The sequence below is a fragment of the Miscanthus floridulus genome, chromosome 18 (genome assembly GCF_019320115.1).
Source record: "Miscanthus floridulus cultivar M001 chromosome 18, ASM1932011v1, whole genome shotgun sequence".
In the NCBI taxonomy this organism is placed as follows: Eukaryota; Viridiplantae; Streptophyta; class Magnoliopsida; order Poales; family Poaceae; genus Miscanthus; species Miscanthus floridulus.
In genome coordinates, this window is record NC_089597.1 from 31,164,461 (window position 1) to 31,236,132 (window position 71,672).

Here is a 71,672-nt window from a genome sequence, read left to right on the forward strand (position 1 = left end):
ATAAATATCCATGTACTCCTAAGCAAAAGAAGACTTTTGATAATTGAAATACAGAACCCCCTTTTGTTCAGCTGTGTGCTAACAAATATTGAGAGTGATCTCTACCCCTTTGCTCTTGTGATTTTCCTTCGTGGGATTTACAGAAGCGGCGGCTTCATCCGCTCTCAATTGGTGCTCCTACTCCCTTCGAGGTTTACCATGATTGATTGTAGGTTGTGTTGGTTGGTTTCTTGATAGTGTGGTTGGGCGAATCCTCGATTCAGGTTGCCGGTTAAAGACAGTGGTTGGCTTCAAGTTTTATTTGCCAGGTTGCACTAGTTATCGCTGCCTGCAGCAAGTTATCCGGCTGTTCTTCAGCTAGTTATCTGGTGATTGATCCTACGTCGTGAAGATCAGGACCTCGCATCGTATCACTCATCCTCTCATTGAAGGGATTTATTCCATCGGTGCTCAAGCCAAACCGTACATTCCTTAGGTCATCGCTGAATTCTTTGTGCTTCTCATCAAACCTTTGCCACTGACTACACAGCCGGGTGTGCAATCTTATCATCATCCACCTTGTGCTCATCATCCCACCATGTCATGAGTGCGGCTTCTTTAGGGTTTAGGAAGATACGTCTCAAGCGGTCGGTCACTGGCAGGTACTATATTACCAAGGCATGAATTCTTCTCTGCTTTGCATCGTTGCCTAATGGAGTGTCCTCTGGGGGCTGAGATTCTTGTACCACCTTTTTTGTACCCTTCTTATTTCTCTTTTTCCCCGTGGAGGGTTTGTCCCCATCGTAAAGGCTATTGTTCTTGTACCGGCTGGCCCCACACCGGGGATATTTATCCAGTGACTTAAACGTTTCACCATGAAAAAGTATACAGTGGTTGTGGCATGCATGGATTTTTCAACCCCCATTATCAATGGACTTATGACCTTCGCTTGGTATGTGTTGGCAGGAACTGAGTTTGGTTGTGGCAGCACCCATGACAGGAGATGCAATAGATCATTGAAACTACAGTCTGACCAGCCGTACTTAGCCTTCATGATGAGCAGCTCAAGCACAAAACGTAGCAATGCCCAATGTGTCGGACAACCCTTTTCAACACCATACACAGTCTCCTTCGATGCTTTTGTCATCCTTTCTAAATTTTTTAGACCTTTCAGGCTATTTAGTAAAATCTCTAGTCCAAGGGCTCGAATCATGTCCTCCAAATCATCTTCATCCCCGACACATGCTCCACCATCATTATTGGCACCACCTTCGTCGTTACCATCCCAACCACCAGTATCACCACCTTGTTCATTGCCAAACTCGAAATCCATTCGTGCATCAAGCTCTGCTAAATATTGGGATAAGGATTCTATAGTTTCATCATCGTATTCCTCCTCATCCTCGTCGTTAACAATAACTGTTTTACCATGATGAATCCACACTGTGTAGTCCTCAACAAATCCTCGCATAATCAAATGTGATCTGATGATAGTCACATATGTCCATGCCATACAGTTCTTGTAATCTTTACAGGGGCAAATAATTGTATCCTTATTCTCTTTCAATATCGTTGCATGCTTCTTTGCGGCTTCAATAAATTTATCCACCTCTTCATGGAAACCTGCCTTGAACCTTAATGAACCATACATTCAAGAGTTCCTGTACTCCATCTTTTACAACAACAATAAAACAAACATTAAAGGACTACTTATTCAGATATATATAAAAATGAATCAAATTAATAATTATTTGAGAATAATTGTATATACTTCATATATATATGAATATAAATCTAATATAATTACATGAAGCATACAAACACACCATAGTAGAGGAAAATTAATTAATGGTCCATTTATCCATAAATAATTAAAATACATATTTATTGATTATAATAAACAATTTCAAAAACAACAATTAGCAGCAATTATACTTTACCCAATATCTTTCATACAAACCCTAGTCCAATTTCATCAAACATAAATTTATAAAAACGAAATTAATAAAAAAACCAAACCCTAGATCTAGATCCACATGCACATCAAACATCCATAAAACTACCTAATTGTTCACTAAAATAAAAAAAAATATGGACCAAATAAGGTACTGATCTTGTTCTCCTCCCTAATTTACCCTAGTGCATTTAAAAATTGGCTCTAATTTGCTTCATAAGTAGCTCAAGCACCATAGAAGAGAGAGAAAAACAAAACTCTAATTACTCACTAACCAACCATTAAAACTTTTAAAAAAGTGTGGAATAATATTTTCTTACCTTCTACGATCTCTTCACCAAAGGATTTGAAACCAAAACCTTTCCCCCTTAGTAGAGTAATTTTTGGGAGGTGCCCAATGCCTCTTCACCTTTCTTTCATGGGTTGGAGTGAGTGACCCGAGGAGAAAGAAGTCCTGCAGCTGTTTTATATGTGGGTCATTTGTAGGGGCGGCTGGTGATTGAGCCGCCCTTACAAATCCAAGCTATATATACGTGGGCATTTGTAGGGGTGGCTCAATCACCAGCCGCCCTTACAAATAGAAATTTCAGGGACGGCTGGTGATTGGGCCGTCCCTACAAATCAGACCCCATTTGTAGGGGCAGCTCGTATCACCAGTCGCCCCTGTTGTTTCATTTATAGGGGCGACTGGTATCTGGACACCCGAACACGTCACTGTAGGGGCGGCTCCATCACCAGCCGCCCCTACAAAAAAAAAATTGACATGTTACTAAAAAATCATTTTTTACGTAGCGAGAGATTACAGAAATAGTAGGCCATTTAAGGGGGAGCTCAAATAAACAAAACGGAGTACTAGAGCTAGAGGACGCCACAAACCCATTAACTGCACGGTTATGATAGAATTGATGGACGAATTGCCTCTTCTCAAACCTTAACTTGATCTAGGTAGTTGGGACGTCACTCATAGTTCTTGAGACACAACAATAAACTTGGACAGCCTGAGAAAATCAAATAGATTAACATTCTTAGCTGATAAGATTGTATTCAAGTACACTACTACTATTAACGTTTGGTGACCTCTTTTATACAAGCGTTTAACCCAACTAATAGTGTGCATTCTAAACTTGTATACTAAAAAATATATAAATGTTTTATAAAATTTTACTAGAGATAGACATGATATATCGCACCACAAAATTTCTTACAAAGCTCAACTTGATTGCACTACACCACAACACCGTTTCGCCGTCAGACATCTGACGCTAAAAATTATATTAGGCAATTGATGATCTGACGCTAAAGATAACTCAGAGACCATCTGACGCTAAATCCTCATTTAGCGATTTAGTGTATGTCGCTATAAGTATTCATATTTAGCGTTGAACCGTCTGTCGCTAAACATATGTATATCGTCTCTCTGTCTGTCGCTAAAAAATAAGTGGGCCACTGGACATCCCCAATCTCCCGTTGGCCTGGGCCACTGGACATCCCCTGGCCATCGGATCGGATCGGACGATCCACGCCATACCTAAAAAACAGTACAGCCGGTGTCCTCCGAACCCTAAATTCTATTTTCTCATCCCACCCGTCGCTCCTAGTCTCGCAGCTCCAGGCCCGCCGCCCCATCTCCACATCCGGCGCCCGCAAGCCACCGCCAGCCACCCCAGCTCCATGGCCGCCGCCCGCCGCCCTAGGTCCGTCACCATCCGCCGCCCCCAGATCTGCCTCCTGCCGCAACAAGGAGCTTCGCCGCCGGTTCGACGTCGTTCTCTGCAACCAACCGCTGCTCCGCCAGGGAAATAGAAGGCTAGGAGCTTTACGAAGGGGAGAGGCACACCAGCAAGCTAGGAGCCTAGGAGCACACCTTGGACACTGAGCAGAGTCAACCCCGGTACGGAGCGGCAGAGGCACCAGCCCACCACACGGCCATGCCTGCCGACCTAGGCGCTGCCGACACCCAGCAGCACCACTGTGTGTGCCTTCGCGACGCGGGAGCCCCAGCCCCGTTGCGGCACCCAGCCCGAGCTGTAGAGCACGACCAGCGATACATCCTGGTGGCTACGGAAGCTGAGTCCCAAAATAGGGGACACCAGGGGGCTAAATCGAAGGGGAAAATTTGATAGATAGCAAGTAGAGCTGCTGATGGTTTGATTTGGGGTATTCATCGCTGAGGGGATCAGCTATGGATGTGGATTTGGCGCAGCTACCTTGGACGCCATGGTTGCAGGAAGGGGAAAAGAAGCAGAGGTGGGAGATGTGCGAGTGCGTTTGCTGTTGGAGAGGGAAGGGGAGTGCGTGTACAGAGTGCTTGTACTTAGCCTTTGACCTGCTAGTGTTGGTGGCGTACCGGCGTTTCAAGTATTGAGGCACTAGTACTAGCACTAGTATAGAGCAGCGTGGATTCTTTTTATTTTAGTGCTGGATCAGCTCAGGTGTGGCCGTGTGCACATGTAGATGCTAATAATAATAGTTAATCTATTATTTGACTAGCTGCAAATGTGCAATATATCTTCTAAAAATCACCGTAATTAATATACTTATTATACTTATTATGCATTATTCGATATTGCGATTTGGTTGTAGGTTCTGTGAACTATGAAGAGGGATGGAAGCATTGCTTTTATCACCAACGATCCCCACCTGCTGCCAGGTACGCAGAAGAACACAGGTGAACTGCACTCAAACATTTGTGGGACAGTTGCTGCTTGTGTTTGCTATTACAGTTTTTCCTTGTCAAACATCAGTATATTAAGTCATCTGTATCTGGCTCTGATTGCACTTCACTGTATAATTTCCTTGTCAAATTATAGTTCTTTTTGTTTTTATTATACCTATGCATGTCAGTTTGCAGTTATTTTTGGTGAATCCAGTGATGCGTTTGAAGGTTAACTGACTAGCTTGGGGATAAGCAAGAGTTGGGATTGCATATCGATTACATTAAGCCATCAAGAGTGCACTAGATATATAATAAGTTACTAAAAACACAATAAAAATTGCAGAAACTAAATGGAACTGACAAGACTACACTAAATATGTAAACCTAAGCTTGGGGATAAGCAAGAGTTGGGATTGCATATCGATTGGCAGATAAGTAGTATATGTATTTGTTGTATGAATTTGTAGCAAAAATTCAGCCTTGATTTTGTGTCCAGATAATTAGCTCCAACTGATAGCTGTGATGGATGGCTTGTACTTCTAGTAAATTGATGGCAAATGTACTCTAGTTCCTGCTTTTAGCCATCTACTTTTCCATCTACACTTTCTGCAGGGATTTAAGCATGATATATCTATGACAAATAAATCTGATGATGAAAGCTTACTAGTTTAATTTGTGCAATTACAGGCTATTCGGTGATGAATCAAGTTTTCATTAGAGAACTTCTGCACTTTAGCACCTTATGAGCTGGTACTTGGGATATTTTGTTCTGTTTGCTGCTTAACTAGGATATTTTGAAGTGATGATTTCAGAACATAGGACAGCTAAGAACCAGCAATGGACTAGAGTTTTGATTACTGTTAGGCACAAACCAGAGGCATGTTTCTCTTAGTTGATGGGATAATTTACTGCTGAAATTTAAATTTACTGAAAGTTAAATTGGTTAGACGCATTTGTCGCACTTAGGCGCAAATGAGGCCTAGTGCTTTAGATGATAACTCATACTGTACTTCCGTTTTACATAACTGGCAAAATGTGTTTTCAGTCTTACCATTTTTACGTATGAATTAGATTTTGTGACATGGATTTATTTTAAACTTCAACTTTACCAGGAGACTGATTATTGATAATCTCCGCTTCCAGGCAATGAAACTAAGTTGGGGATGAGTAGGGGTGTCCCAGAACCCAAGCTAACTGCTATGGATGCAATGATTGATAAGCTTACTGGTGCCATATTCTTATTTCAACTTACAGTCGTTGTCGTTCTTGGGGCTGCTGGCAATGTTTGGAAGGATATGGAAGCTCGCAAGGTAGTTTTGCTTGTAAATTTTCTCATTGTGTCCTACATATTAGCTCCATTGTTACTAGTGTATTGGGGACCTGCAAAAATATTTGCAAGATGTAAATTCTTGTCACAAACTACTACTGAAATGATAGAGTTTATTGTGCATCTCTTTTCAGAGGTTTCAAATTTTGCCATTTTGAGATTCGTAGGTAATAAAAGATGGGATCACCTTGTAGTTACAAAGTAGTTTTAAGAAAATTAAGCACCCAATTAGAGCTGAAGAGTATTTGGTGGTGGGTGTGTTCATCTAGGATTGGCCTTCCCCCCCTCTATGGTTTACTCCTATTTCCTTGTGGCCTTCAGTTGAAGTAATATTCCCAATGTGCTCTGTGTGTTGCCAAGATTAAGTTCTGTAACTTGACCGTAAGGTTGGGCATGTGATTACAAAGTATCTCAAGAATTTGACATGCGACCTCTTTATTACTCATTGTGCTAATTCACCTAATATTTTGCCTGTCTTCGTGTAGCAATGGTATGTTAAGTATGATGACAATGAACCATGGTATCAGATTCTGGTTATACCTCTGCGGTTTGAACTATTGTGTTCTATTATGATTCCCATTTCAATAAAGGTATGCCCATGAGTTTTTCAATTCACACGGTCTTCAGATTTTTATATAATTCCATTTCTCATGTTATGGAACTATTTGTCTGATATCTTGTTGGCATATATTTCAACCACCAGTCCACCCTTTTTAAAATATGCTATTGCAGCCATGCTGTGTTTACCATTTAATTGGTGCAAAAATCTTCTTGCAATTGCATAGTTGCATTTGCATGACTACTTATACACTTACAGCTCATCGATATTCTGGATGTTCAGTTACTCTGGTCTATGGGCAGTGGTCTGCATAGACATCTTAGTACTATTTAAACTCATTTTCACTTGAAAACTATTGAATTCTCTATTTGTTTTAGCATAGTTCTGTGAACTGCACTTTCTGTATGCAGTGCATGTTTTCCATTTTATTGTTTCCTTCTGTATGTAGCTGCGTTATTGTATTTTCTAAAGTAAGCAATGCCATAATGCTAGAGGGAAACAGTGCACAGTAGATATACTTTCTCTGACGGTCATACCAAATGAAAAGTTGCTTCTATTTGATACTTGTTAGTGATGCTCTAAAGAGGATTTATGTGTCTTGTAGGTTTCTTTGGACTTTGTTAAAAGTCTGTATGCGAAGTTCATAGATTGGGATGAGCATATGTATGACCTGGAAAACGACATACCTGCCCATGCAGCAAAGTAAGCAACCATACAGTTGTTCTTTCTTCTCCTCTGCTAAATCTACCTTAACGCAATAATTTTCAGCACAGCAATTAGTGAAGACTTGGGGCAGGTTGAATATATTTTGACAGATAAAACTGAGACATTGATTGAGAACAAGATGATCTTCTGGCAGATTAGAGCATTTATTAGCTGGCAGATTAGTAAGTTAAATCAATTAGAGCATTTACTAGTATTGTTTCCTGAGGAGTACATTCATGTAATTCTTTTGGTGGTTGACTTTGTTGGATGTGATGTACACAAACATATGGTGTACAAGACAAATTCATTTGGTGCTTGACTTTGATGGATGTGATGTACAAGACAAATTGGATGTTATATGTATTGAGCTGCATGTGATATGTGTTTTGAGTATCTTCATGTGACATGTGGAAACTATATGAGCATTGAATATCGTTTTGATATGTGCTAAAAATTGTATTTTTTTCTATATTAAATTGTTCTATTGAACAGTCTGTCGTTGTAAATGTATGGAGTGTTAATGATCTGACGGCGAATGTGTGGTAACCGATTATCTTTCGCTAAAGAGTGGCAACAGGCTATTTGTCGCTGTAAATATTCAGGGCAGCAAACTGTCTGTCGCTAAAAGTACTGTTTGACGTTAAAGATTTTTAGCGACAGGACTTACAGCATCTGCAGAAGTTTGTCGCTATAACTTTTTAGCGTCAAATTGTCTGTCGCTGTAGCCGCTTTTAGCGTCAGACCGTCCATCGCTAATCTTGGTGTTGTGGTGTAGTGTTGATTACGATCTTTTGTCGAAAAAAACTTGATTAAAATCATAAAAAATAGCTTTTCTCAGTTATTTTCGTAATCGATTCACACAAGGAACCTTCCGTTAAAATTGGTTATTTGCACAAACGGTTCACACGAGGAATGCTTGTGAATGTCTTTCCTCGCTCATGTTGTTCAAAGTTGATACTCTCGCCAACTAACACATATGCCCATAATTTAACCCATCTATGAAAAAGGTAGGAAGGTGTCTAGAAAAAAATGTTTTATTATGGAGCTATAGAAGCATATGAAAATGTAATCTTGATGCGTGCTTGAGGAATTGAACATTGATCATAGCATATGCTCAATTGAACATTGATCATAGCATATGCTCAAATGAATTTACAATGCACCTTAACATGCTGGTACACTCGCAGAACTTTGTTTTGAATTCAGTTCATATCTATATCTATATAAGAACTTTAAATTTGAGGGGTGTCACATCTCGCGTACTGTTCATCCGCATCTCCACCAGACCCCACCCGATAAGAAGTTTTTTCCCGGAACATGCTACTGTTCATCTGACCCGATAAGAAGTTTTTTTCCAGAACAAGTAACAGTACTGTGCCGATAAAAAAAAATTCCATTTTTTTTCCCACCTCCTTCCCACGCGAAGCGTGGGCACCCACGCTAGTTACATAGAAATTTGTGGGTGGATGAAAAAAAACACAACTAATTGAACCGTTTCAAACTGATTTGAGGAGCTTTAGATACATATATACAGATATGGCGGTACATGCACAACATATATATTGGCCCAAGTTTGACACAGATTTTACATGAACGATAATGCTCTGGCCAGGGCGTCCGATCGTTCGGACGATCACGTTCGCGGGACGTAGCACCAGCTCAATGGCCCAGCAGTCGTATCCTCTTGTCCACTCGTCTCTAACATTATCCTGTTGTCTCCATTCTCCAAAAGGCTCTTCACCGTAGCGATGCAACCATGGGTTTCTCCGCCGGCCTCGTCAGCGCCTCTCAGAGTCTGTATTCCGCCTGTTGGTGGTGCCCCGAGGCCACTTGCCGCCCCATCGCGCCCCTCTGGCCGGTCCGCAGCTGCCCCTGCCCGGTTTGCTCCAAGGCTACAGTGTCCCCTGGCTGGTTTGCCGACAACGTGAAGCTCCATTATCGAGCTCCAAGAAACAGAGGGCGGCTTCGCTCCGGCCGCCGCCCCATCGCAACCCCTGGCCAGTCCGCAGCTACCCCTGCCCAGTCCACTCTAAGGCCGAGGTGTCCCTTGGCCAGTCCGTCGAAGATGCGAAGCTCCATCACCAGGCTCGAAGAAGCGGAGGGTGGCTCCGCTCCGGCTGTCGCCCCCTGGACGGTTGCTCCACACCACCGGTGAGCTCTACACCGGTGAACTTCACATGCCGACGAGCCTCCAATTCTCCCAAGCAGCGTTCCACTGAAAACGCATGTTGCAAGCATACATTTCAAATATTTTAGATGTTTCATAGGTATGTTGCAAGTGTTTCGTACGGATGTTAAAAAAGTAGATTAAGATGTTGCATACTCCCTTCGTCCCTAAATCACTGTCGTTCTCGCTTTTCGAGAAATAACTTTGACTAATTTTATATAAAAAATATTAATATTTATAGTAGACCATTGAATCTATTTTCTTAACAAATTTATTTGGAGATACAAATATTGCACGTATTTTCTATAAAACTAATCAAACTTACAGCACGAAAAAAATGGCAATTATTTAGGGACAGAGGGAGTACAATACAAGTCGGACTAGCCGTCTCACCATTGGTTTGTACACGTATGTTGCAAGCGTCTATTTTTCAATGTTTCATCTGTTTTTTAGATGTATGTTGCAAGTGTGTTTATCTGGATATTGCATATGTTTCACATATATGTTGCAAACGTTTTGCCTGGATGTTGAAGAAGAAGGAAGACACAAGAAAGAAAAGGTTTCTCAATTCTGTCTGCAGGAATGTTGGCCATCGTTCGTTGGGCATATGTTCTCAGGCATTTTACCGAGTGTTTACCTATACGGTCATCCATACGAAGCGTCATACAGGTTTAGATTTAAGATTTGGAGCTATTTACAGCATGGGTACAATATAGTTCATTTTTTTATATATGTAGTGTATTCCAGAGTGTCTGTAACGTGAGGATGTACCCAGTTATTATTTAATATATTTCTTCTCTCGTCTCAAAAAATGTTTTGCAATGGTTTTTAACTATTTTCACGTGTTTTTTAAGTGTTTTAGGCGCATGTTTCACGTGTTTCATATGTCTTGTTTTGTATGTTGCAAGCGTTGCATCTGGATGTTTCAAAAGTAGATCCGGTGTTGCAAATGTTGCTATGGCTATATACGCATGTTTCAAACATATGTTTAAGTGTTTCATCTATTTCTAGACGTATGTTGCAAGTGTTTTATTTAGATGTTTCAAAAGTAGATCTTTGGAAAGCACATGTTGCTGCTAGTGCGCCAACATGGGTCAACGTGTCGCCGTGGGTCATCGCACGCGTCTGCTACTGGTGGTGGTGCTGTTGCTGTTGCGTGCATGCGGGCACGTGAAACAGAGTAGGCTCGAGTGGCCCCCACGCATGCGTGGTCCCGCGCGGCCTCTAGCGCGAGATGGGTGCAGGGTGAGGGAGCTGGGTGCATCAAGCGTGGACACGGGAGCTCCGCTCGACGTTAGCGCCTCGGATCGAAGGTCCAGACGCTAGCAAATCCATTAAACTTGCTTGGGCAGTGCCAAAATTTTGCCTTGAACCAAATTCAGGTGAATTACATAGCAAGGCCAATATTTTGCCTGGCACTGGCAGCCAGGGCCAGCATCTTTGCTGGCTTGCTGCGACAGTGACCAACGGCAACGAGGCACCGCCTCCCCTTCTCCCGTAGCCACGCAGCGCCAAAGACCTCGAGCCTTTTCCGTGTGTGCTATTACGAAAGATGTTCTATTTCTACGTGCCACTAAAAAAAGTTTATACGGATCCTGGTGCCATGATGCTAAACTTTTTTTCCAACACACCATTCCGTCACCATTCTGTTTGGTTTTGACCATTTGACAGCTCTTACATATAGGACCTGGCAGGAAAAATGTCAATGTTACCCTTTCAGTCACGGGCATATGTGGAGGCTGTGTTGACCGATATTGACCGGCATATCCCTCAGTCTCTCACTCTCTCTTCTCACTCAACTCCATCAGTTCCCTAACCCTAGCGGTAGAGAAACCCTAGCGGCGGCAGATCCGACGGCGGAAGCTGTAGCCGTGGCTAGGAGAGAAGACGACGAATCACTCGTGCTTTGGCAGCGCATGGGGGTAGTGGAGCGTGGATTCGACTATGGATCCATAGGATATGCGTGGCATGGCAGGGAACAAAGGCGTGGGTGAGCGACCGGATTGGCTTTCGGATGAGTGAGTTCACTGCTTTCCCATTGGTTTCGTGGCTCCCCCGGCCTGCCACCGTGGCAAGATTCAGGGAGCGGGAGTCGGCGGCGGCATCCGAGATGCCGTCCTTCTCTGCCGGCGCCTCACCGAAGCAGCAGCACTTCGCGAGGTGCCAACTCTTATCTCGTTGACGTTGTTTCCTTCCGATTGTTTTGTTTCATTCGTTGACCTGGGGATTGAGACCTTCGCGTAATTGCGTTGGTTGGTTGGCTTGCGCAGATGGAGGCAGCTGATTCGGCAACAGCGAAAGTCGCTCCCCATTGCGTCAGGTTCTCCTGCAAAGCTTTTAGATGTCTGTTCACTATGATATTTTTGGGGGGTGTTAGCTCAGGGAGTTGAATTTTGTTGTCTGTTGTTGCTTCAGTGGAGAAGAGGCTAGTTGAGGAGGTGAGGAAGAACGACACACTGATCATTGTTGGCGAGACTGGGAGTGGCAAAACTACTCGTAAGTATGTTTCTGTGTTCCCCTTTTCACAATTGTTGCTTGGATGAAGTAATTGATAGAAACACGTTGCTTTCCAAAACTTTTGGTTGTTAGTGTGAATAGGCTCTGATTCAGATGTAACTGTTTTGGGCATAAATTAGTGAAAGTGGTGCTGTGGATTGCTTTTGTTTGTGGGTTTGTAAACATCTGTATTCAATAACATTACAGTATTAATTAACAAAAGGACTATTATTGTAGAAGTGAAATGGAATCTTCCCACTGTAATCTCATATTAATGTCGTTCCAAGTGGGATTGCTTACTTAGGAAAGTTATTTTTAGGTTTTGTACAGATTGTTTGACAGAAACAGCATGTTACAAAATGTGTTTGTTTGCATATTCATCTGTACTAGTATTTGTGTTCTGTCTCCTACCTTTCGTTCTACTTTGATTCTTTGAAGAAGCAATATTTTCTTTAATTTGGTCATTCAGAGCTTCCACAATTTTTGTACGATGGCGGTTTTTGTTAGGATGGTAAAGTCATTAGCATCACTCAGTCTCGAAGAGTTGCAGCTATTACAGTAGCAAAGCGTGTAGCCGAGGAATGCAACGACCAGCTGGGCAAAAAGGTTGGATACTCCATCAGATTTGATGATTCCACATCCAATGCAACAAGGATTAAGTACATGACTGATGGTTTGCTTCTGAGGTAATGATGTGTTACTGCTTTGTTGCTTGTTTGATAACCAGTTAGTTTTTTTGTTATTGGCATGTAAGTTAGTCTTTGATCCTCTTTGATGTGGTAGTTGCCTTTTTTGTGAGCAGTTTGAGAGCCAAAAGGTTTAGGTTTCTTGTCTCAATTGTTAACCCACCCCACCCCAATAATTTAAGTTCCACGAATGATGTGTATGTTTTTGGTAGGTGTACAGATGATATGCACTGCAGCCTGCAGGTCTCCTTTTTAATATGCTTATAGTTACAATCCCATATATAGTTGTTTTATCATTTATGAAGTAGGAACTGAAGAACAGAAGGCATTGATACACAATTCCCTTTTTCTGTCTCATAATGTTCCTTTTATTTTGTACTTTCAAGCATCTCTTATATTTTAGCGTTTTGCCATGGTAACTGTCCATACACCTGCATTGAAACTTGTTTAGCAGAATGTGGATTTTTTTCCAGTGATGTTTAAACCTTCTAGAGTGAATTTTCCATTCAATTATACCTTATCATTTTACATACTGATATATGTGTGGCAATAGTCTTGGCATAGGTCTACATTTCTTTTCTTTTCTTTTTGGAAAAAAAATAGGTCTACATTTCTTTTGTTTGATGCGTGAAGTTTCTTTTTCTAATCAAAAGGTTACTTCGGATTTTCAGGGAAGCACTTTTGGATCCATTCTTGTCTAAGTATAGTGTTATAGTTGTTGATGAGGCTCATGAAAGAACTGTTCATACTGATGTCGTGTTGGGTTTGTTGAAAAAAGTGCAGCATTCACGAGCTAATGCCAATAAAAATGGGAAGATTTTGCCTGATGTACAGGGCCATTCTCAAAATTTAACTCTTAAGGCATGCCAGGGAACAAGATGTGCTCCTCTAAAGCTGATAATTATGTATGCTAGTTTGGATGCTAAGTGTTTTTCTTATTGCTTATATCTGTTGCACCTGCACATGGTTCTGCTAATAAGGCATATGGTCACTTTGCAGATATTCAACCAAATAAATGAATACTTGTCCCTTTTTATTTGCATGCCTTTTCTAACATCCTAAATCTATCCTCAGTGGTCGTGCTGGACGCGAGGGACCAGGGAAGTGCTTCCGATTGTTCCAAGAAAGTGAGTTTGATAAACTGGTGGATTCTACTGTGCCTGAGATCAAGCGGTGTAACCTCTCAAATGTTGTTCTGCAACTCAAGGCTCTTGGAATTGATGACATCATAGGTTTCAATTTTATGGAGAAACCATCAAGGTAATTTTTTAAGACTGCTTCTACATAAAAGAAAAATGCGCGGAATCATTTTTATTTGGTGTGTGCTTTTGTGCTTGAATTTTATACTGGACTATTACTGTCTCGAGGGGAATTAAATATCAGTGATGAGAGGATGCAATTTATGTTATTGTGTTTAATGTATTTTATTGCTCGACACATGTACCCAGCTTTAAATTTATAGGTAAAGAAAACCCATGACCTAGACTTCTTTATGAACCTTATGATCTGCACTCGTCCTGGTAACACCTAATAGAAACAAACAAACTGAAGTTTTTTACCTAGGCTTCTCAGTAATTATAAGTTAAATAGCTTGCTGCTTTATATCAGTGCTGAGTTTTTGCTTGTTGGCGTCCAAACTCCAACCTACTACAGGACTGCTATTCTGAAATCACTGGAGCAGTTAATCTTACTAGGGGCTCTGACTGATGATTATAAGCTCTCAGATCCAGTTGGTCATCAGATGGCTAGGTTGCCTTTGGATCCAATGTACTCCAAGGCATTAATTGTATCAAGCAAATTCAAGTGCTTGGAAGAAATGCTCATTGTTGTATCTATGCTTTCAGTGGAATCGATTTTCTTCTCCGTGCGTGAGAAGTTAGAAGAGGTATCCATTTGAATTACTGGCTTTTTGTAAAATGTATGTCACAATTTGGTTCTTATCTGATATTGTGGAGTTATTCGCTCGGTTCACTTATTTTAGGGGGTTGTGTTTGATTTGCAAACAGGTGTCATTTTGTAGCTTTGGGGCACACTTTTCATCAAATGCTCCTGTTAGTAGCTTGTTGGTAGTGGGAACTGGGAGATAAGTTCCAGTAAGGAAAACTGTATAAAGAAAAATGCATGCACTCCATTCAGAAATGTATCATATATGGCATTCTAGAATTTGAGTGGTTAAACTTAACTTTGACTGCTATCTGTGAACAGCCATTTAGATTGTTCATGTGCAAAAATTAGTACCATCAAATTTGTTACAAGCTGTATAGAAAATTGATGGTCTTTGTTGTTAGGCTACCTTAAAAAGGTACCTTTATACATAAATCATGATTAATTTTTTGCTTAATCATAAATAAGCATATGCTTCGATCTATTTTTTGCTCACATTTCCTTTGTGCCACTCTTTCCCTATTGGCCACAAGATAATGAAACTCGATTTGTTTTGTGATGAGAAAGAAATCAGTGTGTTACTCGCTGCTAATAGTGCAATAATTGACCCATTTAATTTATTTTCTATAGGCAAGAGCTGCCAGGAAGGGTTTCGAAAGCTCTGAAGGAGACCATATCACATTAGTGAATGTCTATCGAGCAGCTGCAGAATGCTTGGAGAAGAGCAAAAATGCAAATGCCAAAGAAAAAACAATGGAAAAGGCTTTGAACAGGTGGTGCAGGGAAAACTTTATCAACCACCGCTCTCTAAGACATGCTCGAGATGTTCACAGGTTAGTTCTAGTTTCTGCTGTCTGTTTCAAAGTACTTGTACAGAAGCACTATTGTAGGTGTAGGGAGTTAGAATGTAATAAGTAGTTTAGCACACCCGCTGATGTCTTAATGAAGTAGGGAAAGCACTGTGAAAGAGTGGTAAAGATAAGTATTGTCTTTTTTTTTTTGTGTGTGTGTACCTACACCCCATTTTCAAAACACATTTGTACATTTTCAAACTAGTGAAAAATATGTTCTTTTAGGTCGTGGACACTGCTGACACACAAAGTTTTGTGGGAAAATTTGACCATGTGTGAGCTACACACAAAAAAGACAAATCACTTACATTTTTCTCAATAAAAAACGATAAACTTGATCATATGTGAGCTGCACAAAAAGACAAAATACCTATCTTTTTGCACAGAAGGCATGTGGTCAATTTTGTCATGAAATTTTGTGTGTCAATATAATTATACATGGTCTACATGTATGCATTTTCTTTCCATAAATTTAAGAAATGCACAAAGCTTTTTTTAAAGTTCTCAGATGTGTAGGGGAGCCAGCTGAACCTGCTGCATACATGAAACAGTGTATTGCAAAACAGGGGAAGGGCGAGTTTGGTTTTATTATGGTTGGAGGGATTGAGCTATGAAAATCAGATTTGAACATCTGTCGGTGTTTTGGACCAGGGGATCCTCAACCAACTAGTAAATTTGTACTGCGTGTTCCCGATCCCGGATGGTGATGCAAAGAGACACAAGGTTTATACTGGTTCGGGCAATTGGTGTCCTACATCTAGTCTGAGAGATCGATCTTGTATTTCTTGCACCGAAGTACTTGTAGTAGGGGGTTACAAGCTGGGTGAGAGAGGGAGCTAGTCCCAGGTCTCGGCGTGGAGTGATGCGGACTGCTTGAGACGTTGCTCTCAGGCAGCTGGGAAGTGTGCGTGTTACATAGTGTTGCCTTTGTGGGGGTGTGTGTGCCCCCTAGAAATAGCCCAAGTCCTTTCCTTTTATAGTTGAAGGGAGGACAAGGGTAGTACGTGTGCTAACTATACGGCGTCGTGCGAACGGAGGCGGCGTGTCCGAGCCCTGTAGCCTTTTCCTGTGGCGGCGTGGTCGTCGGCATGGACGGATCCAGCGGTGGGGCTAGGGGGGCTTCAGCCCCCCCTACCCACTCTGAGCACGTGGAGTTCCCCTAAGTCTTCCCTTAAAAATTTATGCATACATGTATTAGGTAGGAGGGGCTAAGATTAAGAGAAGATAAAAAAGTCTTTATTCTTTTATTCAGCCCCTCCTAAATTTTTTTCTGGATTCGTCACTGGTCGTCGGAGTGGTCCGTCCTTGAAGCGCTGGGGCGACGTGCTGGTCACATCCGATCCTGCGCGTCATGGGAGCTCCAGGGCTGCCTCGAAGCGGGCGCGGCGGTCAGCGTGCGGGTTGCCGTGGATTGACTGCGCGCGAGGCCGAGGCTCGGTTGGTGCCGAGGCCGAGCCATGGTGGGGGTCTCGGCAGACGTGAATCTCGAGATGGCCGAGGCCCTGACGTAGAGTGCCGAGGCTCGGAGGGAGCGGTCGATCTAGTACGCTGGTTCGGAGGCAATGATGGTCCGGGCCAGACTTCCCATGCTGCGCTGTCTTCGGGGCGTGTGTTACGGGGCACAGCGTAGCGCCGGCCCGGATTGTGGGCACAGTGCCTGAACACAGTGGCCGGTAATCCCCGCCGCGCCTTGTCTTAGCCGGTATGGCGTTGATGCGACTTCTTGTCCCGTCGGCCACTCCGTGGTGTCGAGCCGTCGTCCGGCTGAGATTGCGGGAGTGGTTGACGCATTAATGGGATGTGACATGCTGTCGGGAAGACTGGTCGAGGCGGGAGCGACGGGTTATTGACAAGCTAGCCTCGAGCGATACGGAGAATAGCTGTCTTGTTCGAGGCTGTACGCACGGGGTCTCGGACGAGACGGAGATTGGGATCCTTGCCGAGGCCTCTCGCGAGAGGCCTCGCGCGAGGCGGAGATTTCGTCAGGGTGTCGAGACCTCCCGTGCGAGAGGCCTCAGGCGAGGCGGAGAGCCGGTGGGTCACGACGGGGCTGGTGATGAACCCATGGCTTACCTTCTGGCTTTGTTGTTGACGGGATTTAAGTGACTCTTTTGGTGGACGCTCGGGGTACCCCGTTTTATGGTACCCGACAGTAGCCCCCGAGCCTTAGGGGGAGTGCGTGCACTCTCCCTAAGGGTTTGTCGAGACTTGGCTTGCAGCCGCTCCTGTAGGGATTGTGTCTCGCTTCTTGAGGTTTCGGTGGGTGCGCGCGAGCGCACTCGCTGGGTGTAGCCCCCGAGGCCCTGGAGGAGTGGATTTTACTCCTTCAGGGGCTTTTTTCGTGCTTGAGTGAGGAGTTTTTATCGTATTTGCCGAGCCCACAAGTGCGAGTTCGGGTCGCGGGGTTTCGGCAAGGTTGCAGGGAGAGCCCTCGAGCCTCTGCACCAAGCAAGAGGGCGATTAGGGGTGCCCCTGACTTTTTGTACGACCCTCACGCTTTCTTTTCGCTCGGAAGGAGGGGTGGAATGTGCCAGGCTACCCTCAGTGGGCACGAGCGTTGGCACTTCCGGTGAGCTGTTATCGGGTAAGTCCGAGTGGAGGCCCGCGCCCCGTTCGCTAGGGGACGGCTAGTGGTCCAGAGACGCACTCCAAGGGTACCGGAGGGTTTCTCTAGTGGGTGCCGAGGCCGTTCGCTGGGCTCCGGTGGCTCGGTGCCTCCCTACGGTGGGATCCCATTCGGAGACCTCCCTGCTAGTCTCGAACACGACTTAGGATGCCCCGAGCGATTGTTTGCTCGGGCCTTGGCCATACGTGGGCTCGCCCATAGTCGTCCCTGACTCTGTTGCCCTGGGGCGGCTATCGAAACCTCAGGGGGCCCAGCCTTCGAACCCCTGGACCGTAACGGGCTCGGTGCCCTTTATTGTGTTTGTAACGAAACTTCTAGCGCGGGCTTAGGTCGTTTGTCTTTGTCTTGGGTGCAGGAGGAGCCCCCGAGCCTCCGCCCGGAGCGAGAGGGCGGTCAGGGGTCCCCCTGGCTTTTTTGTTCGACCCTCACATATCCTTTTCGTTCGGACGGAGGGGTTGTTTGCCGAGCCCATTCGGGTGCGAGCATGGGCCGCTGGGTCTCGGCAAGGTTGCAGGAAGAGCCCCCTAGCCTCTGCACGGAGCGAGAGGGCCGTCGGGAGTTCCCCTGGCTTTTTGTACGCCCCTCGCGCGTGAGGGTTTGTTTGCCGAGGCCCCTTTGGGTGCGAGCCTAGGTCGCAGGGTCTCGGCATATTTGCAGGAAGGGCTCCTTAGCCTCTGCACAGAGCGAGAGGGCCGTCAGGAGCTCCCCTGGCTTTTTGTATGACCCTCGTGCTTTCTTTTCGCTCGGAAGGAGGGGTTGTTTTGCCGAGCCCCCTCGAGTGCGAGCCGGGGTCGCTAGGTCTCGGCAAGGTTGCAGGAAGAGCCCCCTAGCCTCTGCACGGAGCAAGAGGTCCGTCAGGGGTTCCCCTGGCTTTTTGTATGACCCTCACGCTTCCTTTTCGCTCGGAAGGAGGGGTGGAATGTGCCAGGCTACCCTCGGTGGGCACGAGCGTTGGCAGTTCCGGTGAGCTGTTATCGGATAAGTCCGAGTGGAGGCCCGTGCCCCGTTCGCTAGGGGACGGCTAGCGGTCCAGAGACGCACTCCAAGAGTACCGGAGGGTTTCTCTAGTAGGTGCCGAAGCCGTTCGCTGGGCCTCGGTGGCTCGGCGCCTCCCTACGGTGGGATCCCATTCGGAGACCTCCCTGCCGGTCTCGGACACGACTTAGGGCGTCCCAAGCGTTTCGCTTGCTTGGGCCTCGGCCCCGTGTGGGCTCGCCCGCGGTCGTCCATGACTCTGTTGTTCTGGGGCGGCTGTTGAAACCCCTAGGGGCCCAGCCTTCAAACCCTTGGACCGTAATAGGCTCAGAGCCCGGTTCCTTCGTCTGAAAGGAATAGGGCGGGGGGGGGAATATCTTCCCCATTGGCTCGGCAACGGCTGGCGTGCCTTTTGAGGCGGTTTTTTGGGGAGACGGAACGACGCCTGCTGTCGCAGCGGTCGGGCGCGACGTGGTGGATGGGACGTAACTGTTCCCGCAATTAATGAGAAAAAGGTGGGCACGTGGGCGGTAAAATCGGATCGGGGTTAACCGCGCCGGATCCGGGGGAAACTTCCCCGATTTCATCGCCTGTCCGTTTCGCCTTTACCCTGTATAAATACGCAACGAGCCTCGCCCCTCCTCACCTTACCTTCGCTGCGTTAGTTCTGCCCCCATCGAGCCGTCGCTAGAGCAGCGGGCGTCGGGAAGAAGAAGGGAGAAGGGCGAGCCAGAGAGAGAGAGAGAGAGAGACTCACCACCGCATCCGAACCCTCCACCGCACTCATGGCTGGCGACATCGTTGTCATCGAGGCGGACCCTTGGGATCCGTCTGACGTCACCATGGAGATGCTCCAGTCGCTCGTCGATGGCGGACTCCTTCGTCCGGTGACGGACCCCAACAGGCCGGAGTGGATCGCTCTGTCGGGCGAGCCGGAGCCGAGGCCTCGCGACGGCTACGTCGTGAGCTTCTTCTCCTTTCATGAGCGCGGCCTCGGCGTTCCGGCAGATCGGTTCATGCGGGCGCTCCCACACTACTATGGCGTGGAGCTCCATAACTTCAACCCCAACTCCATCGCGCAGGCGGCCATCTTCGTCGCTGTCTGCGAGGGGTACTTGGGGATTGCTCCCCATTGGGAGTTGTGGATCCATCTCTTCCGGGCGGGGCACACCACTAAGCCGACGGGCACGTCGGGCACGAGGAAAGCGGTGAGGGTCGGCGGCTGCACTCTCCAAGTGCGTCAGGACCGCCAACACCTCTACATCCCGGCCCAGCTCGCGTCATCCAATTGTCGATGGTACACGAGCTGGTTCTATCTTCGCAACGACGACGGAGGACTTCCGCCCTACACTGGGCGGATTGTGGGGAGCTGCCCGGAGAGGTGGAAGTACGGCGTCCCGAGGGAGGATCAGCCCAAGCTGCAGCCGCTTCTGGAGGGGATGGAGAGGCTACGAAGCCGTGGCCTTACTGCGGCCGTGGTCGTGGCTGCCTTCCACCACCGAAGGGTGCTGCCGCTGATGGCTCGGCGGCGGCGCCTGTTCGAGATGAGGCCGGGTGAGCCAAATGAGGGCATCCGGAAGTCCTCTGCCCTTTCCGATGAGGAAATTCTTCGCCGGGTGGGGGAGACGGTGGAGGCGAAGCTGAGGAGCGGCAACCTGACCCCCATCGTGATGCGCCCGTCGCGGGGGTTCCTCTCGCTGGTAAGTCGCACGCCGCTGCAGCCCCCGAGCCTTCTCCGTTTCTCCTTACTTCTCGTTCCCTTATGCGTGTTCGCCGTTCCTGCAGGGGATGAGGGACGTGCGCGCCTCTTCGTCGCCCGTCCCCGAGGACGCGAGGCGGCGGGCGATCAACCGGGCGCACGCCGAGGCGCAGAAAAAGCGGAAGGACACCAAGGCGGCGAAGCGCACGAAGACGATCCTCGTGCGCGAGGAACTGGACAAGCGCCGCCGCCAGCAAAGGAAGGATGGCCTCCCGTTGGAGGAGTCTCCGTCGCCGTCGATATCGACGGATGCCTCGGACGGGGATGACGAGGGCGAGACGGGGCGGGGTCCCCTGGACCATCTCCCTGACGTAGGGGAGGCGGTGCCCGGGGCGTTGGCAAGCAGCTCGGCACTCCCAAGAGGAGGAGGAGCTGCCCCGGGGTCGGCGGTTGCCCACCTCAGGGCCGAGGCCGACACGCCCGAGGAGCGGGCGTTGGGCAAGCGTGCCGTCAGCCCGGTGGGCTCGGCGGCAGCGGTGGAGCAGGTGGCGGCGGGGGCGACGCAACTGCCCCCGCAGAGGACCGAGGGGGCGTCGGGGTCCATCCGGCCCCGATGGACACGGAGGTCGTGCCTCTGCCGCCGCCACCGCCTGCATGGACAAGGGTCGCCGTGGCGAAGCGGTTGCCGCCCCGCTCAAGGTAGGTGTATTTTTGGTGGAGTCGCAGTGCTTTTCGTCTGTTCTTTTGTCTTGTGCTGACCTTGTAAACACTTTGTCCTTAGCTGAAAGCGGCCTGCGGAGCTGCCTACCTTGGCGCCCCTAAAAGCGCTCAAGGTTAACCCTGGCTCCACCGCCCACTGGGTGGCGGAGGCGCAAGCCGCCCTGCAACGTGGCGCGGCGTTGGCGAGGACCGACCCGAAGGAGCCGGCCACCCAAGGAGGGGCTGCCGGGGCGGCCCTGACACAGGCGAGGGAGGGAGCGCCTCCGCCCCATGATGGCGAGGCTCGTGGGTCGGATGGGGCCGAGGTTCCCTTGCCTGCGGAGGCCGCCGGGATCGAGGTCCCCGTGGTTTCATAGGTCGGGGCGACGGAGGCCGCGGCGCCCAGGACCATCGAGGTCGCTGCGGCGAGCATCAGAGCCCTCGCGACCGCCAAGGCCACGGTGGTGGGGGCCGGAGGCCCTGGGACCACCGAGGCCACGGTGGCAGAGGCCGGAGCCCCCGGGACCACCGAGGCCACGATGGCGGAGGCCGGAGCCCCCGGGACCACCGAGGCTGACGTGATTGCGGCGAGGCTGTCGGCCCAGGAAGTGGGAACGAGGGTCGCGGAGGTCTCGGCGGCACCCTTGGTTCAAGGCCCGCCGTCGTTGCGGGAGAGCGCCCGGGAGGTGGAAGTTCTTCCGATCTCCTCCGACGATACTTCCCGGGCGCAGGAGATGGCCGGCGCCGAGGTGGCCGGTGTCGTGGAACAGCCGGTTCCAGCCCCGAGCGAGGGAAGCTCGGCCCTCACGCAAGTACGACCCGAGCCCCGTGGGTGGGATCACCCGCGTGTCCTGTGGCAGAGCCGGGACGACCCTGGGGCGGAGCCTCTATTTGCCCTCGAGGACGCGGCCGAGGGCGGTCGCTGGGACACGTTCGAGCAGTACCGCCAGCTGGCGGAGCGGTCACTACGGACAGCGCTGTCCGTGGTGGCCAACGATTTGCCCAGAGTCGCCCAGGTTCATGCTTTCTTTTCTCATGCGGTGGTCTTTTTCTGAGTTTTCTTTGTAGGGATTGACCCCTGTTCTGTTTCCCCTAGGAGCTCGAGACCCGGTCCCTTGGGAAGTCGGTCTTTCTCCGGCGGGAGAGGGACGTCTGGGACCAGCTTCAGCGGCAGAAAGGCCTTCTTGTCGGCGCCAACGAGCTCCTGTCGGCGTGGAGCGCAGAGGTGGAGGACCTCCGCCTTCATTGTGCCGACACGAAGGTCGAGGCGGCCACGGCTCAGGAGCAGCTCGCCCCTCTGGCGGCGCGGGTTAAGGAGTTGGAGGAGGAGCTCACCCGCGTGGCCAGTGATCGGGACGCCTTTAGGTCTCGAGCCGAAGAAGCCACGGCCTCGGGCAAGGCTCTTGCTAGGCAGCTAGGAGCGGAACAGAGTGCGCACCAGCTGACGAAAGGCGCTTTCGATGAGGCCCTTGCAGCGGCTGAGGCCTCGCGAACCGAGGCTGTGGTTTGGAGGGGAAAGGCCGAGGGTGAGTCCTAGTCCCCTCATTTTATTCGCTTTATCTTGTGTTCGCTCCCTAACTTCGTGGTGTGACGCAGAGCTGGGGAGTGAAGCTTCCAGGGCGGCCGAGGCTTCTCGGGTCGAGGCCCAGCGCCTGAAGGAGAAGGCTGAGGCCTCTCGGGTCGAGGCCCGACGCTGGGAGCTGAAGGCCAAGGGTGAGTTCCATAGGCTTCCGTCCTTATTTGGCTGGTTTTTCCTCTCGTTCATCCCCATTCTGTTTCCTGTGGTGCAGAGTCAGAGGCGGAGGTCGCCCGGGCCGCCGAGGCTTCCGTCGCGGTGTAGACGGTGATCGAGACCGAGATCAGGGAGCACAACATGCTGAAGGGTGCCGCCCGTGCCGCCTGTGAGGCCTTGGTGGTCGAGGGGGTTCAGTCAGGCAGCTCCCTTGGGAGCCATCTGATTGCGCTGAGCGGTCAAGTGCGTGAGCGGCTCCGAGGAGCGCTGCATACGGGCGTCAAGCGCGCACTAGCCGTCATTGCCTCGCACTACGTCGGTGTTGACCTCCAAGCCATCAGCGATGGCTATGTCTTGCCCGATGATGACGATGAGGCCGACGAGGTGGTGACGAAGCTGTTGGAGGCGGCGGAAGGCCCTGGCACAGCGCTGGCAACGTTGTTTGAAGAGGAGGTGGTCCCTCCCCCGCCGTCTGCCGATGCCGGAGGTCCTGAGCCCTGACCTGGGCCCAAGCGGCCATGTAAATAGAGTAGGAATTAACTTTGTATCGTAACGCTTGTGGCCGTCGAGGCCTTTCTTTTAAAGTACTCGTGTTTCTTTAATCATTTGTCTTGTATTTCCGAGCCTCTGCCCTCTTGTTGTCTCTGATCTGATTTCTTTGCAAAAAACCTCCTTGGAGCCTAAGCCGTCCCCTGGGCAAAAGGTGGTGAGGGAGCGCCGTAGCCTAGAGGCTTAGGCCGTCTCGCGACTCTACCGGCCTTCTAGCCCTGAGACGGGCTTTTGGTCCTTGGGTTTTCCGCAACCGATTCGTCAGAGCGTGCTAGAGGGTTTGGCGTAGGAATTTTTTCAAAAAACGACTAAAAAATGGTGCGTGGGACTTAGGGGGAATCCCCCATCTAGCCCCCGAGGGAGATTCGGTTCTGTGGAGGCAGAGCCGAGTCTCCCTTACAGTGTCATCGTATTGCCGAGACCAACGATAGGCTCGGGGGGGGGGGGTTTCTCGAACAACTAAAGAACGCTTTTCAATTGTATTCCAAAAAACAATATATACAATGCTTGGAATTTTAAGGGTAAAAGCGACGTAGCTGTTCTATATTCCAAGCGTTGGTGAAGATTTCGCCCTTCTCGTTGGCTAGCTTGTAGGTTCCGGGCTTCAGCACTTGGGCGATGATGTACGGTCTTTCCCATGGCGGGGTTAGCTTGTGGCGACCCTTGTTGCTTTGCGCCAGCCTCAACACCAGGTCGCCTACCTTCAAGTCTCGTCTTCGGATGCGCCGGGCCTGATAGCGCCGTAGGGTTTGCTGGTATTTAGCCGAGTGCAGCAGCGCGACGTCTCGGGCTTCTTCCAGTTGGTCGAGGGCGTCCTCTCGGGTGGTGCGGTTGTTGTGTTCGTTATAGGCCCGTAGCCTTGGGGGAACCATATTCCAAGTCAGTGGGGAGGATGGCCTTGGCCCCATAGACCAGGAAGAAAGGCGTGAACCCCGTGGCTCGGCTTGAAGTGTTCCTCAGGCTCAGATGACCGATGGGAGTTCGGCGAGCTATTTCTTGCCAAACTTCTTCAACCGGTTGTAAATTCTTGGCTTGAGGCCTTGTAGGATCATGCCGTTGGCGCGCTCTACTTGGTCGTTGGTCCTTGGGTGTCCTACGGCCGACTAGGCCACACGGATGTGGTGGTCGTCGCAGAACGTCAAGAATTTTTTGTCGGTGAACTGTGCCCGTTGTCGGTGATGATGGTGTTAGGGACCCCAAACCTGTGGATAATGTCAGTGAAGAACAGCACTGCTTGCTCGGATTTGATTCGATTGATCGAACGAGCCTCGATCCATTTGGAGAACTTGTCGATTGCTACCAGTAGATGGGTGTAGCCCTCGGGGGCCTTTTGCAGAGGCCCGACCATGTCGAGCCCCCACACGGCGAACGGCCACGTGATGGGGATGGTTTGGAGGGCCAGGGCCGGGAGATGTGTCTGCCGAGCATAGTACTGGCATCCTTCGCAGGAGCGTACTAGCTTGGTGGCGTCGGCAACCGTCGTCGGCCAGTAGAACCCTTGGTGGAAAGTGTTTCCTATGAGCGTCCGAGGCGCCGCATGGTGCCCGCAGGCCCTTGCGTGCAAGTCCCAAAGCAGGGCTCGGCCTGCCTCGGCGGTGATGCATCGTTGGAGGACACCGGAGGGACTTCGCCTGTACAATTCGTCATTGCAGAGGACGTAAGTCTTGGCTCGCCGCGCAAACCGTCGGGCTTCGGTCCTGTCACTAGGAAGCTCCCCCCGATCAAGCCAATCAAGGAACGGGATTCGCCAGTCCGCGTCCTGGTCGGTCGGGGGAGGCTCGGTGTTGACTTCCATGACCTCGGGCTTGGTCGAGAGAGTCTCGGCAGCGGAGGGGGCGTCGAGCCCCGTCATGGGTTCGACAGGTGGGCCCTCCTCTGCTACCAAGATGTGGTCAATGGAAGGTTTGTAGAGGTCCCTGGCAAAGACGTTCGGGGGGACCGGAGCCCGTGCCGAGGCCATCTTTGTCAGTTCGTCGGCGGCCTCGTTGTACTTCCGCGCGATGTGGTTTAGTTCGAGACCGTCGAACTTGTCTTCTAGGCGACGTACCAACTGGCAGTACGCCTCCATTTTGGGGTCGAGGCAGTTTGACTCCTTCATGACTTGATCGACGACGAGCTGCGAGTCGCCCCGGACGTCGAGACGTCGTATCCCAAGTTCGATGGCGACTTGCAAGCCGTTGACGAGGGCCTCGTACTCGGCCGTGTTGTTGGAGGCGGCGAAGTGGAGCCGCACCATGTAGCGCATGTGTACTCCTAGGGGCGAGATGAAGAGGAGACCCACGCCTGCCCCGGTCTTCGTCAGAGACCCGTCGAAGTACATGGTCCAGCATTTTGTCTGGACTTGAGCAGGTGATAATTGGGTGTCGGTCCACTCATCCACAAAATCGGTCAAGACCTGAGACTTAATCGCTTTCCGAGGCGCAAAAGTCAAGGCTTCCCCCATAAGCTTGACGGCCCACTTGGCTATCCTGCCTGAGGCTTCCCGGTTATGGACTATCTCTCCCAAGGGGAAAGACGATACCACGGTCACTGGGTGGGACTCGAAGTAGTGACGCAGCTTGCGCCGGGCCAGGACTATGGCGTAGACCAGCTTCTGGATGTGGGGGTAGCGTGTTTTGGTCTCGGAGAGTACTTCGCTGATGAAGTAAATAGGTCGTTGGGTGGGTAGAGCATGCCCCTCTTCGTGCCTTTCTACTACTACGACAGCGCTGACCACTTGGGTTGTTGCGGCGACGTAGAGTAAGAGGGCCTCGTCCCTGGCCGGCGGTACCAGGACGGGAGGATTGGTGAGCAGCGCTTTGAGCCTGTCGAGGGCTTCTTCGGCCTCGGGGGTCCAAGAAAAGCGCTCGGATTTTCTCAAGAGTCGGTACAGAGGCAAGCCTTTTTCGCCGAGGCGCGAGATGAAGCGGCTCAGGGCGGCAAGGCATCCCATGACCCTCTACACTCCCTTGAGGTCTCTGATTGGTCCCATGCTGGTTACGGCCGAGACCTTCTCTGGGTTGGCTTCGATGCCGCGTTCTAAGACTATGAATCCCAAGAGCATGCCTCGGGGGACCCCGAACACACACTTCTCGGGATTGAGCTTGATGCCCTTCTCTCTAAGGCATTTGAAGGCTATCTTCAAGTCGTCGACGAGATCCTCGGCCTTTCTGGTCTTGACCACGATGTCGTCCACATAGGCCTCAACGATTCGCCCAATGTGGTCGCTAAAGACCTGGGTCATGCATCGCTGGTACGTGGCCCCTGCGTTTCTGAGGCCGAAAGGCATAGTCACGTAGCAGTACATGCCGAATGGGTTGATGAAAGAAGTCGCAAGCTGATCGGACTTTTTCATCTTGATTTGATGGTAACCAGAGTACGCATCGAGGAAAGACAGGGTCTCGCACCCCGCAGTGGAGTCAACGATCTGGTCGATTCGAGGTAATGGGAAGGGGACTTTTGGACAGGCTTTATTCAAACCGGTGTAGTCTACGCACATCCTCTATTTCCCATTTTTCTTCCTAACTAACACGGGGTTAGCCAGCCACTCCGGGTGGGACACTTCCTTGATGAACCCGGCCGCCAAGAGTTTCTGCACTTCCTCGTCGATGTCCCTACGCTTTTCCTCGTCGAATCGGCGCAGGCGTTGCTTCACCGGTCTAGAGCCGGCTCGGATGTCCAAGGCGTGCTCGGCGACCTCCCTCGGTATGCCCGGCATGTCCGAGGGACTCCATGCGAATATGTTGGCATTCGCACGGAGGAAGTCGACGAGCACGGCTTCCTATTTGATGTCGAGGGTGGCGCTGATCCTCAGCGCCCGATCGTCGGGGCAGGCGGGGTCGACCGGGACGAGCTTGATGGCCTCCGCGGGCTCGAACACCCCTGCACGACGCTTGGAGTCAGGCGCCTCGCCACCGAGTTGGTCGAGGTTGACGATGAGGGTCTTGGCCTCCACGAGAGCCTCAGCGTACTCGATGCACTCGACGTCGCAGTCGTATGCATGTTCGTACGTGGACTCAATCGTGATGACACCGTTGGGACCCGGCATCTTGAGCTTGAGGTAGGTATAGTTGGGGACTGCCATGAACTTGGCGTAGCACGGCCGCCCTAGGATGGCGTGGTAGGTTCCCCTGAACCCGACCACCTCGAAGATAAGGACCTCCTTACGGTAGTTGGAGGGGGTGCCGAAGCAAACGGGAAGGTCGATGCGCCCGAGGGGTTGCGTGCGTTTCCCCGGCACGATGCCGTGGAAAGGTGCGGCGTCGCCTCGGAGCCTCGACCGGTCGATTTCCAAGAGCTCCAGGGTGCTGGCGTAGAGGATGTTGACGCCGCTGCCTCCGTCCATCAACACCTTAGTGAGCCGGGTGTTGCCCACGATTGGGTCGACGACGAGCGGGTACTGCCCGGGATTCGAGACATGGTTGGGGTGGTCATCTCGATCAAAGGTGATTGCCTCCCGAGACCAGTCGAGGTACCGGGGAGTGGCCACCTTGATCGAGAAGACCTCTCGGCGTTCCCTCTTTCGCTGTCGCGCCGTAAGGCACGCCGAGGGTCTGCCAAAGATCGTGAAGGCGTTGTGTACCTCGGGGAACCTGTCGTCCTTGTCATCGTCCCGGTCGCCGGCGCCTTTCTGCTTGGCGTCGTTGTCGGGGAGTCCGAGCCTGGCGTAGTAACGCCGCAGCATGGAGCAATCCTCGAGGGCGTGCTTTACCGGGCCCTGAGTGTAAGGGCAGGGTTTCTTAAGCATGTCGTCGAAGGGCCTGGGGCCTCGGGGATTCTTGCGTTCTGCGGCCGCGACCAGATCGGCCTCGAGGACGGCCCGCTTCCCCTGGCGATCCTTTTTCTTTCTTTTGGGGAGGTGGGGAACCGAGGCCTCGGGGGCCTCATCCCTCCGCTTCCCCTTGGCGTCGTTCTCGGGGAAGATGGCCCCTACAGCCTCTTCGCCCGAGGCGAAGTTGGTGGCGATGTCGAGGAGCGTGGCAGCCAAGCGCGGCATGTTTCGGCCTAATTCTCGGACCAAGTCTCGGTAGGTGGTGCCAGAGAGGAAAGCCTGGACGATCTCTGAGTCGCCGACGCTGGGCAACTCGGTGCACTGTTTAGAGAAGCGCCGGATGAAGTCTCGGAGAGACTCGTCTGGTTTCTGGCAACAGCTCTTAAGGTCTCAGGAGTTTCTAGGGCGCACGTATGTGCCCTGTAAATTCCCAACGACGATCTTAACCAAGTCGCGCCAGTCGTGGATCTGAGAGGGAGGAAGGTGCTCGAGCCAGGCTCGCGCCGAGTCTGACAAGAGCAAGAGGAGGTTGCGGATGATGAGCAGGTCGTCGTCCGCGCCACCTAGCTGACAAGCCAAACGATAATCGGCAAGCCAGAGTTCGGGATTGGTCTCGCCGCTATACTTCGTGAGGTTGGCTGGTTGTCGAAACTGGGCTGGGAACTGAGCGCTGCGGATGGCCCTGCTAAAGACCCGAGGACCAGGCGGTTCAGGAGAAGGACTGTGATCCTCCTCACTATCATAACGGCCACCTCGGTGTGGATGGTAGCCCCGGGCGGGCCCTTCATTGTCGTGGCGTCGTCGCCTGCTGACCACCTCATGGTCTGCCTGCACCTCGCGTTGCTTGCCGAGGCGGTCGAGCCGCCCGGGGACCCCGTGGGCTGTTGGCGCCCGAGCGGGCTCGGGACGAGCCGACGCCTCCCTATCCTGCCGATGCGGTGCCAAGGGGAGGTCCGAGGCGGCCCCGCGCCGCCGGGAGGCGGAACTCTCGGCCTGCTGCACCGCGGCGGTCTCGAGGAGATCCCGGAGCTCGCCGCGAACCCGTCGCCCTTCCGTGGTAGAGGGCTCGGGCATCGCGCGCACTAGCATCGCTGTAGCCGCGACATTCTGGCTAGCGCGATTGAAGATTGGGGGACGATCGTCCCCTTCGTCGTCGTTGATGCGGTGGTGCACGTCGCGGGCCCGCCACCGGGCTCCTCCGCCGTCACCGCGGCCCTGCTGCTCTTGCTCGAGAGTGTTTCGGAGCTGTTGCAGAAGGAGTCGATCTTGCTCGACCTTGGCCTAAAGCTCACGGAGCTGCTCTAGGTCCGGGCGTCGAAATTGTCCGAGGGCAAGGTTCTCGTTCCGTGCTGCCGGTGGGACAGTTCGTGAAGGTGTGGCATCGCCCATTCCCTGATGAAGCGGAGTACGGTTGCCTACCCCCTCGTCCTCGTCGCCTGTGCTTGGCATCCCAATTCCGACGTGGAAGCACTCACGAGTAGGATCGTAAGTACCTTCATCGTCAGAGTCGGAGTAGCCAAAGCAATAGTCACTTGCGGTCAAGAAGCGGCGCATGGTTTCGCGGTCGTGGAGGTCGGAGAAATCCGCTCTGGCCCATGCCTCGTCCTCCTCCGAGGAGTCGGCGTGGGTGTGGGTCGACGTGGTGGTGTCGAAGTCGAGAGCGAAGTGCTGGCGGCGTCCTGAGAGATCCGCATGAGCGGAAGTGTAGGCGTAAGCATAAGAGGCGGTGGCATTTCTCAACCCAAAGGGGTATGGAGATGGTGCCGTCGCCTGGCTCTGCTCCGCCGGAGTTGGCCCCTCAAGGAGTGGTGGAGCGGAGCTTGATGTCGGGGCGTCGCCGGGTGCCACCGGCGTTTTTCCCTTGTCCAGGCTCAGGCTAGATAGGTCCCCAACCAGGGACCTTGCGCCAACAGCTGGTCGTAGGATACCGGCGGAGAGCGGCGAGTCGCCCTGGGTTCGCGTAGCATCGGGGTGATCCTGCTCGCGTCGTGCCCGGTGAGCGCGGCCGCTTGGGCGCCGCCTGCGCCTGGGCTGCCGGTGCGCGACGTCGTCGTCGGCAGGCGGGGCTCGGGGTGTGAGGAGTACCATGTCGTACTCGTGCCCTAGAGACATGAACTCTAGGCTCCCAAACCAGACCACCGTGCCGAGACGCAGCGGTCGTACGGGGTCTGCCATCCGGAACTTGTTGGGATGATGAAACTGACACGCAGAGGCCCCTACCTGGCGCGCCAACTGTCGGTGTTTTGGACCGGTGGATCCTCAACCAACTAGTAAATTTGTACTGCGTGTTCCCGATCCCGGATGGTGATGCAAAGAGACATAAGGTTTATACTGGTTCGGGCAATTGGTGCCCTACATCCAGTCTGAGAGATCGATCTTGTATTCCTTGCACCGAAGTACTTGTAGTAGGGGGTTACAAGCTGGGTGAGAGAGGGAGCTAGTCCTAGGTCTCGACGTGGAGTGATGCGGACTGCTTGAGACGTTGCTCTCAGGCAGCCGGGAAGTGTGCGTGTTACAGAGTGTTGCCTTTGTGGGTGTGTGTGTGCCCCCTAGAAATGGCCCAAGTCATTTTCTTTTATAGTTGAAAGGAGGACAAGGGTAGTACGTGTGCTAACTATACGGCGTCGTGCGAACGGAGGCGGCGTGTCCGAGCCCTGTAGCCTTTTCCTGTGGCGGCGTGGTCATCGGAGTGGTCCGTCCTTGAAGCGCTGGGGCGACGTGCTGGTCACATCCGATCCTGCGCGTCATGGGAGCTCCAGGGCTGCCTCGAAGCGGGCGCGGCGGTCAGCGTGCGGGTTGCCGTGGATTGACTGCGCGTGAGGCCGAGGCTCGGTTGGTGCCGAGGCCGAACCGTGGTGGGGGTCTCGGCAGACGTGAATCTCGAGATGGCCGAGGCCCTGACGTAGAGTGCCGAGGCTCGGAGGGAGCGGTCGATCTAGTACGCTGGTTCGGAGGCAATGATGGCCCGGGCCAGACTTCCCATGCCGCGTTGTCTTCAGGGCGTGTGTTACGGGGCACAGCGTAGCGCCGGCCCTGATTGTGGGCAGTGCCTGAACACAGTGGCCGGTAATCCCCGCCGCGCCTTGTCTTAGCCGGTATGGCGTTGATGCGACTTCTTGTCCCGTCGGCCACTCCGTGGTGTCGAGCCGTCGTCCGGCTGAGATTGCGGGAGTGGTTGACGCATTAATGGGACGTAACATGCTGTCGGGAAGGCTGGTCGAGGCGAGAGCGACGGGTTATTGACAAGCCAGCCTCGAGCGATACGGAGAATAGCTGTCTTGTTCGAGGCTGTACGCACGGGGCCTCGGACGAGACGGAGATTGGGATCCTTGCCGAGGCCTCTCGCGAGAGGCCTCGCGCGAGGTGGAGATTTCGTCAGGGTGTCGAGACCTCCCGTGCGAGGCCTCAGGCGAGGCGGAGAGCCGGTGGGTCACGACGGGGCTGGTGATGAACCCATGGCTTACCTTCTGGCTTTGTTGACGGGATTTAAGTGACTCTTTTGGTGGACGCTCGGGGTACCCCATTTTATGGTACCCGACAACATCATTATTTAAAAAATGAAATGGAAACATGTACGTTTTGACTTTTATTAGGACCTCTAGACCATGCTGCAAGTTGACATTGCAATTTTCTGTCATTTGCAGTCAAATCCAGGGCCATGTCCAACAAATGGGGCTAAACCTGTCATCATGTGGAGATGACATGCATGGTTCTGTTTCGGAGATGCCTTACGTCTGCCTTCTTCTTGAATGCAGCAATGCGACAGCCCGATGGATCATACAGGTATCATTCCATGTTATATATTTTCAATCCAAATGCCTCACCATGGATATCTTTCTCATGCATCTTAATCAAAGAGTACTGTCCTAAACTAATCTGGGTCTTAGACCACACCAACCAAAACCTGAAGAATGCTGCATGTTTGAGTTTATATTAAGATTGTGATGAGGACTACGATCCTCCCCATCTTAAAGGTTTTACCTGTCGTTTGGCAGGGCCCTTGCGACTGGCCAGAGCGTGCAGATCCACCCTTCATCCGTGCTTTTCAGGACCAAGCCCGACTGTCGTCTTCAACGAGCTAGTTCGGACGACACAGAATTACGTCAAGAACCTGACCCGTATTGACCCCTTGTGGCTGGCTGAGCTCGCCCCGCAGTACTACGCTACCGAGGAGTAGCTGTGATCTGTAGACATTGCGCATATTATTCTTTTATGGTATAGTGATGAATTATTTATATTATATTAATTAATTAAAGCATGGTGCCACTGCCGAGCAATCTTATCCTAACAAATGCATTCGAGGGCTGTTTAAATTTTGAACTTAAAATGTACATAATTTCTGTATGCTTTAAAATAGAGTCAATTGTAACAATTTGAAACAGACCCAACTACAGGTAGACTAGACACAATGTGAATTTTCACTCATTTTAGCATCCAACTCTCAGATAGACCCCCCCCCCCCACACACACACACACACCCTTTTTTTTTGCCTTGCATCGTCTGGAGTGTAACCCTGCCTTGAGTTAATAAAATCTCAACATTTCTTTGCAATGAGAAATTAAAATGGATCGTTTAGGATTCGGTGAATACATTTCTTTGCAATGAAAAATTAAAAGGGATTGTTTAGGTGAATACGATTGGAGCCGATCCTCTGGGGTCTGGGGACTATATAGCAAGGAAAAATGTTGGTGTAAGCTACACGTTTTAAATGTGACATTTTTCTCTTGTAAGATGTTTGGGTAAATGCTGAATTGTTTCCTTCTCAATTCTCGACTGCTGAACAGCTACATAGGCCCAAAGCCAGCCGCTGGGGCTGCTGCTGCTGGTATCTAAAGACACTACACTGTAGAAACAGTGAAGTTCAGCAGCAACAGCGCTGCCATGAAGCCAACCGAAATAAACGAATGTTCGGCTTTTTTTTCAGCCGGAACAGTGTTTTTCTCTCACAATAATTCAGCAAGAACAATATTTTCAGCCAGTTTCAGCCAAAATTCTGCCAGCCGAACAGGCCGAAAAACGCACAAGAACACACAAATGGAAGAGAGGGCTAGGCTACACAATGCGGCTGCTGCTGCCATGCTGGACCCTGCTCCTTCGCACTGCCGATATTCACCTGTGACCCCTAATGGACCGTCGATCCGTGATCAAGAGGAAAGGAACATGGCCGAGACGGGAACGCAGTCCCAGGGTCCTGGGACTCCAACTCGATATACAACCCGTGAGGGACAGCCCGTGACGCATGAGAGTTTGAGAATTGAGACCCTATATAAATCCACCGTCGATCCGTGATCGACAGACATCGGACTGAACGCACAAGCCTGGGACGACGGAGTTATTATAAATAAATTCGTAGCGACCCAGCCAAGCGCCCTCGCAAAGTCGCCGTCGCCGTCGCCGTCGCCGGAGAGGAGGCAGCAAGCCGTCGACGACACCATGGCAAAGTGTCACCAACTGATATTGAGGAAGGCATGCGAGTTGGGTACGTCCCTGGATCCCTCTTTAGTGTTTTATACCATCATCTTTAGTTGCATTTAGAAATTTCCTTGTATTTGGTTATGCTTCCTGATAATGGCATTGGTTTAAACTGCTAATGCTGAAGTAGTGGTGTTACATGCAATGGACGTAATACTTAATAAATAAATGATAATTTTTTTGGATATTTTTTTCAAGTGGAACTTTAGTGATCAGGATTTCCGATGATGTTGGAACCTTTCCCCAAAGTCTAGTTTAAGTTCATGAAATTTTGTCGATTGAGTGTAGGAAGTTCTCAGGAATTAGAATCAGGCTAACTGCCCAACGTACTCAACATTCTTGTAGTACACATGAAAGATCAAACTGAACTGGGTCCACCCTTGAATAGAGCAAATTTGACTTAAGTATTGAAATTGTGTATGTACACATGATCTCAGTAGTTTGTTCCATATAAGTACTCCACTGTGCAGTAAAATCTTGTTCCTGTATCAGTTAAAGCATTATATGGTCAATTAAATTGTGCTGATTCTGATCCTGTTTATAACAGAGTTGATCGGAACAAGTACCAGATTCAAATTCCTTTGCCACCCAAAATCGATCCAAGCGTTACAATGATGACAGTTGAAGAAAAACCTGATGTAACATACAACGATGTTGGTGGCTGCAAGGAACAGATTGAGAAGATGCGTGAAGTTGTTGAGCTTCCCATTGCTTCACCCTGAAAAGTTCGTCAAGCTTGGTATTGATCCTCACAAGGGAGTCCTCTGCTACGGTCCTCCTGGAACTGGGAAGACCCTTCTTGCCAGAGCAGTCGCCAACCGCACGGACGCCTGCTTCATCCGAGTGATAGGCAGCGAGCTGGTTCAGAAGTATGTCGGCGAGGGTGCGCGCATGGTCCGTGAACTCTTCCAGATGGCCGGATCAAAGAAGGCATGCGTAGTCTTTTTCGACGAGGTTGATGCCATTGGCGGCGCTCGATTCGATGACGGTGTTGGCGGTGACAATCGCCCTGTTCCCTAGGTTTATTCGGCTATTTTTTAGTTAATAAATAATATTTTTTTCTCACATCTAATTAACAAACAGTACTCTCAACCATAACTTATGAATAAAACAAACAGGACGAATGAGTCCAGCTCACTGTGCTCGAGATTGTGATCCAGCTCGATGGGTTTGACGCTCGGGGCAACATCAAGGTGCTCATGGCCACCAACAGGCCGGATACGCCGGACCCTGCCCTGCTGCGCCCAGGGAGGTTGGATAGGAAGGTTGAGTTCGGCTCGCCGGATCTCGAGGGCCGCACCCAGATCTTCAAGATCCACACCCACGCCATGAACTGCGCTTCGAGCTTCTTGCTCGCCTCTGCCCCAACTCCACCGGTGAGTTTTTTTTTCTGGAGTCCTCAATTCTCATTGCCATGCCTGTTTCCATTGAATGGTATGTTTCTGGAGAGTCCTCAATTCTCATTGTCATGCCCATATGTTGCCACAGGTGCTGACATCAGGAGTGTGTGCACGGAGGCCGGCATGTACGCCGAATTTTTTACATTTTGGTCTTTTTTTTTTTAGTTTCTCACAAATAGACTTCTGGTAGAAAGAATTCAGAAAATGGACCCTTAGCTCGGCGCCATTGATGCTGGCGCCGAGCTAGGCGCCAACGTCTCTGGCGCCGAGCTGCTGGGCACGGTGAAAATGCCTGCCAGGGGGCTCGGCGCCGGTCACTCTGGCGCCGAGCCTCCTGCCATTTAAAAGTGCATGCAGTGCAGTGGCGAGTAGTACATGCTCACTTTTAAAAGTGCATGAGGTGGCGTAGACTGACACAGCACATTCAATTGGACTTGAAGAGTCACATCAAAGTAGTACATTCAATGGGGACCGTGCAGCGCATGCAGGAGCTGCACTTCAACATATTCAGGTTTCATAACTATACCACTCAGTTTCACCCACCCCAAGCAAAGACAGAAACGACAGGCCTAGTGCTATATTTGCACAATGTTAAAAGATGACACATACATTGTACATTAATAAAGTCACTCACTTGATGTTCACTGTCCGCAACTGCTGCCTTTCAACATCAATTGACCTTAAGGCCTCACTAGCCTGCTGAAGAGCACGTTCCAGTTCCTGCTGTGCTGCTAATTGCAGAGAAGCAGCCTGCTCAGCCGTCCGATTAACTTCATTAAACCGAGCTTCCAGGTCATCTTTTTCTTGTAAATGTGTAGGAAAAAAAACTAAAGATCAACTTCTTGTTTCAACAATTCAGCATATTCACGAAACATGAGAAACATGCAGCAAAGAGTCAATTACACCACAACAATCGTTGAATCAAATTGTACTAGTTTATTCTCAAACTAATGTGCACATAGGACAGCCGAAAAATTCCATATTTAGGGAGAGACTGAGGCAGTGAAGTAAAAGATCTACTATTTTCAAGCTAAAGTGAAGATAGGACAGATCAAAAATTGGTTACTTCTTACCTTTTGTATATCTTGTATACGTTGTTTTGCACGCTTGCGAAGCCTCAGAAACTTGGTATCCAGCTCAATATATTTGTCGTCGCGTTCTTTTAGTTCCTTTTCCATTTTTTGTTCAGCTACATGCACGGAACTAATGATGAATTAGACTCTGAAACCAAAAAAAAAAGGAGGGCAGCAAGGACTAGGTTGTATTACATATTATAATGACATATGTCATGACCTCATAAATCTATTCCAGCTTTTAATTTTAGTTCTTATTATCTACTAAATATGTTTCTCTATATTTTATGTTGAAACTCTAGTGAGTTGCCGTTGCTTTTATTCAAAAATCTCATTTCTATTTTGTTAAATAAGTATATTATAGGTCCTAAAATGCACTTTAGTTACTCAACAATATACAGCATGTTCGGCTGGGGCTGAAACGATTGTTTACGACCAAACGAACAGGGCGATAGACAACCATTTGGGGCTCTAAATATTGAATTTCTTCTATCAAATAACTTTGTGTGTATTAGTAATTTCTCCTTGGCACCTCTGCTCTTTGTGCCATGTTTGCTTTCCATTTTGTTTTTAGAAATCACAGATTATATTGTTTCCTTAACTTTCAATCATATCTGGTCTTATTTTTAGTAAGAGCAGAGGAATAAGACTGAAATCACTGAGATACGGGCTTAAGACTGACCCTTGATGAAGTCCAATTTAAAACAGGGAGGGTAGATCATATTAGCATATTTAATTTCTCAGTGATACAACTATCTTAGCCACCTGCCTTTCCTGTACCGAGATGTAATCTACCCGTATAAGAAACAAATATACGCAAATAAATAGGGGCTAGCTGATGTGATTCTTCAAGTAATTGAATGCGCTGCACCGTCTGCATGCGCTGCACGGTCCCCATTGAATGTACTACTCTGATGTGACTCTTCAAGTCCAATTGAATACGCTGTATCAGTCTACGCCACTGTATGCATTTTTAAAAGTGAACATGTACTACTCGCCACTGCACTGCATGCACTTTTAAATGGCAGGAGGCTCGGCGTTAGAGTGACCGGCGCCGAGCCCCCTGACAGGCATTTTCACCGTGTCCAGCAGCTCGGCGCCAGAGACGCTGACGTCTTGCTCGGCGCCAGCATCAATGACGCCGAGTTAAGGATTCATTTTCCGAATTCTTTCCGTCAGGGGCCTATTGGCGATAAACTTTCGAAAAAGGCCCAAATGTAAAAAACTCGGGCATGTACGCCATCCGCGCGCGCAGAAAGACTGTGACGGAGAAAGATTTCCTGGATGCCGTGAACAAGGTGATAAAGGGGTACCAAAAGTTCAGTACGACGCCGAAATATATGGTGTACAACTAGGTATTCTGGCTGGTTTTCTGTCCCTTTGCCTCTTGGGGCCTCTGCACGAATGTCTTTTTTGTAACCTCTTCTGCGCGATTGTGTATGTATCAAGAACGTTGTAAGATGAAGGCAGGGAAGTAATTTGAACGGTTTTGGGAGTTCGGGGGTAAAATGTCTGGTCCTGGAGTTGTAAAAGGAAAGGAAAATCAGAAACTTTTTATTAACAAAGATGGACGACAGAAGTCAGCTGGATGGGCTCGCCGCCGATTGGCTATCCTCTTGTTTACACAGTGGGCCTGGCCCATTTTTTCTTTCTTTCCCCAGTGACTGCGCTGTCGTGCTGTCATGGTTGGAGCAGTGCAAGCCTGCAGCGAGTTGAGCGACGTGCCGACGTACAAGAGCAATCGATATTTTTTTTCCTTCCATAAATTTGTCACTGCATGCGCTCTTTGGTAGGACGACAATGATTTGGAAACGTACTACCAAAGAGCATTGTCGTCCCCAAATCACCATTCTCCTCCCCAATGCTCATCAAATTCCTTAGCTCGTCTGAAAGAAAACAGTGCAGCCAATTTTTTTTTTAATCTTGGACCTTAGCTTTACAGCTGGCAAGAGCAGAGCAAGGTGCCATTTACGCTGCTGTTGCGACGACAGTAGGAGGGGCAGGGGCAGTCCTCCCTCATCAACGCTTTAACTGTTGGCTCTCTCTCAAAAAGCCAACTCAATGCAAGCGCATTCATGGCCTCTGGATCCACCGCTACCGCACTTCACTACTACTAGGGCTTGCTGGTAATTATACTTGCTCTAAACACCAAAAAAGCAACCTGCAATCCCTGCAGCGAAGGTAGCCCCAAGCAAGGTTTTTATTAGTAATGAAAACATTGCATATTTGCATATAGAGCAGCTACCATTGCATCGGGTACTCCTTCCAGTTCCAGCTAGCTATGCACGGGGTGGATGCGCGGAAACCGGTTTGTTCGACTTATTTTTTTAGTCGAAACAGTGTTTTTCTCTCACAATAATTTAATCAAAACGGTATTTTTTAGCCAGTTCCAATCAAGTTTCAGCGAGCATACGTGTAGGAGATGCAAGCAGCTTTAACATCGCTTTGTGCAGCAGCAGCAAAGCAGCTTGCGCGCAAGAGCCATGGACGCGGGTGGTGGGGGGTGTTAAATGAGTGGATGGATGGACGGAGGAGGAGCAGTAGTTACTCCACGGTGTGACTTGTGCCGGTGGACGGTGCCATGGACCTCGCTGTGCTGTACTGACGCCGACCAAGCTGGCGAGCCAGAGAGAGCAGCGAGATTTATACTTCGCTGCGACGTGCGGTGTTGCCCGAAAAAAAAAATTTGCCCTTTTTTTTAATGAAAAACTTTCAAAAAAAAAAGACCAAAAAAACAAAAAATTCGGTCGCATTGACTGCTTGTTGAGCTGCCGTGTCCGATCGAGGCTCCTCTCCTCTCGTCGCGAGTGCATGCCACGCCACGCCACTGTTGTGTTGGATTGGATCGATATCCATGGACCATTGCAGCGGGACCTGCAGGCCGCCAGTTGTGGACTGGTTGGTTTGGTTTCTGATGCGGTGCAGCGCCGGTCGGCCAACCGAGCCTGCCTGCCGTGTGTACGCACGCGTCCATCTACGCACGTCGAGTACACGGTACGGTGTGTGGATCCTTATTATCACTTGTCAGTGTCTTGCCGAGCCACGTACGTACTTGTGTCAGTACTAGTGCAATTCGCAATGGCACGTCAAGGTCAAGCGTCAAGGGCGACAGCACCTCCGTTGCAATCCTCCCAGCTTGTGCGTGCCTATTCGTGCAATGTGTGCTGTGTCTCCCTCTTAATGAAAAATGGGCCTTAAGGTCCGATCGTGAAAAAACAATGTGTGCTGTGCCTGTGTGCATGCATGGGCCGGGCGTGCAGTAAATTGGGGGAGGTAATCAGGTAATTAACCGCGGAGCAAAGGACTGTGCCGTGCAGGGCGGGAAGCATGTGAAGGTCACAGGCTCGTGGCCGAGGGATCCATCCATGATCCGAGATTACCCACGTCGCGTGCCACTGTAACGGCAGGCCAGCCAGGATGTGGCTGACATGTACTTGTACGTACTCTAGAGTCTAGATCGTCGTTGACATGATGTGTGGTGCGGTGCCTCCAACTTATAGTTTTTCAAATGGGCCAGGCCCGATGGGCCGACACGGGCACGGCCCTAAAAAACACGGCACTAGCCCGGCCCGGCCCGCTAGGCAGCGTGCCCGTGCTTGGCACGGCCCGCAGCCGTGCCCGTGCCTGGGCCGCACATTCGGCCCATGGGCCAGCACGAGGCACGGCACGGAAAAAGGCCTGGCCCGGCATCGGCACGGCTTCGAGCCATCATGGCCGTTGGATCCCCCGACCCCTGTGATTCTAGCCGTTGGATTCAGTCGTTGGGGTGGGGGTGTATATAAGCAGCTCGTCGGCCGGCTCCCCCTCGCACCCTAAACCCTAAATCATTTTCGCCTTTCCCCCGTCGCGCTCTCCTCTCGCTCTCTCTGTCTCTGGCTCTCCTCTCCGATTCCGACGGCGCGGGACGACTCCGACGGGCGACGGCGACCCGCCGCCGTCCCCACCTCTTCTTCTCGCCCTACGGCAGCTCCGGGGCTCCGAAGATGCAGGTAAGAGCACTCATCTTCTTCTTCTCGCCCTCCGGCAGCTCCAGCACGGAAGATGCTTTCTCTTCCTGATTTTTTTCTTCTTCTTTCTTTAGATCCGCTGATTCACAGCTGCTCCGAGCTCCGTCTACGTCGCCGGCAGCGTTGAGGTAAGAATCCATAGTAAACCCTAACCCTAACCCTAACCCTAACCGTTCTTGTTCTTTCTTTAGTTCTTGATCTTGACCATCTTCTTCTTCTTCTACACACTTGTGCAGCCGTTTGAGGCCAGTGGCTATGCCTCCCCGGCCCCCCTCTGAAGAGACAGTCGAGGCTGCCTTGTCTGCGTACCATGAGGAGTCCGAGAGGTTGCGCGAGCTCCCTGGAGAAGACGAAGACGACGACATGGGCGACGAGGAGGTAGAAGAGCTCTTCGGGCGTGGATCTGGAGGTGGAGCCGGTGATCCGATCAACGTTGAAGGTGGTGATGGAGCAGAGGACGAAGGCGGCGAACAAGATGAGAACGCCGACGACCAGGTATCACGTCCCTGTACCTCTGATGTGTGGCTTGACTTCAAGAAGCTATTCAAGATGGGTCCCAAAGGTAAGAAGGTCAGGTATGGCGCTGTCTGCATCCATTGCAAAAAGCAGTATTCTGGTAGATCTGCAATTGGCACTGGCCACCTCCGTCGTCACAGGGATAAATGTGCTGTTAGGCGAGAGAAAACTAGGAGCTTTAGTCAGTCTCAGATCTCTTTTAATCCTGATGGTTCTATGCGTAATTGGGATTACTGTCCTATGCGTGCTCGTACTGAACTTTGTCGATTGCTTGCTAGGGTAGATGTTCCTATAAGCTTTGGTGAATCTGCTGCATTTGAGGAATACATCTGTAATGCTCATAATCCTAAGTTTCAGGCTGTCTCTACACAAACCACCACTAGAGACTTAGCCAAAATGTTTTCTGATAGAAAGGCTAAGCTTGTTGAGCTACTTGCTTCTGATTCTGTTAATTGTGTGTGCCTAACCTCTGATATATGGTCTGGCAAAGCCAAAGAGGACTACCTTAGTGTTGTTGCTCATTACATAAACCCTGATTGGCAACTAGAGAAGAGGGTGCTTGGTCTTGTGCTTATTGATTGTTCTCATAATGGACAGAACATTGCTGATAGAGTTGCATCTGTTCTTGGTGATTATGGTGTTGCTGAAAAAGTGTTTGCTGTTACTTTGGACAATGCTTCATCTAATGTTTCTGCCATGCAAAAACTTAGATCTGTTTTGTCTAAATATCTTGGTCTTGAGGTACCTGTAGAGGATCCAAGACATCCTGAACCTGAATCTGCTGTTAGTACTATGTTCTTGCATCAGCGTTGTGCATGCCATATAATCAACCTGATTGTCAAGGAGGCACTTAATTATCTTAAACCTTTGATTGAAATTTTTAGAACTGCAATATCATTTTTAAACTCATCTAATCAGAGGATTGCAGCATACAAAAGACTTTGCATTGCAGCGGGTGTTAGGCCTAGAAAGTTTCAGTTAGATATGGATGTAAGGTGGAACTCTACATATCTAATGCTTAAGACTTTGCTTCCTCACAAAGATCCTTTCACTACTTTCATACATGCCAATTATCCTAGAGGTGAGAATAGTGAGTTGCTTCTAACTGAAGAACATTGGACTGTTGCTGAAAAAGTATTTGTGTTTCTTGAACTGTTCTATGATGCTACTGTTGCATTGTCTGGTGTTTACTATCCTACATCTCCACTTATGCTTCATTATCTGGTTAAGATTGCTATACACCTGAACAATTATAGTAATGACATTCACCTGAGAAATGTGATTCAACCTATGATAGACAAATATAATAAATATTGGAGGGACATACCTTTGCTCTATTCTTTTGCATTCATCTTGGACCCTAGAGCTAAAATGAAGGGTTTTGCAAAAGTGCTGAGGAAGTTGATGAACCTTACTAGTACAGATTATAGTGCTTACCAGGTTGGCACTAGAGCTAGGCTTACTGATGTTTTCAATAAGTATGAGGAGAAATATGGAGCTGTTAGGTTGAGGAGGACTGTCCCTCAAAACCTATCTGGTAAGAAAAGGTCTGCTTGGGATGAAATTTATGATGATGATACACCTAGTCCTTCTGGTGGGGGTACTTCACTGCTGCATTCCTCTCTTAATCTGTCTAGAGATACATCTGCTACTGCTTTGCTGCATGCTGCTACTTCTACAGCTTCTAATGCTTCTGAACTTGTCTCATACTTGGATTGTGACACTGTTAGCCAGTTGGATGATTCATTTGACATCTTGAAATGGTGGCATGAGCACAAACTGACATATCCAGTGTTGTCCATCATGGCTAAAGATGTTTTAACTGTTCCTGTGTCTACCATATCTTCAGAATCTACGTTTAGTATGACTGGTAGGATTATCGAGGAGCGGCGGAGGAGGCTGAAGCCGGAGACGGTGGAGTGGCTCACCTGCGTCAAGGACTGGGAGTTGGCGGAGGCAAGGCTGCAACACAATGTGGAGGACCCGGAGCTGGAGGAAACATTTGAAGAGCTTTATCTTGATTAGTGCCCCGACCGCCAAGGTTAATTACAACCCTAACTTCCTCTTCTTCTTTTGCTAACTGACCAGTGCTCCTAATGCTAACTCTATTCTTCTTTTGCAGCTGGCCAGCTGGGAGCTTGAACTTGAAGCTTGAAGCATATCTTTATTAGTTTAGTCTTTACATTTAGCTTGAACTTGGCTCTGTAATATGAGAACTTGGACTTGGACAATGATGTAAGAACATTAAATTTTAATGGAGCTAGGCTGTACTCTTTTCCTGACTAGGGTTTCTCACAAGGGTGAGTTTTACCTAGCAGGTTTTTAGTGAGGCAGCCATTGCACATGCTCCCATATTCCTATTTTCTTAACTCTTGTGTGTTTGCTCTGTTTTTGTTTCTCCAGTTCTTTTTCTGATAATTTTGATTCCAAATTGTGCTTTGGTTAAAATGTGTTTAGTGCCTGGACCGGCACGGGCACTGGTGTGCCACCGTGCCTGCTGGCACGGCACGGCACGATTAGCACTTGATAGTGCCGTGCCTGGGCTGCCACTTCGGCACGGTGGCACTATCAGGCACGGCACGGCGGGCCACCGTGCCGCATAGTGCCGTGCCTCGCCGTGCCGTGCCTGGCCATGCCCGTGCCGTGCCGTGCCGGGCGGCCCGTTTGGAAAACTATACTCCAACTGCACTTAGGTCAGATTACTCTCAGTCACCGGTGTGATCCTGGCCTTGTTTAGTTGCTCTCGTAAAGTTTAGTCCATATCTTATCGGATGTTTAGACACGTGCAGAAAGTATTAAATATAGATTAAAAATAACTAATTACACAGATTGCGACTAATTTGCGAGACGAATTTTTTAAGCCTAATTACTTCACGATTTGACAATGTGGTGCTACAGTAACATGTGCTAATGACGGATCAATTAGGCTTAATAAATTCGTCTCGCGGAGTACTGAGGACTTCTGTAATTTGTTTTATTATTACTATCCGAACACTTTCATGTGACACACCGATGTGGCACCACTAAATTTTAGCCCTTGGATTTAAACGAGGCCTTAGCTGCATTTGTCAGCAGGTATGACTGTCTCCAACAGCTCATGCAAAGGGCAACGTAAATCCAAAATAGGTCATGCACCGTGTTTTAGCTGAAGAAAACCGGCTCCAACAGAAGACGCAAATAGAGCATGCATTTTGGGTACGAGGCCAACCGGGACGCTTATTTGCGTCGTCTTTCTCCAAGACGCAAAGTCTTTGGCGCGGGACCGCTCATAGACGACGGGAGGAGGAGGCGGAGGGCTCGCCGCGTCGCGGTACGCCTCGTCGACGACGAGAGGAGGCGCAGGGCTCGTCGCGTCGCGGTACGGCTCGTCGACGATGGGAGGAGGAGGTGGAGTGCTCGCCGCGTTGCGGTACGGTTCGTTGACGACGGGCCGTGGAGCCGTGGGCTCCAACTTTGACGACCCCGCCTCCTCAACCTGCGGCTGCAGCGGCGCGAGGGAGGGTGGCATCGGATCCCCCACGACAAGGAGGGGAGGGGGAGGCGAGGGAAGGTCGAGCCGCGTGGTGTCCCCCGCGTCCGCGTCCGCGACCGCGGCCGCACCCATCGCCGCCATGGTCTCCTCGCCCGAGGGAGCCTGGGCGGCCACAGAGGTGAAGAAGGGGTTGAGGACGCACAGCGACTGGCGGGTCTCCTCCAACGCCGACTCCATGCGGTTCTGGTGCATGGACGGCGCGGTGTCGAGGCGAGCGGTGGCCGTCATCGTGGACGGGTAGCGATGGTGGTGGTGGTGGTGGGGACCGTGGTCGTGGTGCTGGAGGTGGAATTGCTAGGAGTGGGCGACGACGACTGTGGAGAGGAGCAAAAAGGCGAGGAGGAGGGGCATGTGGAACGGCGGAGCCGCCATGACTGCTCTGCTGCGGGCGAGGGAAAAGGCTGCTATGGCTGAAAGCCTGAAACAGAGTGGGTGGTGGGTGCTAGGCGGGACCGTGGCGGGGCGTGGCCGGCTCGGCGAGGCGAGCTCACCGTGGGAGCACCTCCGGAGCCACCGGCCTTGGTTGCCTCGTCAGATCTAGGACCGCTCCCCCGCCGCCGGTGATGAGCAGCGCCGCGTGGGGGCGGAGGTGCTCGCGCAGCGCTCACCGGATCTCGCAGGGAGGGAGGGAGGCCGTGCAGGGGAGGGAGCTTGTCGGCGAGGCGGGCCCGACGACGACGACGGCGAGGCGGGGAGGGAGGCGGGTGGCGCTCATCGGATCTCGCAGGGAGGGAGGGAGGCCGTGTAGGGGAGGGAGCTTGCCGGCGATGCGGGCCCGACAACGACGGTGAGGCGGGGAGGGAGGCGGGCTGTTGGAGAAGGAAGATTTTGGGTCGGTGACCTATTTACTGTGCATAACCCAAATCCTAGAACGGGTCGCTAATTTAGGTATCGGCTGTTGGAGATAGTCTAAGGCCCTGTATAGATTCCAAAAATTTTCACCACAAAGTGTCACATCGAATCTTGCGGCACATGCATGGAGTACTAAATGTAGACGAAAAACAAAACTAATTGCACAGTTGGGTGAGAAATCGCGAGACGAAACTTTCAAACCTAATTAGTCCATAATTAGACACTAATTGCCAAATACAAACGAAAGTGCTACAATAGCCAAAACCAAAAATTTTTGGCAACTAAACGCGCCTAAACAGAGGCTCATTTACCTCACCATACGTGTAGGAGATGCAAGCAGCTTTAACATCGCTTTGTCCGTGGCACCCCCTTCATTCCTTCCAAGGACGATGGCGTTGAAGTAGATGTTGGAGTACGCTTTACCTGAACTCTCACTTCATCAACACAGCTGCTTTCTGAAAGATCTAACTGGGGCATACTATATAAAAACTTCTGTTTTGTGGTTTCTAATCACTGAACTGCAGTTGATAATGGTAACTAAACCAGTCGCATTCGCACATACATGCCTCCTTCGAGACGTATATAAGGCGTTCTTGAGTAATATAAATTAAGTAAATTAAACGGTACGAAGTACATGTAAAATTAAGCTTATATCTTTTCACTAAAAAAAATGCATGCGTTCCCTCACACACCGCAAAAGAAGCCTGTAGGCTGTAGCATGAACCGGACACCTCCATCCACTGTACTGCTACCACGCATCCATATCTAATTAATTACTTGTTCAAAAATCAAAACTGCTGGCGGGGCCGACCAGCTCGCGAGCGAGAACAAATGCCGCAAGACAGCACTGCCCGGACCCCTTCACCTGGACCCGGACTGTTGCAACGGACAAGAACTCAACACCCTTTTATTCATGGATTAATTGATCTATGCCATTATAATTGTCACATTTTTTAAGCGTGTCATTACTATTTGTCTAACTACGCTAGTGCCATTATAATTCCGTGGTTGTTTGAGATACGCCACTATCTATACCCGACGCCGTCTTGGACCCACTATCAGGTGTATAGCAGGGAGGCATATTTCCGTATGGACCATTTTACCCTCCCACGAAAGGATAAGGCTACCGACAGCCGCCTTCTCTGTCCATTCTCCGTCCCCATTCCCCACTCCCTAACCCTAGAACTGAGCGGCGGCAATCTTCTTCACCAGCGACGGCTAGGCGCTTGGCAGCGGTGCACTGGATCTCGGCGAAGTGGGTATCCTCGAACCATGAAGGTCGACGTCATTGCAGCCCTGGGTTGCAGCCCTGGTCCAGTAGGGTTGCAGCGTCCATGAAGAGTGACGACATGCCGCCTGCGCCGTCGGCAGCGACGCCGGAAGACGCCGACCAAGGCTAACTCGTGGTTGACTGTGGCGTGGGCTAACTCGGGACGATTATGCGGTATAAGAAGGTTTCAAATTAGACTTTTTCCGCTGTTGATTGTTCCAATTTAGCTTTAACTGTTACCATTCTCATTTGTGTTGTACTAGGATTTCTATGTTTTCGTTAGAGATCAAAGTTGAAGCCTTTATGACGAATGACAGTGATGGGAAAAATCGTATTGTAAGGGAAAGGTTGTTAACGGGGCTGTGGAGGTAGGCACGATTACATTTGATTTGCTACTTTCTAGCCTATCTAGTGAGGTCAGTTGGAGCTTTAACCAGAAGGCCACAGTTTAGTTCTTTGACAAGACTACGGGTGAGGATGTAATGATTGTGAATGAAGTGCAGTTCCAAAACTTGTTTGAAATGTATAAGTTAGAGATGCATTGCCAAGTCATCTTAGTTGTGGTGAGAAAAACTGTGTGGGAACAACATGAGTTCGATGATTTAGAACCCTTGTGTGTTGTTCCACCTGACTTAGATCCACACCTACCACATCCCACTGGTCCAGAACCATAGCATGTTCCATCATTTGAGCCTTAGGACGCGTTTAGATGGCAAAAGTTTTTGGTTTTGGCTACTGTAGCACTTTCGTTTGTATTTGTCAATTAGTGTCTAATTATGGACTAATTAGGTTCAAAAGTTTCGTCTCGTGATTTCTCACCCAACTGTGCAATTAGTTTTTTTTCGTCTACATTTAGTACTTCATGCATGTGCCGCAAGATTCGATGTGACACTTTGGGGTGAAATTTTTTGGAATCTAAACAGGGCCTTATCCACCAATGCAGCCTGAACCAGAAGAACCTAATCATCCAGAACCACAGGCTGATCCATCAATGTAGCCTGATCCATTAGTGCAGCCCACTACTATAGAGCCTAAACAATCCAAAGGTGTTGCTGATGAAGTGCCTGACATCTTTAATAATGAAGAAGAGTATGTTGGTGTCAATGATGAGCATATGTACAATACAATTGCACTTGCACAACCATCTATGAATGCTACTGCTGATTCATCTGTGCCTACTAATGATGCCAATGAATATGCTACTGCTGAAGGAGCTATACCTCTTGAGGCAGAGGTTACTGATGCAGATCCTGATGAGATAAGGGTCCTCCATGATCCTAAGACCCCAATAATAGAGAAGAGTGCCTTATTTCCTGACATAATAGCATTCAAGAAAGCAGTGAGAAACTATGCAGTGAAGACATGTTTTGAGTTTGCTCGTGGCATCAAGACAGACCCTACCAGGTTTATTGCAAGGTGTAAACACCCTGGTTGTCCTTAGTGTATTCATGCTTCAAGGATTCATGATCAGAAAACTATACAGGTACATACTACTTATTCATTCAGTTTGCTCCTGTACCCTTGTATTCATTCAGTTGTGAAGGGGACCGTGACGCCTAAGAGGGGGGGTGAATTTGGCAACTTAAAAATTCCACTTCTCAACTATGGCCTCTTTTTCTAACTCTAGCAAAACCTATGCAATAGATAAACTATCTAAATATACAACTACGGTTTTGCTAGTGAGTTGCTATCTCTACCGCAAAACAAGTAATGTAAACAATGTAAATACGGAAGCTAAAGGGCAAGGTAGAAATATGTAAACTCCCATCGACGACTCCGGTATTTTTACCGAGGTATCGAGAAGCGCGCAAGCTTCCCCCTAGTCTTCGTTGGAGCCCCTCGCAAGGAATCCCTCGCAAGGGCCAAGCTCCCGGTCGGGTAACTCCGTGGATAGCCTCGGGCCTTCCCCACGCGCAAGTGGGTCTCCGATGTGCCTTCCGGCAAGCATCTCCCGGATGCTCCCCGCCGTCTTCACTATCAAGCTTCCGGCCGAAACGCCGTGGGCCTTGTTCCCTCCTGTACACGTGGCGGCCACACTACAAACGTGGTTGGTGTGATCTCGCAAGACTTCAAGCCCGTCCGATGTACAACAATGGTGCTCGCAAGCACCGAGTGATAAGAGGTATGCAAACCTCACTAAACGCTAGGCCTAAACCTAGAGCAAGCGCATAAGCGGTGGTCTAATCAACCTAAGCACTTCGCAAAGCACCTACGCTAATCACCTGATGAATCACTAAGCACTATGCAAGTGGAGATCACTAAAATGGTGTATCAACACCCTTGGTATGTTTCCTCAGCTTCACACCCCTCAAATGGCCGATCGAGAGTTGTATTTATAAGCCCCACTGAGAAAGTAGCCGTTGGGGACGAAATCCTGCTTTTCTGCTACTGACCGGACACAGAAATCGTCCTCACCGGACGCGTCCGGTCATCTCGACCGTTGCAGCCACGAACCACTGATCGAACACTGCCAGCGTCCGGTCACCTGCCACCGGATGCGTCTGGTCGTAGTTTCGCCGCTCTGGAACCTTATTGTAATCGATCGGACGTAGCTGTCCAGCGTCCGGTCCAGCGTTCGGTCGCCTGTCTGCCTAAGCCTCTGGTCTAGCGTCCGGTCACATCACCCCAGCGTCTGGTCCAGCGTCTGGTCGCCTCTGTGAGCTCGTTTCTTCGCGATCTTGCATACGGCTTGTTTCCTATCTTCATGCTTCGACTTTGCTTGATATCTTGGGTCTTTCCTTATGCTTCTAAGGTCTTGCTTAAGGTGTTGATCATCGGATCATCGCGTCGCCTTCATCCAAGTTACGTCTTGCACCCTATTGGACTACAAAACAAACACTTGCAAATTTATTAGTCCAATTTGATTGTGTTGGTCATCAAACACTAAAATCCAAAGTAAATAGGCATAGGGTCCATTTTCCTTACAATCTCCCCCTTTTTGGTGATTGATGACAACACGACCAAAGCAAGCAAATAATAAAAAAATTTAAATTTAAAAAATATCTACTTGCTAGGATGCAATGCAAAGGGCAAGGTTATATGATGCTAGAATATCCTACTTAGATACCAATTGAAGACCATCTTGCCCTTGCAAATGTCCCCATGTGGCATTATGGATTAAAGTCTTGTTTCATATAAAATCTCCCCATTACTTAGACTAATCCATAATCCACTAGCCTCCCTTTTCTCGGACCATTACCATTTGTATACAAATTAATGCTTGCTTTTGGTCCTCTAAAATTCTCCCCCTTTGGAATCAAACACCGAAAAGGAAGACATTAAGCACAAGGGAGGGTCAAACTTTGTGATCCTTTGTGTGTAAAGTGGAATAGATCACAAAATTTGACTCTCGCATTATATAAATTAAGCTCCCCCTAAATTTATGCATACATATGATAAAAGGTAAGATACCAATTGAAGATAAAATACCAATTGAAGGTAAAGTATATGCATAATTGATAAAATATTGCCCAAGGGAATTTAATCTATATAATCATGGAGAAAGCATATAAGTATCAAAGCGAAATCAACATGATGATATCGGTTTAGAAATACCATATGTGGAAATCAATTTGATTTCTACCACTTGCAATGAGTGATGGATATTTGAAGTATGATGCTCAACTCCGGGGACTCCATTTTCCTTGCAATGAGACTACTGCACACATGATAAACTTGAAAAAGGTGTTAGTCTCAAAGCATCCAACTTGTAGAGTAACCTCTCCCTAAATTTGTGCATACAAGTATGGAATACTTGTAGAAATTATGCACATTGATTTGAGAATCAAAATACCACTTGAAGGATGACATCACATGAATGTGAGAATCATTTTCAAGGATGATATTTGGGAGAGATTATCTACAATTTGGACTTTGGCACATATTAGATGAACAATTGTAAGACAAGCTATGTGCCATGCTCCTAAACAATTTTAAACCATGTAGGTTTGCTCCAAGGGTTAAGAATGAAACCGAGCAAGCCTACCATAAGATATACCTAGTATATGCATGACAAAAGATATAAGTATGCAAATGCAATCCTAGGCATGAAAGGTAACTAGTTGCTTTAAGATACCAATTGGAGAATATACTACTTGTATGAAATACTAATTGAAAGTAATAACATCTAGTTACCTAACATGGGAAGGGGAATTTGGGTCCATAGTATTCACTAACCCACTTGGTAATGACTTTGTCCATCATGATGCACCCCATGAAATGCACCCATACTTCGCTAAGTCTCCAAATTCCCCGAAGTCCATTGGACTTCTCACTTCCCTTTCGGGATCCAAACCTTCTTGGTGCTCTTCATGTTGGAGATGATTTCCTTCGGCACCCAAAAGCGTTTGACCCCATTGTTGGCTTGCTTGTTCACCTTGATGGCCACCACCTTGTCATTTTTCTTCTTCTTCAAGAGATAAGGTGTGGAGGCATTCTTGTCCACCTTGTTGGTGTAAGTGTTGGAGAGCTTGCTTGTTTGCTTCTTCTCTTTCTTCATTGCTCCTCCCCCATTCTTCACCTTGCACTCATAGGACTTGTGACCTTCCTTGTGGCACACGAAACAAACCACGGTTTGTCCTTTATCAAGCTTCTTCACTCCCTTGGCGGTGTTATCTTGATGAAGTTGGGTTTGCTTTGCCTTGCCTTTCACTTGAGTCAAGTCCTTGGTGAGGCGAGCTACTTCTTGCTTGAGTTGCTCATTCTTCTTTGCAACCTCTTGCGTGCATGTGTCTACAACAACTTTCTCAACACAAACTTGGTTGCACAAAGGTGAGTCTAAACATAAATCATTACAAGAAGTAGAGGCATCCTTTTTAGACATGTTAAAGATAGAACTTTTCTTTTTAGATGCCTTGGTGGGGGTTGTACTAATGGCTTCAAGATTAGCAACTTTATTAGTTAGCTCATCACAATGTTTGCATATGGTTTCCATTTTAGCAAGCAAACTATTATATGCTTCTTGTGAGCTAGCTAACTTTTTTTTTAATTTTTCATTTTTCTTTACAAGTTGCTCATCATTGATTGTGCATGCATTTGTTGTTGCACTAGCCTCAAGTTTCTCAATTTTAGTAGATAGTTCAACATTGAGATTAGCAAAGTTCTCATATTGTTCAAGCAAGGTTTTGTATGCTTTTTGTGAACTATCTAGCTTTTCTTTTAAGCTTTTGAGCTTCTTTTGTTGACTAGTGCAAGCTTTAGCATAATTAAGATTTTCTTGCATAATTTCATGATAAGAAGGCATATCATCATCACTATCACTCTCACTAGAGGAAGAGCTTTCGTTACCTCGTGCCATAAGGCACACACGAGAAGAGCTTAATGATGAGTGCTTGCGGCCTTGCCTCTTGTTATGGGGTTCTTCTTCACTTGAAGAATCATCCCATGACCTTATTGATGTGAGAGCTTGGTTCTTGCACGCCTTCTTTTTTGTCTTGGGTGTGGGCTTGTTTGGACAAACTTCCACAAAGTGCCCCAACTCGCCGCATCCATAGCATCCTCTCTTTCTTTGCTCATTTCTTTGATTTGTGAATATGAAATCTTGGATTTGGATGGGCACACCCTTGACATTTAGCCTTTGGATCATCTTCTCCATCTTGTTGATAAGTTTGATTGATTCTTCATCAAGGTCGGAGGTGGAGGAGGAAGATTGATCATCATCACTTGAATCTTCATCATTATCATCATCCTCATCTTCTTCTTCATCTTCACTTGAGGAGCTTGAGCTTGAGCTTGTCTCAATTTGCTTCCCCTTCATATTCATTTTCTTGCTACATGTGAGAGCTTTGCCTTTGCTTGATGAGGAAGCTTCTTCTTGACCCATCTTACGTGACATTTCAAATGCCACTAGCTTGCCAATGACTATGCCCGGGGTCATGGTGCTCAAGTCCTCCAAGTTGTGAAGGATGGTGATAATGCTTGCATATTTCTTTTGTGGTAGCACGGAGATGATCTTTCTCACGATGTCCGCATTCTCGCCGCATCCATAGCATCCTCTATCAAGCTTCCGGCCAAAACGCCGTGGGCCTTGTTCCCTCCGGTACACTGTGGCGGCCACACCACAAATGCGGTTGGTGTGATCTCGCAAGACTTCAAGCCCCTCCGATGTATAATAATGGTGCTCGCAAGCACCGAGTGATAAGAGGTATGCAAACCTCACTAAACGCTAGGCCTAAACCTAGAGCAAGCGCATAAGCGGTGGTCTAATCAACCTAAGCACTTCGCGAAGCACCTACACTAATCACATGATGAATCACTAAGCACTATGCAAGTGGAGATCAATAAAATAGTGTATCAACACCCTTGGTATGTTTCCTCAGCTCCACACCCCTCAAATGGCCGATCGGGAGTTGTATTTATAAGCCCCACTGAGAAAGTAGCCGTTGGGGATGAAATCCCGCTTTTCTGCAACTGACCGGACGTAGAAATCGTCCTCACCGGACGCGTCCGGTCATCTCGACCGTTGCAGCCACGAACCACCGATCGAACGCTGTCAGCGTCCGGTCACCTACCACCGGACGCGTCCGGTCGCAGTTTCACCGCTCCAGAACCTTACTATAATCGATCGGACGTAGCTGTCCAGCGTTCGGTCCAGCGTCCGGTCGCTTGTCTGCTCAAGCCTCTGGTCCAACGTCCGGTCACATCACCCCAGCGTCTGGTCCAGCGTCCAGTCGCCTCTATGAGCTTGTTTCTTCATGATCTTGCGTACGGCTTGGTTCCTATCTTCATGCTTGGACTTTGCTTGATATCTTGGGTCTTTTCTTGTGCTTCTAAGGTCTTGCTTAACGTGTTGATCATCAGATCATCACGTCGCCTTCGTCTAAGTTACGTCTTGCACCCTATTGGACTACAAAACAAACACTTGCAAATTTATTAGTCCAATTTGATTGTGTTGGTCATCAAACATCAAAATCTAAAGTAAATGGGCCTAGGGTCCATTTTCCTTACAAGTTGGATGTGCATACTACTTATTGATGGTTGCCTATTTTAGATTAAGGTTCTACTAGCACAGCACAATTGTCCAACCACCAAGCTTGTTGAAGGGAAAATGGCTTCTCAAAGCTGGGTGGCAGATAGACTGACAGACTAGTTGAAGAAGAATCCAAGCAAGGGGCCAAAGGCAGCAAAGGAGAAGGTTGAGGGAGATTATGGAATAAAGCTCAAGTACAGCAAGGCATACTCAGGCATGCAGCTGGCGCTGCAGCAAATTCATGGTAAATATGAAGAGTCATTCAAATTGCTATTTAATTGGAAAGCTCAGATGGAGATAACTTGTGCTGGTAGCATTGTAGAGATAGATGTGCAGAAAGTAGGCAAGAAAAGAAGGTTTAAGAGGATATTTGTAGCTCTCAAACCATGTGTGGATGGGTTTCTAGCTGGTTGTAGGCCATTCATTAGGTAGATGCCTCTAGTCTAACTGGTAAATACACAAGACAGTTGGCATTTGCTATAGAAGTTGATGGACATAACTGGTTGTGTTACATTGCATATGCTATTTTTTACTGTGAAAATGAGGACAACTGGAAGTGGTTTATGCAGCAGTTGAGAAGGGCTGTTGGGAGCCCTCAAGGACTAGTGAATTGTACTGATGCATGTAAGGGCTTGGAGAAGGTAGTTGGTGTTGTGTTTCCTGAGGCTGAGTATAGGGAGTGCATGAGACATCTATATTCCAACTTCATGAAGCATTACACAGGAGATGTTTTCACAACTCATCTCTATCCAACTGCTCGGAGCTACACTGAAGTGCTGTTCAAGTGGCACATGCAGAAGATATATGAGTTTGCTCCTGATGCAATTCAGTACTTATAGGATCACCACAACCGGATCTGGTATAGGTGTGGGTTCTCAAAGGATAGTAAATGTGACTACCTAACAAACAATGTATTAGAGAGCTTCAATAGTTAGGTGAAGGACATGAAAGGGCTGCTCATACATGAGTTAGTTGATGGGCTTAGGGAGATGGTGATGGAGAAGAGGTTTCTTAGGAGAAAGGTTGGTAGGGAAATGAGTGAAGGCATTTTGCCAAGTGTTATCAAGGAGCTAAACCTAATTACCAAGCACTTGAAGATAGTTAAAGTTGTAGTAAGTGATGATGATTTTGCTGAGGTAACCCTGATTGATGAATGGAACAACACCAAAAGGCACACTGTGGACCTTGTCAACCATAAATGCAGCTGCAGGGCATGGCAGATCATAGGAAAACCTTGTAGGCATGCACTTGCTTGGATCTTGTCCAACAGAGGTATGCAAATCAAGGATTTTGTGCTTGAATACTACTATGTTGATAGATTTAGAGCAGCATATGCAGATAGAGTTCCACCCATGCCTGATAGGGCTGACAAACTAAACAAAAGCATGGCAAACACAAGTGCTTCAGTTTAGATAATAGCCAGCTACATTCAAGGTCAACTGGAGTATATTCAGTTCATGACACTGCCAACTAAACTGTTAACTAACCTACTGTGGGGGTATAACCCCCGATACCAGTAGGGCTATACATGGGCTGAGCCGCTAGAAGAGGTCTAGCCCACAAGACTGTGCATGGGCCGTGCCACTTGTGCAGGCCTAGCCTACGAGACAACGCCATGTGAGGCACGACATAGGTCGGCGTGCCTCTCAAGACTGTGTGAAAATCTTTGATGGTCTAGGAAACCTGCTTGGATATGCCAGATCCCATAATATTTATAACTTCCTATCTTGTAAAACTGATCAGGATAGAAACAACCGATCTATAACCCTACCCCCGAGCTATATAAGATGGCTAGGGACCCCTCATTTTCATCTGATCATACGTAATACAATCCACAAAGACACATAACGTAGGGTATTATGTCAAGCTGACGGCCCAAACCTGTCTAATCATTGTCTCTCGTATTCTGTGTCACCATCTGGCTTCCTCACGTGCACCTCTACCGATTCATCTACTACCATGGGTATACCCCTTGATAGACTGTCGGACGTATTTCATCGACAGTGGCACGCCAGGTAGGGGGTGTGCATGCTAAATTCATGGTGAACCAGATGGTCACCTTCCCAAGCTCCATGGCCTTCCTCGAGTCGGGTTAGATCTTCATGGTCGGATCCATGACATGGGTCATCGGCCTCGACGGCAACAGGGAGATCATGGAGGTGGTGCAGGATCACCCTGCGCCGATCGAGCCAACACCTGCAACAACATCTCTGATCCCTACGCCCTACCGCAAGGTTAAGAGATCCATCAATAATGACGATCTGATCGCATCCATCGATCGGGTCATAGACCGCTTAGCGGAATGTCAGCTCCTTGTGGATTCGGTCTTACATCAATCTAGAGCGAGCGATGAATTTCCCATACTCCAAGATCACCAAGCCACTATAACCGAATGACCTGCTTGGACACATCGTTCAAGGCAGCCAGATTCCAATCTGGTGATCACGGCCGCTCTAGAGGGGTGCACGGTTGTGAGGTCGAGATGGCGGACTAGAGGGGGTGAATAGTCCTTTCTAAAATTAATCGCGTCAGCTAACCGAAACAAGTATGGAATTAAAACTATCGGTCTAGCCAAGACTACATCCCTTTATTTATGTTCTCTATCACCTTCCAAAGATACTAATTAGGCAACAAAGGTGCCGGGCTAGCTAGAGCTCACCTAACCAATTCTAGAAGCAAGGTCACATAAACCTATACCACTAGTACTTCAAGCAACACGGGAGCTCCTACACAAGCTAGTAAGCAAAAGCACAAAGCCACCTAAGCTCACTAGCAATGCTCAATAACAAGGCAACCAATGCCAAATTAGAGAGCACAAATACTTAGCTACACAAACTAAGTAATATGACTAACAAGGTTACACAAACTAAATTAGCCACGCAAGGGAGCTACTTCTATGCTACACAAGCAAGAAGGTAACTAGTAAGCTACACAAGCTAACTAATTACAAGAGCAACTACACAAGCACAATGTATATGAAATATAAATACAAGCTTGTGAAAGGGGATTGCAAACCAACGGGAAGAACAAGGTTGACATGGTGATTTTTCTCTTGAGGTTCACGTGCTTGCCAACACGCTAGTCCCCGTTGTGTCGACCGCTCACTTGGTGGTTCGGCGGCTAATTGGCATCACCCGCCAAGCCCGCACATCGGGCACCGCAAGAACCTATCCCAAAAGTGAGGGTAGCTCAATGACACGCTTTACTAGAGTTTCTCTTCGTGGCTCCCATGGGGCGAGCACAATGCCCCTCACAAAGCTCTTCTCTAGAGCACCGCACAAGCTTCTTGCGGGCTTCGACGGAGACCACCACCAAGCCATCTAGGAGGTGGCAACCTCAAGAGTAACAAGCACCACTGACTTGCAACTCGATCACCTAGTGCCACTTGATGCAACCTCACGATGCAATCGCACTAGAATCACGCTCTCACATAATCGGATGATCACTATCAAGCATATGTGAGATGGAGGGCTCTCAAGCACTCTCAAGCATGGACACAAAGTCCCCCAAGGTGCTCAACACCAGCCATGGCCGAGACACCCTTCTATTTATAGCCCCACGGGCTAAACTAGCCGTTACCCCTTCACTGGGCGTTTTTTGGGTTGATTGGACGCGCCGGTCATATCGACCGGACGCAGGACCTCAGTGTCCGGTCAACGGATGCTCGCCGCGTGTCGTCACCATTCAACCTTAGTCGCTTGATCTCAACGATCAAGTGATGACCAGACGTAGTTGTGAAAGCTCTAGTTTGGTTTTGGTGAATTGATGAAACCCTAAGTGCTAACCTAGTTTATCAAGTGATCATGACATAGGTAGCACACTTCAAGAAGAAGAAGCTAATGAAGATCATAGCATGACAATGGTGATGGCATGGCGATGATCAAGGGCTTAAACTTGAAATGAAGAAAGAGAAAAACAAAAAGCTCAAGGCAAAGGTATAAACCATAGGAGCTATTTTGTTTTGGTGATCAAGACACTTAGAGAGTGTGATCACATTTAGGTTTGATAGCCGTACTATTAAGAGGGGTGAAACTCGTATCGGAATGCGGTTATCAAAGTGCCACTAGATGCTCTAACTCATTGCATATGCATTTAGGATCTAGTGGAGTGCTAACACCCTTGATAATATTTGTGAAGATATGCTAACACATGTGCACAAGGTGTGTGCAGGGTTGAGATGGGTTTGGGTCCCTCTCTCGAGAAAATGACATTCGGCACTTTTGAGAAAATGAAATGCCTATTTTCTATTGCGCCGGATGCAAATTCTTGGTGGTTGGCACATTGGAGCAAGGGTGGAGAAGATAGAAGTGAGAACAGAGCTGATGCCAGCGTCGGTCCAGTTACCGGACGCTGAATCCAGAAGCACCGGACGCTGACTGCCTGCGTCCGGTCGCGTTGTCTGTCAGTATAGTGGCTAGGGTTTACCACCGGACGCTGGCTGTGTCCGGTCGAGGTGGACCGGACGCGTCCGGTCAAGGAAAACCAGGTTTCTACCCTTACTGTACTCGACCGGATGCTGAGGTTCCAGCGTCCGGTCAGTTTTAACCGGACGCGTCCGGTCGAGGTCGGTACCTTACTGGAAACGACCGGACGCTGGGGGTTCAGCGTCCGGTCAGTTGAAGGTGCTGCGTCCGGTCAGCGTCATAGCCGTTGGAATCTGACGAACAGCGTTTGAAGGCGATGACACGTGGCGTCCATCTATGGACCGGACGCTGAGGGCCAACGTCCGGTCAGTATGACCGGAGTGTCCGGTCAGAGCGCGTTTTGCCCAGTGAAGGGGTATAACTGCTCTATTTGATTGGGGCTCTATTTATAGCCCCATGGCTGGCTCAAGGGAGCTCTCTTGCACATTTTCATTGACATAGCAACCTTGTGAGCTTAGCCAAAGAACTCCCACTCATCTACATCATTGATTCATCATCATAGTGAGATTGGGAGTGATCCAAGTGCATTGCTTGAGTGATTACATCTAGAGGCACTTAGTGATCGTGTTTCGCTGCGGATTTCGCTTGTTACTCTTGGTGGTTGCCGCCACCTAGACGGCTTGGAGCAGCGAGGATCGTCGAGCGGAGGTGGTGATTGTCTCCGGCTCTGATCGTGGTGATTGTGAGGGGTTCTTGACCTTGTCCCCGGCGGAGAGCCAAAAGGTACTTTAGTGAATTGCTCGTGGCTTGTGTGATCCTCATCTTGTGTTGGTTGTGTGGCACCCTATTGAGGGTTTGGCGTGTGAAGCCAATTAGCGCGTGAACCTCCAAGTGAGTGAATCGCCACAACGAGGACTAGCTTGCCGGCAAGCAAGTGAACCTCGGTAAAAATCATTGTGTTCATCATTGATTCCGAGGTGATTGGTCATCATTGTTATTCATCTTCGTGATTGATTGGTTCATTCATCTACACGGCGGTATAACCCTCCTAATCACTCTCTTTACTTTACCGCAAACTAGTTGACAAGCTCTTTAGTGTAGCTAGTTGTGAGAGCTTGCTTGCTTGATTGGTGTGGCTCTTTAGTTAGTCTTTGAGAGCACACTAACATAGAATAGTGTCTTTGCTATTGTGTGAATAGACACTATCTAAACTAGAATTATGGTAGGTGGCTTGCATTTTAAGTAGGCTAGCGCAACACTCGCTTCGCCTCATAATTGTCTAACCACTTTGTTAAGTGTTGTTGTAGAAATTTTATTAGGCTATTCACCCCCCTCTAGCCATTAGGACCTTTCAAGTTGCTCAAAGTGACCGGACGCAACAACCCCAGCGTCCGGTCGTTTCCAGTAAGGTTCCAATCGCGACCGGACACGTCCGGTCGGTCACGATTGGACACAACATCAGCGTCCGGTCCTTCTCCAACCTTTCTGCGTTGCCTACGTCACCGTACGTTAGCCTGACCGGACGCACCTTGCCAGCGTTCGGTCACTTTTAGCGCTAGCGTCCGATCGAAGACCAACGCCTGTACGCTCTTTGCCGCCACTGACCGGACGCAGGACCCCAGCGTCTGGTTACCATGTGACTAGCGTCCGGTCCACTCTATGAGACCCTATCTTTTCTGTATAGGGTGCCGGTGGCACCGTCGGACTGTCCGCACTCTACGGGCGGACACTCCGCTGGTGGAGTTTCTAACCCTTCTCGCCTCCGTTTCATATCCGAGTTGATCCACATCAACTCCAACTTCATCTCCTTTGTAAATGTGCCAACACCACCAAGTGTACACCATCATGTGTATGTGTGTTAGCCTTTTCACAATCATTTTCCAAAGGATTAACCACTCAACTTGCCATGCCACTCAATCCTAGCGATGATACAAAGACAGATCACTCGAGTGGCACTAGATGACCGATATGCAAACAAGTTTGCCCCTCTTGATAGTATAGCCATCTATCCTAAACCCGGTCATCAACTTCTCTACACACCTATAACCGGTGAAATGAAATGCCCTAGGTTATACCTTTGCCTTGCGCATTCCATTCCATCACCTCCAATGTCGATGCAACACATGCACCAACATGATCAACAATGGTATGATCTACTTCATATCATCATGTGATCTTGTTGGTTCATCGATCTTGACCTCACTTGCTTTTCACCGCTGCCTTCGTCTATCGGCGCCAAGTCTTGCTCAAGCTTCACCGCCACGCAGTCCATCACTCCAAAGCCTAAAACTTGCCCTTCACGCTTGCAACTGGTCCATCAAGCCAATTCATGTCTTGATCTTCTCCACCTTGATCACATGACTCAATGTCATGTCTCATTTGCAATGAGCTCCTTCATCATCACATGTGTGAGCTTTGCAACATTTCCAAGCCATTTTCACCTTCATGGCATATGTTACTCACACACATGTTCCTGTGGACTAATCACCTGTGTATCTCATATAAACACAATTAGTCCACCTAGGTTGTCACTCAATTACCAAAACCACACAAGGACCTTTCAACGGTGTGGCACCGACCATTTCCCGCTACCGGCCTACGTTTGTCCGACTACGAGGCCCCGATAGAGGACCCACCGAAGCCCTATCCCTTTGGGCAGGATTTGCATACCAGAACACCATTCACCACCTCTTTGTCAGCCGCGTCGAGCGCAACCACGTTACCGACCTCTACATAATCGACCCGACTGACTCCGATTAGCCCGCGCCCATGGTCAACATGGTGGCTATTCGCCAACTTTTAGATGAACCCTCTCTTCCAACCGAATCTCTCCACAATGTTCTCAACAAGAGCCCCGACGATTATTCTGAGGGCTCAACCAATACCGTATCAAGCTGCCCTGCTTTCCCTTTGGGGTTTGGGGGCATGATTTTCCACATCAGCCACGATAACGTCACCAAGGATGGCAAAACCGCTAAAGAGCGTGAAGCTCGTCTAGCAAAGAACACCGATCGCTAACGTCATCAAGATGTAGAAGCAGCCCAAGTGGCCGATGAGGATGGTCACGTCCCAGCCTGCCATCAACGTAATCTAGAGGAGGCATTTGACATGGTGGGCAAGCAGCCAGTCTACTAGACTCCAAGCACCAATCTTGTCATCACTTTCAACAGTTTGACAAACTCCCTCATAGTCTAGAGGTCGAGAAGGTCTGAGCACATATTATAGCAACGCAAGTCCAAGTCAACCAGTTTTGGAACAACGCCCCATCTTATTCCACCGCATCAGCTCATAGCCGCTGCTCCTGTCGTGACAGAGGAGGCTAGATTCCTAGCGCCGAGGGCCCCTGACGTCAGGCTAGAGGTCCCTACCTCTATAGAGGATCTAGAGGCAACTATGAAGCTCATTCATGCCACGACGGCCACCCACCACACCCCTTGGGAGGTCGGAGCGGCAACTACAACCAGGAGGTCAATCAACCCCTCCCTCGTGACCTTTGTGACCACATTAACACTAGCACAGATGTCCATGGCCGCATAAAAAACAGTAGGTCCACACGCTATGAAGCAGAGATGGAGCATCGCCGGTAATTCAACGCCGAACATGAGGGATTTGCTGCCCGTCAAGCGCCACTTCATGCTAGCGCATCAGGACTTCGCCCCTTCATGAAAAGGCTTCGAGCCGTCTGGTGGCTTGTGGGTTTCAAGGTTCTTGGTGTTAACACCTATGACGGAAAGGCCAACCCTGCTCAGTGGCTAATTCTATACGAGATCGTCATAAGAGCTGCAGGCGGAGATGAAGACGTCATGGAAAATTATCTACCCGTCATGCTTATCCAGTCTACAAACAACTGGCTCCTCAGCCTGCAGGAGAATTCTATCTGATCTTGGGATGACATAAAAAAAGTCTTCACTGACAATTACATGGCTACGTACGAGCAGCCCAGCACCAAGTATGACCTAGAGAAGCTTCATCAATCCTCTAGGGAGTCACTGCGTGACTTCATCAGGCGTTTCTCAGAGACAAGAAATTATGTTCCCAACATCACTAACGCCGAGGCCATCGCCGGTTTCACCAAGGGGCTCTAGCACGAGCAACTCTATGGCAAGCTATACCACAAGAGGCCCACAACCATCGACGAATTGATACAAACAGTAAACGGATATGCCGATGCCGAAGAAGCCGAACGGGCTGCCCGCTCCGCTCACCACCAACGCCACGATGATGACCGTCGTGAAGACAGGCGCTACGATGACCGCAACCACCGTCGTGATGACCAAGACCGCCATGATGACTACAATCTCCACCAAGATGACTGCTAGCCCCGGCGTGACGACCGCCCGGATAGGTCGAGAGGCAGACAAGGCCGCCATCGTTGGCCTGATAACTCCATCAACACCGTCAACACCCGTGCCAAGCGCACCTATGACACTAATTTCGGCAAGCTACTAGACGGCCCATGCCCTATCCACAAGGATGCCAAGCACACCATGCGAGAGTGCAGAGGCCTAAAAACAGCACTTGGTGGTGAATCATCAAAGAAGCCATGACATGACGACAATGAGACCGAGGAATGTAAAGGCAGAGAATGAGGCAAGAACAAGGGCCCAACATACCAGGACCCCACCAAGACCGTCACCACCATCTTTAGTGGGAGAGCTATCTCTGAAGATAAGCAAGAGCAGAAGCTTGTAGCTCAACGTGTCATGTCGGTTGCTACATATGATGGCCCCATCGCTGATCCCAAGTACCTCGACTGGTTGGAGCACCCGATCACCTTCTCCAGGGCTGACTAGTGGTCGGATATCCTATACCTAGGGCATTTCCCACTCGTCCTGGATCCCATCATCAAGGACGTGCGCTTCTAGAATGTCCCCATCAACAGAGGCAGCGCCCTCAACATCCTGTTTGCTGGGTCCCTAGAGGAGCTAGGGATCAAGAAAGAAGACCATACCCCCAAGGACTCTCCGTTCTAGGGGATCGTTCCCAGAAAAGTGTCCTTGCCTCTAGGACAGATTACAGTGCCAGTACAATTCAACACCACCAAGCACTTCCATGTTGACTACATCAACTTCCTGGTTGCCGACTTCAACACTTCGTACCATGCCATCCTTGGCCGACCAACCCTCGCCAAGTTTATGGCCATGCCGCACTACACGTACCTGGTGTTAAAGATGCCGACGGAGCAGGGGGTCCTCTCCCTGCGTGCCAACCTTGATGTCGCCTACTCCTGTGAGAAGGAAAGCTTCATGCTCACTGAGGCTATTATCATCTCCATCCGCATGCAAGAATGCCTCACATCTTCGTAGCAGAATTCCCCATAGGACCTAGAGATCCCAACCATGGAAGCCGCTCGAGCGTCAACCAAGTCCAAGGAGGTGAAGGAAGTGGTCCTCGTCCCCGATGACCAGTCTAAGACTGCTCGGATCAGGGCCGACCTCAATCCCAAATAGGAAGACACGCTCGTCAGCTTCCTAAGGGAGCATGTTGACGTGTTCGCATGGAAACCGACAAACATGCTTGGCATGCCTCGAGAGCTGATCGAGCACTCCTTAAATTTCTTGGCGGCCGCCAAGCCGATCAAGCAGAAGCTTCGACGATTCGTGTAGGACAAAAAGGAGGCCATTAGGGTAGAAATAACCTGGCTCTTAGCTACCGGTTTTATCAAAGAAGTGTATCATCCAGAGTGGTTAGCCAACCTAGTTCTTGTAAGAAAAAAGAATAAAGAATAGAGAATGTGTGTTGATTACACCAATCTCAACAAACACTACCCTAAAGACCCCTTCGGCTTGCCTCGCATTGATGAGGTCATAGATTCTATAGCTAGTTGCGAGCTCCTGTGCTTTTTAGATTGTTACTCTAGTTATCACCAGATCATGCTAAAGGAAGAAGACCAGATCAAGACATTGTTCATTACGCCCTTCGGTGCCAACTGCTACATGACCATGTCCTTCGGGCTCAAGAACATGGGTGCGACTTATCAAAGAGCCATCTAGCACAGCCTCAAGGACCAGATTGAGGAGAATGTCGAGGCTTACATTGATGACGTGGTAGTTAAGTCTAAGACTACCGACACTCTCATCGCCGACCTCACCAAACTTTTCAAAGCCCTAAAAGTGTACCGATGAAAGCTGAATCCCACTAAGTGCATTTTCGATGTTCCATCAGGTATCCTGCTAGGCAACATTGTCAGTTGTCGTGGCATCAAAGTTAACCTAGAGAAGATAGCGGTGGTGACCAACATGAAGCCACCAACCTGTGTCAAGGACGTCTAGAAGGTAATGGGGTGCATGGTGGCTTTAAGTCGTTTCATATCCTGTCTAGTCATAAAGGGACTCCCCTTCTTCAAGCAACTCAAGGCTCAAGAGAAATTTGTCTGGTTAGAGGACACTGATAAGGCATTCACCGAGCTCAAGCAGCTCCTCACCCCCCTCGATCATGACCGCCCCTAAAAGGATGAAACCGCTAATCTACATTGCAGCAACCAATCGGGTAGTCAGCACCGCCATCGTTGTTGACCGAGAAGAGGCCGGACATGCATACAAAGTCCAGCGCCTAGTCTAGTTCATCAGCAAGGTCCTAAATGAATCTAAGACTCGCTACCCCTAGGTCCAGAAGCTAATGTATGCCATCCTGATCACATCCTGAAAGCTCCGTCACTACTTCGACGCCTACCACATAGCGGTAGTTATTGAGTACCCACTCGGTGACATCCTCCGCAATAAGAAAGTTAGCGGCCACATCATTAAATGGGCGATTGAGCTCGGCACCTATACCATCGACTTCAGGCCTTGCCACACAATCAAGTCGTAGCCGCTCACCGACTTCATCGCCGAGTGGACGGATATGCAGACTCCTGTCCCAGTCGACCACCCTGAGCACTGGACCATGTACTTTGACAAGTCTCTCAACCTTGACGGTGCTAGGGCAGGCATATTTTTCATCTCGCCATCAAGGGATAAGCTTCGCTATGTTCTCCTCCTACACTTCCGAGCATCCAATAATACCGCTAAATACGAGGCGGCACTTCATGGTCTCCGTATAGCTGTCGAGCTTGGTATTAAATGCCTCCAGGTGTACGGTGACTCCACACTCATGATCAATCAGCTCAACAAGGATTGGAATTACACCAGCGAGAAGATGGATGCTTACTGCGCCGCGATAAGAAAGTTAGAAGACAAGTTCTATGGTATCTAGTACCACCATGTGGTCCAGGCTGGCAACCAAGCAGCCAATGAGCTATCAAAGTTATGGTCGACCCGGGCCGAAGCTCCTATCAGAGTGTTCATCCAAGACCTTGTGATGCCATCCGTCAAGTAGGGGCAAGATGGCATTGAAGAAAAGCCACATACCGAGCCATTAGTCGTAGCGGTCCCTGGCCCGAGTAGTGATTGGAGGGAACCTTTGATCAAATACCTCACCACTGCAGACATCCCGGCTGACAACACAGAGAGAGAACGCCTCACCCACCACAGCAAGCATTACGTCCTAGTTGAAGGAAAGTTGTATCATAGGAACACCAAGGGAGAGCAACTCCAGAAGTGTATCTCCATGGAAGAGGGCGAGAAGATACTCAAGGAGATCCATGCCAGCACTTGCGGCAATCATGTAGTCTCTAGAACACTAGTCGGTAAAGTCTTTTGAGCTGGTTTCTATTGGCCTTCTGCAGTTGCCGATGCCGAGGCATTCGTTCGCCGGTGCGAGAATTGTCAGTTTTTTGCTAAGCAAATCCATGTCCCGGCCCAGGCCTTATAAACGATTCCTACATCTTGGCCCTTCATATGCTAAGGACTAGATATGATCAAGCCCTTCAAGCCCACACCAGGAGGTTTCTGCTGGGTCTACGTCTGCATCAATAAATTCTCCAAGTGGATCGAATACAAACCCCTGGTCCAAGCTACAGCGAAGAAGGTAGCCAAGTTGCTCGATGACATCATTCACTGGTTTGGCCTGCTGAACACCATCATCACCGACTTGTGGTCCACGTTCACTAGTGCTAATTTCTAGGACTTCTACGACAAAAGATGCATCTTAGTTAAGTATGTCTCAGTCGTGCACCCCAGGGCTAATGGCCAAGTCGAGCGCGCCAACGGCATGATTCTTGACGCGATGAAGAAAAGGCTCTACACGAATGAGCAGAAGCACCACGGCAAGTGGCTCAAGAAATTTCCAGCTATGGTCTCGGGACTAAGGACCTAGCCCAGTCGCAACACTGGCGTCTTCCCATACTTCATGGTTTTTGGCTCTGAGGCTGTTTTACCAACCGACATCGCTTTCCGAGCACCTAGAGTGGAGAACTACAACGAAGAAAACTTTGGCCAAACCCGGCTCATTGAGTTCGATAGACTAGAGGAGGAACACTTGGTTTTGTGTGTTTGGACAGCGAAGTACCTTAACAGCATGCGAAGATACTACAACCGCAACATCAACGATCAGAGACCTAGTGCTCCGCAAGAAGCAGAAGACCGATGGGATGCACAAGCTATCTTCACCCTAGGAGGCCCCTTCATCGTCAAAGTGGTCACCCGACCAGGTTCCTAGAGACTATGTGATATGAATGAAAGAGATGTTTCAAATTCTTGGCACATCGATCTTCTTAGGCGTTTCTACCCTTGAAGGGTCTCCTTCAAAGATATGTATCGTTCATATTTGAGTATTCAATAAAGTTTTTTTCTAACGTTTCTCCATATTGTTATCTTCATGCTTTTTTCTAAGCGATTCTATTTCTGTGTACAACATCTTAAAGATGACACACCAACTACGCCTAAAGCAAATTCCCAAACAGACACGTTGATGCTCAGATGCCTCTAGAGATGACCCTATCTCTAACTTCTCCCTACATGTGCATGAGCGTCCGCCCTATGCATCATGGGTGGTCGGCAGTGGTTCCTTAGCGACGTCCTATTCTTCCCACACGCACACAGCCGCTGTGCCCTGTGTTTCGGTTAACAGGCTAGCGTACCCCCTCGGGTTGCTCAAGACTGACGTAGGCTAGCATGGGTTGAATTCCTGCGATCATCGTCTCGAGCTTGTCATCATAGGTTTTCACTGGTTCCACGAGCACCTAGAACTATGCATGGGTCTAGTGTCAATATTCTGCAAGCAGGATAGCCGTATGCTAAGCATGCGCTTAACACTACACAAGTAAAAATAGCATGAAAAACACTCACCTTGGAGATCTTCAGTGATCTTCTCGACCTTCTCCTCCGCTTTCTCCTTCACCTCCTGAAGCTGGCCGAAGGCCTATTGGGAAACGCCGAGCTCCATCTCCAATGTTGTGTATAACAGTCAGATGTCTCACAATACTAAGTACTAGCAAAGCGAAATTCTGGGACCTACCTTTCTGCCGATCAATGCTACGACTGAGCTACTCGGCCATTGACTGGCCCTCCACCTCCATTTGTTGGCGCTCCTTCTCTAACGCCAGAACCTTCACCTCCAGGTCTTCCCTGTGATGGTGCTCTTGGAGCAGGCGCACCTAGAGGTCTTCCACTGATGCTTGTAGGCTCTTGTTCTCCTCTAGTACCGGAGTCATCTCCTCTAGCTGCCGCCGGCGCTACTCGGACACCTTCATCACATTCTGCAGCGGGCAAATGGATTAACAGACTACGCTCTTTAAAGGACAAATAAGATCTTTTTAGGCTTACCTCAATACGACTCATCATCGATGTCTGATCAGCCCTCAGTTTCTTTGTCTCCACGCTTGCCTCCCTCTCCTCAAACATCTCAAACTCTTCGCCGCCCTGAATGACCGTGCAGATGAGTTGGGGAGGTGGGGTGGGCTCCCGCACTATCTCTTCGATCTCAACGGTGGCCATCGGTAAAGGTACCCTCCTTGGCTGCTACCATGCTTGGACAAAGCATCCGAGCGCCACTCCCACCGTTGACACCACTGCAAATGGCGCTTGTTCAGCAACCGCAGGTGGACTTCGCGCCACACTGCTCGGCGCATCCCTCACAGGCTCCGTACCTGCTCCGGTAAGGCCACTTGACGTCGCCATAGCATCCCATGCCTCCTCTACACCAGGATCGCCCTCATCATGTAATCCATCGTCAGGTGAGGTCAGTCCAGTTGTTGAGGGCTCCTCCATAGTAGGTGCAGTCGGCTCCGCAACCGTTGGTTGCTCTATGGTGGGGGCAACCAGATTCGCCCTTGCTCGGCGTGGGGAGCTGCCGGCTCCTCTGTGTGCCTTCCATCATCAGTAGTTGATGGCTGCAGGACCTCCGTTGACTCCACACTACAATAAGGAAACAAAAAAATCGTCAAGAAGCAAACCACCGCACCAAAGGAATACGACAAAGAAATAATGTACTTACAACTAAGACTCTCGCTACACAGCTCGAAACCTACGTCCCTGCCTGGAATCGGTCCACCCAGCTGCCGAACTGCCCGACACCTCCATCACCACCACAGTGCCACTAGAGTCGCTCGCATAGTCTCGGGGACTGCAGTGGTCACCTACGCTGTCGCCACTCGAGTCGTCCGCATGGTCTCAGGGATTGCGGTAGCCGTCCGAGCTGTCACTAACGACGCCCCCCAAGCTACTACTACTGGTGCCACCCGCATGCTGTCAGGCATTGTTGCTATAGCCCCCTACGTCTGCCGCCTCTCATGCATCTCCGCCCCAGCCGACACAGACGACAGGGGCGTCACGACCCTCGGTGAAGGAGGCACCACTTGTTCATCGTCATCCAATGAGCTTGACATCACCACCTACCATCTTCGAGGTTAGGCAGATGCTCCAATGGTTACCAGCCTCTCCTCATGGCGAGACGATCCAGCTGGTTTTCTTCTTTTTAGGGATGGCTCCTCGCCAGCTGGCCATTTCCCCTAGAGTTTATCATGGACATACGGCGTTCGCTCGTCTTCATCTCCATCGTTAAGGTCGACCAAGCTATCCCTACCAGCCTTCGGGCTGGATCGATGCTGAGGACGGCTCGGTCGGGCATCAACACCCCTTGGCCAGTCATCTGACGACACCACCGAGAAGTATATCGACCGATCCTGCCCACGAATCTTCAAGAAAACAAATGAGTATATTGTAATTGCAATAGATAAGGGATCAAGCAAAACTAAAAAGAAGACTCTTACCCGCGGTGGGAGGGCCCCTACACTAAAGGCCCTATGCTGATCATCGATCTTATGATGCCCCACGAGGTTAAAGAACACTCCAATTCGCCGCATGACTTCGTCCAGGTTAATCGGCTCGGGCAGTTCACGGGTTCCATCAGTATCTCCCCAAAATTCATATCTAGGATGTGCTCTCTCCTTGTTGGGCTGGTATCGTCGAAAAGTAAAGTTCGTTGCCACTATGACCCCATCCGCCCTTCTTCGGTCGATCAGTGCCAACAGCTCCGTCACTTGCTCCATCCCATTGCCACCAGGTCTCTCCAACCACTTGGCGTTGCTCACGGGAATTTGATCAATGTTGCATGACACATAGTGTTCCCCTAGGGCATGTAGAACCATCGTTGCGCCCAATACTTCACATTTATATTCAACGAGGTGGCGATGTATTGGCCAACCATCTCATCTCGAAGCTGCAAGTACGCACTGCCTATGATCCTAGATCTAGATCCCCCTAGGCTTTCAAACAGAAGAAGTGGCAGAAGACATCAAAATGCAGAAGAATGCGAAGATAAGCCTCATAGAAATGGATAAACATAGAGACATGAAGGATGGAATTTGGGCCTAGATTGCAAAGACTAACCTCGTAATAGTCAATCAATCCACGAAGGAACGGATGGATTGGAACACCAAATCCACGATAGAAATAATCCTCAAAAACTACTAATTCATCGCCGCAAGGAGTCGAAAAGTTCTCACCGCGAGCCAGGCGCCATCCCGCCATCACCCTATCGGGCAGCATGCCATCCTCCACCAACCGATTGAGCGCTGCCTTGTTGCTGATGGACCCCACCCATTCCTCGACACGATTGAGCTTGTGTGATGCTCTACTCGAACCGTCGTGGTTTCTTTTGGGCGCCATCTAACAGATCTGTCGCCTAGAGGAGGCTGCATGCTTGCGGTTGCTCTAATGGCAGAGCGGTTGCTAGGCGAAGCGGTGTGGGTGTAATGAAGAAGATGAAGTGGAGGAGAGAAAGTGGGGAATGTGCGCTGGGGTCATGGTGCTCTTATAATGGTTCGACCTCTGACCCTCCGCCTTCTAGGGTTTTTGGGAAACTGCGCCTGCCGCGCCGCATTCTCTTTCGACGTTTCCGCACGCCGCTGGGCCGCTGAGTGGGCCTGGTGGGCCACCGCGTCAAATTGTGTCAAACATGGGTTGATATTCAATGCTGAGAGTTGCTATGATATGATATTTTTTCTCTGGTCCTACTACAAGATTTCTTGGTAATCTTCTAGTAGGCTCGGGGACTACGTGTGTACATGTCATCTCGCGATGATTGAATTTATTTCTACATTGGTTTCCAGCAACATTGGGGACTGGGCCAGCACCTAAAGACCACTACTTGGACCCTGGCATCGCGTAACTACTTCACATATTGCCAGGCTCGGGGACTAAGTGGGCACACTTCACCTCGTGCTGAATGTGCTTATTTTTTGACTTAATCTTCTACAAAATAGCTAAGTTCTTCTGCGCTAACTAAGTCAAGGACGCCATGCAACCAACTTTGACGCCCGGAACATAAGTGGGCACACTTCACCTAATGTGGAAACTTTGAATTTTTTTTACTTGAGCTCCTTACATCCTTCTGACAAACCCTGGCTTCGAGTGTGCTCGGCTCCAGCAACCAGACGAACAGCTCAGATGCATGCTCAGACTGCTCGGACACATGCTTAGACAGCTCGGATGCATGCTCAGACGGCTCGGATGCATGCTCAGACGGCTCGGATGCATGTTCAAACAGCTCGAACGGCGTGTTTAGCAGTTCAGATGCATGCTCAACAGCTCGGACAAGTTCAAGACGGTGTTGTTCAACGTCTACAAAGTGCTCGGGGACTAGCTGTGGGGGTATAACCTCCGATACCAGTAGGGCTGTACATGGGCCGAGCCGCTAGGGGAGGTCTAGCCCACAATACTGCGCATGGGCCGCGCCACTGGTGGAGGCCCAGCCTACGAGACGACACCGTGCGAGGCACGACACAGGTCGGCGTGCCTCGCAAGACTACGTGAAGATCTTTGATGGTCTAGGGCACCTGCTCGGATATGCCAGATCCCGTAATATCTGTAACTTTATATCTTGTAAAACCGATAAGGATAGAAACAACCGATCTGTAACCCTACCCCCCCCTCCGAGCTATATAAGGCGGGTAGGGACCCCCCTTGTTTTCATCTGATCATACGCAATACAATCCACAAAGACACAGGACGTAGGGTATTACGTCAAGCTGACGGCCCGAACCTGTTTCATCGTTGTCTCACGCGTTCTGTGTCACTATCCGGCTTCCTCATATGCACTTCCACCGATTCATCTACTACTGTGGGCATACCCCTTGGTAAACTGCCAGACGTATTTCTTTGACACCTACACCTAACTAATGTGACAAGTAAACTCTGCTAGAGACTTTCCCTTAGCAATCTCTTCCTTGATTTCTTCCTTGGCTTCCATGAGCTTCAGCATCACTTCACCAAGCTGGCCCTTCATCTCAGACATCTAGAGCTTCAACTGACACATCTGGAGTTTCAGGTCGCCATTGACCTTTTCTGCAATGGTTTCTGCAACTGACTTCTCTTCTTTTGCAGGACCCGGATTCAGCGGCTCAGGGTGATTGCAGCGCAAGTATTCCAGATAGGGTTCCTCATAATAGTAGTATGAACAACTACTGTTATTCTACTTGAACAAACAATCTTTCTCAATCCGACAAGAAAAACAGATAATCCATAGATGAAGCTAAATCCAATCAACCAAGAACCAACATACCGGGAAATGGTTAGGGCACTTGTAGTACACATCATTGTTCTTG

At 49.3% G+C, this 71,672-nt stretch overlaps 1 protein-coding gene and 2 pseudogenes across 6 annotated transcripts; all 3 read left to right on the forward strand.

The window, feature by feature from the left end:
• Window positions 1-3,508: 3,508 nt before the first annotated feature.
• On the forward strand, window positions 3,509-7,573 carry LOC136520294 (phospholipid-transporting ATPase 2-like). Of its 6 annotated transcripts, none has more exons than XM_066513751.1 (7): window positions 3,509-3,627; window positions 4,517-4,601; window positions 5,277-5,339; window positions 5,733-5,899; window positions 6,402-6,506; window positions 7,080-7,177; window positions 7,244-7,573. In XM_066513751.1, the coding sequence occupies exons 4-7, from the start codon at window positions 5,753-5,755 to the stop codon at window positions 7,497-7,499; spliced, it is 606 nt and encodes a 201-aa protein (XP_066369848.1). In that variant the 5' UTR covers window positions 3,509-3,627; window positions 4,517-4,601; window positions 5,277-5,339; window positions 5,733-5,752; the 3' UTR covers window positions 7,500-7,573. The 6 variants fall into 6 exon arrangements, with proteins under 6 accessions (XP_066369848.1, XP_066369849.1, XP_066369845.1 ...); XM_066513752.1 differs by having other exon boundaries at window positions 4,517-4,583; XM_066513748.1 differs by lacking the exon at window positions 5,277-5,339.
• Window positions 7,574-11,205: 3,632 nt separating this feature from the next.
• On the forward strand, window positions 11,206-32,514 carry LOC136521791 (pre-mRNA-splicing factor ATP-dependent RNA helicase DEAH10-like; annotated as a pseudogene).
• Window positions 32,515-33,329: 815 nt separating this feature from the next.
• On the forward strand, window positions 33,330-37,595 carry LOC136523602 (26S proteasome regulatory subunit 7-like; annotated as a pseudogene).
• Window positions 37,596-71,672: the final 34,077 nt, after the last annotated feature.

Bases quoted from the DNA above. Each gene is read 5' to 3' on its own strand.
- LOC136520294 (XM_066513748.1), top strand. From the start codon at position 4,529: ATGAAGAGGGATGGAAGCATTGCTTTTATCACCAACGATCCCCACCTG. The intron at 5,900-6,401 runs GTAGTTTTGCTT...GTCTTCGTGTAG, and splicing joins AGGATATGGAAGCTCGCAAG to CAATGGTATGTTAAGTATGA. The intron at 6,507-7,079 runs GTATGCCCATGA...TGTGTCTTGTAG, and splicing joins TGATTCCCATTTCAATAAAG to GTTTCTTTGGACTTTGTTAA.